This window comes from Saccopteryx leptura, unplaced genomic scaffold (genome assembly GCF_036850995.1).
Source record: "Saccopteryx leptura isolate mSacLep1 unplaced genomic scaffold, mSacLep1_pri_phased_curated manual_scaffold_61, whole genome shotgun sequence".
NCBI lineage: Eukaryota > Metazoa > Chordata > Mammalia > Chiroptera > Emballonuridae > Saccopteryx > Saccopteryx leptura.
The window spans coordinates 345-72433 of NW_027095743.1; the positions used below are offsets into that span (position 1 = coordinate 345).

General features: G+C 44.3%; 1 pseudogene; it reads left to right on the plus strand.

The window, feature by feature from the left end:
* The first annotated feature begins 15045 nt into the window (after positions 1-15045).
* Positions 15046-57274, plus strand: LOC136387069 (histone-lysine N-methyltransferase PRDM9-like; annotated as a pseudogene).
* Positions 57275-72089: the final 14815 nt, after the last annotated feature.

Here is a 72089-nt window from a genome sequence, read left to right on the forward strand (position 1 = left end):
TTTCTTCATATCCCATAGAACATGTGTTCCTACTCTTCCACATTTTAACATTCACTCTCTAAACTTCCATTATTTTCCTTTGGTGAAATCATAAACAAATTCCTCTTTACCAATAGACTTCTTCATAAAACTTTTAATATACTACAAATCAACGTTTGCTACTACTCTCAAAGAGCTTCTTTTCCCCTATAAACTAAACCAGAGTATAACAAAACCCTGCATTCTGGAACCCTTATCCTCACCCTCACTCAAACTATACTACACCACATATTACAGTCTAAAATGTACCCCAGAAAACCCTATCTTCTACTATTCCATTCTTCTGCTATTCTATTGCTCAAACACATGCTGCCTCACCTTTCTCTCCAGGGTGGATGCTGAAGTACACACAACTCTCTCAGTGGCATGGGATAGTTCTCTATCTCACAACTATCTGCAGCACCCAGAACTGTCTCCAGCACACATCCTGACAAGGTAGACCTATCCTGGCCTTCAGCTGCACTTCCAAACCACGGGACCAAAGAACGAGCACCACATACATCGCAGAGGCCACCTAGAACCCCCCCACACCTGCCTGCTGAGGACAAAGACTGTGGAACACATGAGGACACTAAATCACCTGTGAACCACAAGACGTTTCAAAGCACCCTTGCTTTCTCATGACTCATGACAAGCTATGTAACACGGCTTCAATAATGTAACTGATCATCAATCACCCTAGTCTTTTCCTTTCCTACCTCCACTATCTATGGGTTCCTCTTTCCATTGTTACACAATAGCCAACTGACCTAAATGGTGCTCTGCTTGATGGCAAAATACTTCCTGTTCCTAGAACACCTTCCACCCAGACCCTTCCTCTCCAATACTAACGAATCTCATCCTGTTTTCTTTTTTAATCAACTTAAAAACAATTTTACATAAAATCCCTTCCCAAACACGTCTATAAACATATTCTGTCAGACTTTATGAAAACAACACCCAAACCTTTCATAGTGCTATTGCCTTAGTTTCACTTCACCTATTAAAATACAAAATATAGGGAAACTATACAAAAAGCAATAAATGAAAGAAACCCCAACTCCATTGAATCATTCCTTATACCATATAGCTACCAAAATAAACTGCTGCACTAACTCCTCCTCAATAAACATAAACAGCCTACTTCTTGGGTCTCATTAATGGATGCTCATTCAAACACACATTATATATGACAAAGGGTTTGCTTCCCATGAAAGAAAAAATTATAAAAACTGATTTCAGAACAACCACAGGAGCCTGTCTGGCCAGGCGGTAGCGCAGTATATGGAATGTCAGACTGGGATGTGGAGGACCCAAGTTCGAAACCCCGAGGTCACCAGCTTCAGTGCAAGCTCATCTGGTTTGAGCAAGGCTCACTAGCTTGACCCCAAGGTCACTGGCTACAGCAAGGGGTCACTCAGTCAGTTCTAGGCCCCTAATCAAGGCTCATATGACAAAGTAGTCTATGAGAAACTAAGGTGCCACAACGAAATACTGATGCTTCTTTTCTCTCTCCCTTCCACTCTGTCTGTCCCTCTCTGTCCCTCTCTCTGTCTCTGTCACAAAAAAAAATAAAAGAAAAAGAACAACCATAGGAGAAAATAAATGGCACGCCTACTTTCTGCCATTCACTGAAATCACTTCCTTCTGAATGTTCATATCCATCCTCAACTCATAGAAAACCCTGCAGCTGCCTATGACATAAAGGAGCAAGACATTAAAAGAATTGAAAACAACCAAAAAAATTTTAGATGACATTAGATTCTAAGGCAAAAATGGTCCTACAAATTAAGAACACTAAGTCACTCTAATAAATTCAGTATACTGTGAATGTCTACATTCACATGCAATTCATAACAAAGTTCAATCATATACCACCAGCCTAAAAATCAAAATAAAAATATTCATAGCTATAAAAGCAGATTCAACACACCTCTATGAAATGGCAAAGAAGCATTGCTTTTAACACCGATACAAGCAACCAAAAACTCTGTAACGAGGTAAAAATAAATAAATAACCTAAATGGCCCATCCTATGCTATATACATAACTGCACCATTATACCCTAATCAGGGGTCCCCAATCTTTTTACACAGGGGGCCAGTTCACTGTCCCTCAGACCGTTGGGGGGCCACCACATATAGTGCTCCTCTCACTGACCACCAAAGAAAGAGGTGCCCCTTTCCGGAAGTGTGGCGGGAGCTGTATAAATGGTTTCAGGGGGCCACATGCGCCCCACGGGCTGTAGTTTGGGGATGCCTGCCCTAAATATTTAATCTACCATACTTTACAAGAATGCTTGCAAGTTTTTAAAAACTAACCCAATGTGATAATAGGTAAACTCTCTACATATTTCAATACACTAACATTACGTGAACTTTTTTATAATTCCGGTAACCCTCCACACAGACCCCTGAAAAAACAGTGATGACTATATCATTGAATAAACATGTTTTCAAATAAACTTTAAAAAAATACTCCTAAATAACTCACTGTCACCCTTAGAAAATAATACAAGCAGCAGGTCATGGTGCTGATCCTAGATCTCAAATAACATACCTCTCTTCAACTCACCTCATGAAAGCTGAAACTTGAACAATAACAACAAACACAAAGTATTCATCTTGCAATTCCTGCAGTGCAGTATCTCACTACATCACTTTATACATTAGGAAACACCTTTTACCTTACCGATACACATAAATAGCTTACTTCTTGCAACGAAACCTCCAGGACTAGGAAGCTAACTCCTATCTATTCTTTTACCATAAATCTTTCTATTAACATCGTATAAAATATTTCCTTCATAAACTAACTGGTATTACAACAGCTATGTGAGAAAATAAGTAACACCCCCCCCATTCTACTATCTGCAAACATCACTATCTGTAGATATTAACAGACATGCATGACTAATAGACAATACAGGAGCCACCTACAACATAACACAGCAAGAAATAAAAAGAAATGGAAACACCAGTACATATTTGGATACCATGCTCTACATTGAAATGCAAAAGGTGGTCCTACAAATTAGGGACAGAAATTCATTTCAATACATTCCAATGACCATCAATATCTAAATTCAATGCAATAAGTAACAAACTAAAATAATAAAAGTCGAATAATAAATCACAGACCTAACAAGGAAAAGAGAAATATCCATAATTATAAAAAGCATCTTAACGCACCTCTCTCATTGAGGGATATGGCAAACCTCTCACAGCCAAGGCAGTCCCCCCACCAAAAAAATCAAAAGATATTTAAAAAAACCTATGATTAACAAATAAAATTCAAGATACATAACTATTCCACAATCCCAACTCATATATCTAACATGCTTTTCAAGAATGCTTAAAACTCTTTAAAAACTGCCCCTACTGAATGATAAACCACCTTCCTAGACATTTCAGTGCACTTCAATTACATAGGCTCTCTTTATGGCTCACCACGACATCCATCTAGAAACATGTAAGTAAAAGTAATAACAGTATCGCCATCTTCACATTTTTTCAAAGACACATCTCTTAAGAAAATACAAACCACACACACACACACACACACACACACCAAAAAATAACCCTAACATAAATTACTGGTAAAGTTGAAAAATACTTTCAATAGAGATAAGAAAACTGCTGCATTCCTATCATTCTGCTCTCCAGAAATTTGCTACCTACGTCAGATTTCTGAAATAAACATGAATATGCTCCCAGGGCATATTCGACCATGATGGTGCCATTTAGTATTGTAAGGAGTGTTGAGGGCTAGGTATTATTTATAAGTACTGACAAGAAAGAACAGAAGCACATAGGCACCTACACTACACAGCCCTTCAATCGGAACCAACATGGACTCAGCCCATGGTGCTCAAAACACTGACCCTAATCTCCATAGAACAACAAAAAGTCTAAACTAGAATACAAACAGCAAGTCATTTTAAATCCTAATGCTGAAATACAATTTCTCTCTTTAAATATCACCATAGATACTCAAAACCAAAGCTTAAAAAGAAAAACAAAAATAAACCTCCCATCTTTCCATGATTGCAATGGACTGCTCAGGGTTCATGAGACAACCATAAACACTCAGGAGTCAAGGAACATCTCACGTAGTATGAGACTGAATCACCCGGGAAGAGATCCAGACTAAGCATCTCGCCATCAGCGCTTCTTTTCATATGACAGAAATTACTTTCATACCTGTGTATGACCACTTCCAATCCTTCATCTTCCTTCATTAGATTCCAGAATTCACCCTCTAAAGTTTTCCTCCTCAAAAATGAAGACTTTGACCATACTGTATATTCCCCAACACCCTCCGTGGAGCACGGGTAATAACTAACCATACTTAGGATGACTACCACAGCGTGCATCCCTGACCTACTCTCATGTCAAACGCTAAAACAGATCTTACTATTTTACTGACTCATCAGTGTACTTTTAACTTACAAAACTATTTTTGCAAACTCCTGGCATGATCTCACTTCTACCTCATCCCTTTCAAGCTTTGACAACTTTCATAGGACTTACTCCTATATCAATATACTGATCATAACTACATACTAGCTTTTGTACCTGGATGACTCATGACAGTCACCTACCATTTACTACAAACAAAAAATTTTACTACACTGGAAGAGAAATAACAGTTATACATAAATACTCCACTTATATCAATACAAAAACTTGAGTGAATAATATATTTCTTCAGACCCGAGTAACAGTAAAACAGGTCATTGCCTTGGATTCTGCTTCACAAGAACAGAGATGATCTATACTATTAAAATTATAACATGCTACCCAAAGACACACAGTATTTTCATACTATTTAATAATAATTAAATAATATTCATATTAATATTGAGGAAAATAAAAATTAGCCTGACCTGCGGTGGTGCAGTGGATGAAGCATAGACCTGGGATGCTGACATCGCCTTGGAAACTGCAGGCTTCTCTGGTCAACACACATTGGGGCGATCACTGTAGATGAATGTTTCCCGCTCCTGTCTCTAAAATCAACAACTAAATTTTTTTTAGAAAAAGAATTACATTGTTTTCTGAACACTGTCTATATTGAAATAGAAAAGTGCTCCCAGTGGAAGTGCTCACTTACACTGGGAGTGGGATGTGCGCTCCACAAACCGTCCAGCGATTCCTCTCTGCTTTTCCTGCCCAGTTACATCTCATCCCCCAATCCCTCCCTCGTGTCCCCTCCACCCCTCCTGACATCCCTGGGTCACGATCCTCTCACCTCTACACCTCTGACCCAGAGACAATGACCCCTGCCTGGCAGCACCTGACCTCACATCCACCGACATTGTCCCTCTTCCCCTGCAAAGTATCCACCCCGGGTCTGGACCCCATTTCCCTCCGGTCCAACCCGGTACCTTTCTCTTGACCCCGCTTCTCATTTCTGGCTGGTCAGCCTCTGGGGGATGCGCCCTGCTGCTCACACCTGACTTGAGATTTTTCTGACTCATTCATATGAAAACAGTCTCAGGAACCAGGGACACTCCGTGCACGTTTGTTTACCTTAGCAAAATAAATTCATTTAAACTTCATAATTTTAACATCACAATGGAAAAGTCACCTTCCTTACAAAATCAAAACTCACCACAAGGGAGACATTCTGAAATGCAAAAACCATAAGGGAACAAGCAGATTCCAAGAGAAACAGTGGGAAAATTTCAATGCAGTGGGCAGAATAAAGATGGATGGTCATTCTATGGAAAATAGTACAGTAATTAATACATAGTAACCAGACAATTCCTTCTCCTACTCACCACTATAAACCTACTTTGAAACCACCTAGCTGTGTGATGGGAACGTCATGCAAATGGACATAATACAACACTTAGTAGCTTTGCCAGCAAATCCCATGACTACAAGGAACAGCGCTTCCTACCGCAGAGTGGCATGACCCTGGGAGTTCCTGCATTCCATACACTGCAGAGAAACTCGGAAACATAAGCTCCCAATGACAAACAGCAGAACTGCAAGAAAAAACAGAAAAATTTATCATCAAAATAGATGAATCACACCTCTCTCCTTCAGAAACGAGAGGACCCCCGCACACACACCTCCTTCAAAATGATCAGTAAAGAGAGAAACCACTTATCATGAATGGAAAAGTGGATTCCTCTTTCAAAGGGGACCCATTCTGCCAAACCTTCTCTGTGCACCTGCGCTAAGGTGTCATTCCCCAAGAAGGTGTCATTCCCCAAGATGTCCACACGAGGGCGCCAGGACATCCCGCGGACGACAGCTGAAAAGGCGACTGTGTTCTCCACACCTGCGGTGACACATAGAAACTATGTATCTTCCTCTCCTTATGGTTCCTTTAGAAATCCACAACAAAAATTAGCTTCCCAGTCCGTATCCTTGCAAGGTGTAAAAGAAATCCCAAAACTAATAACAAGGGCACTTACAATATTATTATACTGAAACATATAACACCATGCCCCAAAAACATACAGGAAATTCTAAGTCTTGCCTGCACCCATGAGCAAAGAAGAAAACCTGACGCTTCATCACTTTTTCACTTTTCTTCACCACCTACGTGAGTAACCCCATGGAAACTCACCTCACGCAGCCTGAACAATGGCATCACTTGGAGCCCGACCCTAGGTTCCCCCGCCCCTTCTCACTGCGGGTCAGGACTGCACTGAGCTGAAGTACGCCCGCCCGCACCTCGCCTCTCGCCGCCTCTCAGGTCCTCCCCGCACACCTCTGGCCTCCAGACCCTACACGGCCCTCATTCGTTCATTATCTTTCAGGGATGCATCCAGTTGCAAAGCGCCAGAACCCAACCGGAATTGCAGACCTAAAGTTTAATTAACAAAACTCATAAAGATATACCTGGACAGCTCACTCAGTGGATAGACCGTCGATCCACGTATGGACAACCCAGGTTCCATTCTGGGTCAGGGCACACGGAGACATCTGCTTCTCCTCACTCCTTCTCCCTCTCCCCCTTCAACAGTGCAGCGTGCCCCCAGTGCTGTCACCTCAGGATCTGAACACAGCTCTGTACTGGAGCAATGCCCCAGATGGGGTTCCTGCGTGGCTCCCGATGGGGCACACATGGAAGTTTGCATCACTATCTCCCCTCCTCTCACCTAAAAAATAGATCATTATTATGGAGGTTATAAAATTAAAAACAACTCTTTAAAGAAATTGCTCACATAATACAAAAATGAGCCACAAACACAGACATGATCTTTGCTCGCCACATATCTGATCAAACATTTCTGCTCCATACACCCACAGAAACACAATAAAAATGACTTTTCTGATAAAAATTCACATGACTCTCTAAAACAAATAACCACACTGAAAAGTGGCTTTCTAGCTAAACACAAACATGGCCTGGTAACACAGTGTAGACAAAAAGGGATTCTGTGGAGACGGTCTATTGTTTTTTGAGGCACCTTACCTGGTCATCGATTGCTTTCTCCTATCTGCCATGAAGGGAGAGCAGGAACCTGCTGCTCAAGCCAGCAACCTTGACATTGAGGCCAATGATCCTTGGGATCAATCCAACAACCGCGGAGTCATATCAATGATCCCACGTTCAAACCATAAGTTTTAAGGAACCCATGTGCAAGCTGCACAAGCCAGTACTCAGACCAGAGATCTCAGGGTCTTGACCCAGGGTCCTCTACATCTCAATCTGACAGTCTATCCAATTGGTCACCACTTGGACAGGAAATAACAGTCTTCATGTTCAGGATTGGGTGATCTGGGTAAAGAACTCAGTAGACACATCCTGCAACCATGTCACTGGATCATGAAGGGGATAGGAAAGCCTTCTCCCTGAGAAAAAATCAGTGACATATAACAACCACATCCTTCCACTGTGAGTGGACACAGTATAGGAAGGCAGAGTACTGGATGATGCCACAGGACCTCAGTTCTGCACTTCTGAGGGATTACAGACAGAACATGGAGATCTGCCATGGGAGCCATTGTGGATTCACCCTTACAGGCTAACCTGCCCTGAGACACGAGCACTGGGACCAGGGAGCACATACATTGGTATTTGCAGGCAGACGTACAGAGAGCACACCGCATGTATTGGGACCCCTCCTGAAATCCTGGAATGTGCGGTCAGTGCGTGTCCTACTCCTCTGACTGTTCCAAGGCACCTCTGCATGGAATACAGAGATTCCCTGTCATAACACTGCTATGTCCTCTCACACTGTGCTTGACTCCCTCGAAAAATCAGTATAACTGCTGGCTATACACGTATAATTCACATTGGCTACGAGGAGAAAACTGGTCCTCCTCAAAAGCATCTTCATCCCAACCTCTCTGTGCAGAGAAGGCACCCTTCATTGAATTTCAGGGAGGTGAAATGATCAGTGAGAGCAGGTCAAGTGCAAGTCCCAACATGTCCTCTGGGTGGCAGCACTCGAGTAAGAAAACGGAAATATGGATTCGAGTGCAGAAGAACTTGCCCTCTGAGGACATATGGGATCCTTCCTCACCGCCCCAGTATTCAGCATATACAAGCATGGGCTCCCCAAGAGTACGGAGGTGTATCTCTCACTTTTTATGGAGTGTGGACACTGTCCCCCAATAAAAACAGTACTCCCTTTCCTGCTACCCAGGCCCGACATAGTGAGAACAGCAGAGTAACAGGCAAGAGAGCACAGATGCTTCAGACAATATCTCGTGCTACTGACCAGGAGTGTCATGGGGAATGCATATATGCATTGAGAGGTTTAGACATAAGGAGTGGGAAATAATGCCCATACCCCACAACTGCAGGAGTGAAAGGAGATGTGCTCCCCTGAGAAAAGTACTGCCTGCACTCCTATGACCCATGAACCCCATCCTCAAACCTCAGTAACACCTCCTAACCTGAGAAAGACTTAAGGTGCCATGGACAGTCATGCTGAATTTGCATCAAGACAAGTATTTTGAAAAATGTGCTTTCAGCCAACAAATTCACTGCACAGCTTACCAAAACATTCTATTTCAGCACACTGCAATTCACACTACGGTTACAGTCCAGCAAAGTACCAATAAAACACATAACAGTCAAACTCCTTGGTACTTAAAAACAGCAAAATGAGAGGAAGTCCCATGATAACAGCAGGTTGTCATTTTTGGCAAGTGGACTAATCAACAGAAATGTACTGGAAACATAATCACTGAAAAGCAGTTTATGTCCCTGTTGATGGAGGAAACCTTAAGGGCCTCTCCCTGATGTCAAAACCCAGTGCCAAGAAACCAACAGTAGTGCCATCCCCAATTTGATCACTGCATGGCTCCCTCTTTCTATTCCCCTGCGGTGGCCTCTACTGAAAAGTGTTTTCAAAGCTACACGCACCATAATGGCAAAGTTCCTAGTGTCACAGTGATCACACCATTACCATAAACTGTGGCATGTCACAGCAGCTCTGGGTCATATGAAATGATGAACAAGCTGTGACACACAACCAACACCAGGGCCAGTAGGAGCAAGCCACACACACGCACTCAGGCACACGTCATCACATCCAACCCCAAACAGGTGCACAGACAAAATACAGAACACAAAACCTAAAGTAAAGAGAGAAGATGGCAGAGATATATATCAAGCCCTTCTTACCAGGCCGCATCCATCAAAACAGACTTCAACGCTACCCAAGGACTGCACCCTGAAACACGGGACCCAAAGGCAATTCCAAAGCAATGCAGGACACCCAACATCCGTAATGAGAATGCACAAAGTACCCTACACCACATTCCCCATCAGGAAAAACCCACCACTGTCAGCAATGCACCACAGGCAGAACACAGAGCCCATCCAGCTGCCCTGTCCAGGACAAAACCAGGTCTTCCTGATTCACACACACCCAGGGTTCTGTAAACAGCACATAAAATAAACAAATAAATAAAGACATAGGGGAGGCACTGAGACTATGTCCAGTTGGAAACATACAACAACAGTTATTCGTACCATGTCCAAGACACTTCGTGAACATGGAAGTCATTGAACCTTGACATTCCCTCCCTCTCAGCCTGCACCTAGACACAGAAAAGACCAACAAACTAAATGCAGAGATCACTTTCCCTAAGTAAGTACAACCCCTTCACGAACTCCCACCTACAGCACCTTAGGAACAAAGAAGGTGACAGCCCTCCATCTCCCACAACAATCTCTTCTGAGCAGTCAGGGAATAAAGGAGGGCCAATCACTTTCTTCACCACCTTCTCATCTGTAAATCCTGTATTAATGATCCCATAAGATTGGCCAGGTATACATCACACATTCATCAGCTTAAACAAACATATTGGAAACCTTTTTACATAAAACTACCACCGGACAACATGTCACTATACCTAATGGGAAACGTGAGGGACTGACCTAATGATCTCATAAAGTCATAGAGAGAAATTTGTCAGCATGCAGGGAAAAGTGTCGGGAGCTGATCAACAACTGCTGGCTGACAAGGTCACAGCAGAAGAAGACCCACAACTGCTGGCTGACAAGGTCACAGCAGAAGAAGACCCACTACGGCTGGCTGACAAGGTCACAGCAGAAGAAGATCAAAAACTGCTGATTGACAAAGTCACAGCAGAGAAGACCAATGGCTGCAGGGTGAAAAAGTCACTGCAGTGAAGACCAATGGCTGTGGGGTGACAAAGTCACTGCAAAGGAAAGGCAAAACGATACTTCCCCCTTTGACTTTTTGAATTAATCTGGCCTTATATCCCCCCTTTTCTGGGTGTGTGCTATTAATTATAGCACAGGGATAATAGTACCGTGCTTTCCCTGTAGATTCATAGTGATTTCTTTGGAAATGAGACAGAGGGTGTGAGTTCCACAGAAAAGCCTGTAAGCCCCTTGAACTGGGCTCATAGACATAAGAGGCTGGCTATGATATCTCTCGTAAAGGGTTAAGTTTGTAGGAGAATTCCTTCTTAATCATGTTAGAAAGAATAGATTGTGACTTGTGAATGGGTAGGAGGCAGTGGCTGTGCACAGAGCACCTTTCAGCCTTCACTTAATTCAACATTTTTCCTCCCTAGCCTTTTCATGTGATAGAGTAGAGAAACATTCCTTTCTTCTTGCTTATTTGATCTGCAGATAGTGGTACATTCTGAGAAGAATAGAGTTAGAACTTAACTAGTGTTTAAATATAATAAATAAGTAATATTTGACTAGACAATAGTATCTTAGGTAAGGTATAGTAGAATGGCCCATTGTGTGGCCTAGGATGAGAGTGCAGTCGGCAAGAAAAGAATGTTTTACTAAGAGAATTGTTTTTTGACTAAAGGCAATTGCTAGGCTTTCTCAGTGAGATGTTCTCATGAGATTTATATACTTTCCAAGATTTTTTGATAATGAGAGGAATGTAGGGGAATCCATAGAAGTAATAACAGTTAATGTCTTCTGAAATTATGTTGCTACTAGGCTATCTTGCAAGTACACTCTGTATATCTTTGGGTGAAAACTACTCTTAATGTTATGTCAATTTCCTTATGGGCAAGCCTTTTAGAATCTTGTGAGAAAAAGTAGGACACTGCATAAACTCAAGGCCATTTACCTGAGCAAGCGGTGGTCCATTGTTAGTCCTTAATGATTTTGGCTGCTAATCTCTCTCTGCCCCTTGATTCACAACAGCAGTAAAGTTAGTTAACTATTAGTACTAATACTTTAAAAGCTTTTACCGATGTTGTTATCACTATTCAAGTTATTTTGTACTTTGAATAATTTGCTACCTGGTTTGTAATTTATAGATATAAATTAACTGTTATCCGGAAACATGTAAACATAGTGAAACAGAAGCAATGATTAACACCATGTAATTGTAACTCAGTGTGTGTGTATAAAAAGGGAGCTATACTAGCATTTGGCAGAGATGCCTGGCAGTAAATGCTAACAAGAGAATAAAGAGAAAGAAAAGAATCCGGCTCTCTCACTCCATTTTCACCGACGCCGTCTCCTCCTGTGGGACTCCTGGATCCCTCCCGGGGCTGGACCCCGGCAGAAAACAGGACTGACAAGTGAAGCTTGCATAGGCAAACACCAAAAGCTTAACACATGGGAGGCGAGACTAACAAGCCATCAAACTGCTGTTGAGAATGCCAACAGTAAGAGTGAGTGGACTTTGGCAGAGCCATCTCCCTGTAGCAGACCATTGGATAGTCATCGGTTACAGTACCAGGAGTACCACTCACGTCTATCATCTTGGGCCCTGTCTTAAAACTCAGATATCAAGCACAGTGGAGCACAGGGAATACAGAACTGTCACTGTTGCCACAGTGGGATTCAGTAAAGGAACACCTCTTAAAGGAGATAAACCACAATATTCACTATCACAGTGATTTCATCACTCATAAAGAAAAAGAAAACTTGAAATAACTTATCCTGCTTAGAAATACTGACATTCACATACATGCACAATCCACCAGGCAGGAAATAGGTCAGGACTTCCTCTTATCAATAAAAAAATGTCCCTGAACCCTCAGTGATCTGTGAGCCACTGTGATGACACAGAAGAGCATAAGGAATAACGGAGAAAAAGGGAATGATACAACTCTAAGACAGTCATGGAGATGGCGTTGCATTTTCCATAAAAGGGTTGCATACCCCAACAACGGAAGGAACTGACACCTGCAACAAACAGTTTCAGAGAAATTGAGAAAACAGTGATGCCTGCAAACACTGGAGTGTCTTAAAGGGTCCTTGCAAAAGGACATCAAAAATTAAAAAGATTTCCCTTCAGTAGTGCTATTCCCAGAATGGCCACACAATGGCAGTCAAAAAAGTTGTTTTTGCCTCAATAAGGAACCTCATGTCTGGCATCATTCCAAGAAAACAAACTCCATGGCAGTGTTGATTATAATGACAGAAAAAATACCACCCAGAGATAGGGAAGGATGCTGCCACCCACTTTTGAGGCATCTCAGTGGAGGAAGAAAGCTTAGCGGCACCAAGACAGCATAATCGATGTGTAGAACCCAGGAACATACCCTCATCCCTTGATACTGCTTGCAAATAAAGCTGAAGTATAACTTGAAGTACCTCTCACTCAAAGACGATACCCAGACAACAACCAGATCAGGAACACAGAAGAACAAAGAAGAAATGGCAGAGTGGGACATCAAACCTTCCTGCCTCACAGCAAACAGTAGCACCTAAATCTGAAGCCTACACAGACAACCAGGACAGGAAGCCACACCCCAAAAATTTCCAGGACACTATACACACTGTAAGGTACTTTTCCCCGCCGAGAATGAAGGAATGGGCCAGAGCCACAAAGTGTGGAATAGCAAAATGCTTTATTGAGTACAGAGCACGCATCCCGCCAGGCAAGGTTCCCTGGCCCCGAGGAAAGAAAGATGGAGGCTAGGGAAGTTGCACGGATTAAACCACAGGGGAGATATTTAAAGGGTCCCTCTAGGGAAGTGGAGCTAACATGACGTGGTGAAATTTCACTGGATGGCAGACGATCTCTTCTTTCCAAATGGTTCCTGGGAAGCTTCCTTTGGCGGGCTTGATTGTGGGTGGTCCCAGCCAAAGCTCGCGGGCCTGAGTTCCCCATATGACCATCCCTCCATCCACCAACCTTACACACACATATTCTAAGAACATAAATAACTGCAAAGCAAAGACTCTACAAAAAGAACCCACCTCTGCAGCCAAGACAACATTCTCAAGAAGTTGGAAATCAAAGCATTTAAGACCACCAGATGGGTAATGTGGGAATTGAAACACAATGTAATAGTACATGCACTCTTATTTTAATGCTGAATAACAAACAAAATAACAAAGGCAGAAACTGATAACCCTACCCTACCTTTGGAATCACTTTGTAAAGCCAAGGTGAAGACACACCCTAAAGGTGTGACATGCAAAGCCTCCCAATCCCAACTGATCACAACCCTGCACAGGAATGTCTTGGGGAAGTAAATAAAACTTGTCTTACCTGTGCTAGAAGATGATCTCACAAGTACAGAACAGCAAGGAGGCAGCACTGTCACAGCTGTCCATATCACAAAGGTAAGTTTTCTGATCTCTGCAATGAGACAGCAAGCAATGCTTTTGATCAGTACCTTGTCAGGTCTGACAGCAGAACCCAGGCTCACAGTTGGATTGGGACTTCTCACTTGGAAACCATTCTCAGTCCACGCCGGACTACGAACACTGTGCAAGGGACCTACGAAGATCGAAATACCAGAAACGGTATTTCTCAGTTTCACACAATGCGATCTGAAAAATGTAAGTGGAATGTAATGATGTGCTCTAAGGAAGGTTCCCAGGAAGACTGTCTGCCACATGCCCACAGTGCAGTAGCCAGTCTACCAAGGGACCTGATGAATGACAATAACATGTAGTAATTAAAGATGTCCACAGGAGGGCGAAAGCGATTCAAATCCAGAGCACAGTAGCCGTGAAGCTAAATCTAGCTGTGAATCAAGTGTCCAGAACCATTCAGGAAGATGGGTTTCACTCTTTCTCTCCACTGTAGTGAATCAAGGAATCGGGAAACCAGATGAAAAACAGAAGACATTATGAACAGGGCTCCCCAAATGCACCGCTAAGGAAGCCCTGCTGCCAAGCATCACAACACTTAAAGAAAGGCTAACATAACATCACCGGAAAGGACCCATCACTCAAACTCTGGAAGAAGGCGCCCTAATAAGTGGACAGAATGAGATTAAGCAAATTTACAATGTCTTGATCCCTATTCAATACCCACAGAACTCCATGAAATCTGCGGATAGTAACAGAGAGCACAGTGAACATTGGACTGTGAAAGACCAAACCCCTCACGTGACAGCGACATCTTACCTCTTGGGATCCGGTCTGTCACAACCTTTCCCCTCCTGTGTCCCTACTTTCTGCATTCTTAACTCATGCCAGAAGACTCTTCCTCTGACCTCCGCTCTGGGGCATCCCACCCACAGACACTAGACAGCTGTCATCAACGATACCAAAAACTTTAAGACGAGACTGAAACCAATACAAATACACCAAAGGCAATGGATCCCTCTCAGGAAGCAGGCTTCCATGTGATTCCCACACATGTCCACCGGAGGGCAGTGTGGAGCCACACTTCGAAGTGATTCTCAAGGACATCTACTCACCCAGAAAATAAAAGGGCCAGCACGCACCTCAAAGGATAACAATCCTAATCGTCATCTTAGTTCCCAGTACACAGAATATGAGCATTGGGAATATAGTAACGTGGGAATTCTCCACAAGGAGCAATAACAGAACGCACATCGAAATAACACCACAGACTGTGAGCCGAGTCCACACAGAGACAACACGAAAGGAATGAAGATGAAAGTCTCACCCCCACACGTCCGGGAGACCGTACCTTCCTCAGTAAAAACACTTGCAAGAGCAGCTAACATTCCCAGAAGACAACCCCTTCCAGAGACCCAGGAACACTCCTTCTGTTCCAAACATGGGGGCAGGAGGGAAACATGCAAGTAGAGTTCCATGGGGGAGCATTAGTTTCATAACACCCCAAGTCTTATCTGTCTGGATGCACTGTCCCGGGAATCACATCATTTTACTGGCACGAGTAGGGCCCATCCACGTACATCAGTCTTACTTTTCTGGACAATCCCATGACAAAGACACTCACCATAGAAAGGGAACGAGACTCCGCAGTTTTCCATTGACCACAGCAGAAGACTCTGCAGCTCCATCCACCTGATCCTTTTGCAGCCAGACAGGCATCCAACCTCTTCAGATGCCCCAGCCTAGAATTCCTTTCTTTCCAGGTGTGACTCTTCCTGTGCAAATGGGGCAGGACAGACAGAAGAAACTCCTCACTTTGAGGCTCAGTGACTGGATCAATATCTAGCCCTGCTCTTTACTAACTCCATCCTTTGTCTATTCCAAAGGCATCCATGGGGGTATGTGCTGTGACACTGACCAAGTTCTTATTTGGAGAGAACTCTAGAGCAGGAAAAAGATAGGAATGCCCTGCCTTGGCCTCCCTGGCCTCAGTCCCGCCCACTCACCCTCACCCCTCCCCTCCAGGGGAAAACCTCTCATCTGCCTCTAAGCCTAATACCTCTACAGTAACACCTAACACCGTAACCCTATCCCAGGAGCCACAAACCCTAGACCAGGGGTCAGGAACCTATGACTCGCGAGCCAGATGTGGCTCTTTTTTTTAAAAAAAATTATTTATTCATTTTAGAGAGGAGAGGGAGAGACAGAAAGAGAGAGCAGGGGGGAGAGACAGAGAGAGAGAAGGGGGAGGAGCTGGAAGTATCAACTCCCATATGTGCCTTGACCAGGCAAGCCCAGGGTTTTGAACTGGCAACCTCAGCATTTCCAGGTCGAGGCTTTATCCACTGTGCCACCGCAGGTCAGGCAGATGTGGCTCTTTTGATGGCTGCATCTGGCTTGCAGTCAAATGTTTAATAAAAATGATAATATGGTTAAATATATAAAACATTCTCATGTATTACAATCCATTCATTTCCTACCACTCATGTTCATGGTTGCGGGTGGCTAGAGCCAATCACAGCTGTCCTCTGGGACAATACCAAATTTTTATTGGATCATGTGTAAAGTACATGGGTTGTTATATGGCTCTCACAAAATTACATTTCAAAATATGTGGCATTCATGGTTCTCTCAGCCAAAAAGTTTCCCGACCCCTGCCCTAGACCTACCCTTTGACTACAACCCTGGAATGCTTTCCTCAACCCTATGCATCCCTGATACATCCCCAATACATGCAGTATCGGACCTCAGAGACCTGGTGCTGGGAGGCAGATGCCACAACCAGGGCACGAACTGCCATCTGAGGCAGGACCCTGGATGTATTCCAACAGAGTTCACAGCAGCCCAAGGGCCTTGCATCAAACTGTGGCCAGAGCCAGACTTGAGATGCCCAATGCTGACACCAGGCCCCGACCCCAAGCCCTCATGCCCAAGGTCTCACACAGGGTGGGGGGCTCCGATCACGGATGATATCTTCACTGAAACTTCTTTACCTAGGCAGAAAAAAGATAGTTAACAGTAAATGATTCACATTACAATGACAATAAGGTCTGAGATGTCTTATTTCTTCACACTCCAGAGGTGACTCTTGAAATACATGATAGTAGATGCCAAACATAAGAGACAGGCTCCCATAAAAGCCATTCCTTTTGCTGACAGAAATATCTTCCCTCAGACAGAACTACACAGCATGAGCTGTCCTGGGCTAAAACATCACATTTATAGCAACCTGGATCCACCTTACTTCCCCAAACTTCTCAGCCTCAGTTACTACCCACAGTTATTTTTAATTTATTTAAGCAGAACTATTTTTTTCTTTTCAGTCAACAATAGAAATATAAATGTCCCTCAAAACCAGTAAGCTATAGGAACCGGAGAAAAAGCAACATATACACCATGCCCTGAACTCTCAGCAATAAAAAAATGTCACTGCACCATATTCCTACAGGAAAACACACAAAGCCAGGCTATTTTAAAAACCTCTCCATTCCTTCAACGGTCTGTGAATCCAGACTTCACCAACATCTATAACAGCTAGAGGAGCTCATTTTCATCATGTTAACCAGAAAAATTACTAAAAATCTCTTCAAAACATTCAAACCAGTAGACAAAACCCATTAAAGCTAAGCAGAAGCACATTCCACTGGAAAGCCATACAGTTCAGACCACCCTGGGAAGTAACAAAGGTATGAAATTTAAAGAATGAAAAAAAAAATCAACCACAGATATTTCATAATAGCTCCAAAGATGAAAAGAAATCCTACCATGACACACCGAATGCTCACCCCATGGGAAAACCATAGTGATCACGCATGACAATATCCACCCATGTGAACTCCTTATAGACTATACTAGAAACCCATAACTGGAAATATTAGTAGACACCTAAAACATGTATCCATAAAACCAATCAATACACACACAACGAAAGAAAAAGTTAATATATGCAATACCAAACCTCCCATAAGCTCATGAAGGGACATAGTAGAACTCCAGTCAGGAAGCATCCACGGGAAGAACACAGAGCACTTTCACCAGCCAGTTGGATTTCCCAGTAAGTACTGAAACCTCGCACACCTGATAGCATCAAGTATAATTACGTACTCATAATGACATCAGTACATATTATTCCTCATCTCGTGGCCAACGCCAAGAAACCTCAGGAACAACCCACCTAACAGACAGAATAACACACAAGCAAGGTAACAATTCTTTGTTAAAAAATGTCTGCTGCCGCCTGATCTGGTAGTGGTGCAGTGAATAGTGTCAGACTGGGATGTGGAGGACTAGGTTAGAGACACCAAGGTCGCCAGATTGAGCACAGGCCCATCTGGTTTGAGCAAGGTTCACCAGCTTGACCCCAAGGTCACTGGCTCCAGCAAGGTATCACTCGGTCTGCTATAGGCCCCCAGTCAAGGTACATATGATAAAGCAATCAATGAACAACTAAGGAGCCACAACAAGGAATTGATGTTTCTCATCTCTCTCCTTTCCTGTCTGTCTGTCCTTATCTGTCCCTCTCTCTGACTGTCTCTGTTTTTAAAAAAATGTCTGCTGCCTTTTTTACCTACTAGAGCAACAGCCACCTCTCCAACCTCATGTTCTTGCTGATCCAGTTATAAACAAAACGGAACACAACACAGCAATCCACAGGAATCAAAGCAACACTGAGGAATCTATGACAAGGCAGTGCACAAAAGAAACTCTGAAATGCCATAGGAAAGACACATATACAGACAGAAATGCTCCGCAAAGCTCGAAGCCATCCTCTCTCCTCACTGACAAAAGCTTGCTTTGAAAGTTCCAGAATTCCTTCCAAAGGAGAAGCAGACAAACCCTATCAAATGCTGCCTTCCCAATGTGTCCACAAGAGGGCGGCAGAGACGTCAATGCTGTTCAGCCTGAAAAATCCTGCTCAGAGGCTCACTTGCTTTATGGAACTTTTGTAAAAATGTGAACATCAGTGTCCGGCAAACCTTCCTCATGGGGAAATCTGTTCAGCCCCCTTGCTCGCTAACACTCTAATGGGAAGGAAAGCGGACAGATATCTGCATAACAGCCACAGCACCTCTCTCCACACTGCACACTAAAAACCTAACTGACCTCACCGTTTTCTGCATCCAGACACTCCTTTTCTAAGGAACGTTTATACATAACCAGCACTCCTCGGTAAAAATCTCCATCTCACTGAGCACTCATAGAATACTCACTGCCATGAACAGTGAATTCACTCAAACAAAACTAACACATTCTACAGCCAGCTGTCTAAGACAAACAATGTTCTGAAGATGGCCAAAGTCACCAATTATTGGCACAGGGAAAAAGCAAGTGCTGACAGAACGACTAGATTTAACATGTCAGTATGACAATAAAATGACACTTCTTTATGGATCCCTTCCTTCTACTCTTTGAAATGATGATGAGAAATCTTAAATCTGCGACAAACACTAGGACTTCCTCCTGGGACAGGAGAGCTTTGCCAAGCACCTCTCAGTACAGCCCACACACACCCATGACACCTACATTTCTAATAATAACTGCACAGAACCACAGTGACACCACAGGACAACATAACCACATCACGTCCTATGGTAGGAATTATGGAAACATCAAAGTCTATGTTTCTCTATGAATCATGACTTTCCCCCAAGAAATAGTCAACACTCCACCCTGAACTTTTGGGGTTATCATAAGGCTAACATTAAGGGAGGAGACAGGAATAATGGATGATTATCACTGAATACAATGCAAACAATGATCTCTGAATTACAGCACCACCTGAGTGAAGAACAGCTGGAAAGGAGTCCATTAGAATACAAAGGAGTCATCATCACACACTCATGATGGGAAACAATACCTCCCCCTACAGCACACACCTCACATGCTGAGACCTGGAAAACAAGGTCTGGACTACCCTGAAAACAATGAGGACTCCTTTTCTGGGTTGATGTTCACACTAGAATAACTGGATGATATCAGATAAGCACAGTCTCTTCAGACAGTATGTGACACAATGACAAACCAGAGACATCACAAAAATCACAGCCTCTTCTCAAACCTCACATAGGGCTCTGTAACACCTTTCCCAGCATATACCTTTCCATAACACCATTTCCATTGCACACCTTATTGACTAAAGCATTCCTCCTCCAAACTTCAAATCCTACCCAGAGGACCCACTCCTTAAGATCACCTCCATGAGCTACATCCTCTGGGACGAATTTTAGCAGACTTGTGAAACACCACACAACCAATTCCTACCTCTCTCTCTGAATTCCAAGAAAGTCACAACAAAATTTTAACAGGCATGAAAGGACTCACAACACCAACTTCCTTTCTCAACACACCTCATTTCCTCCTGTTTCCTGTGAACACTTGATCGTTCTTCAATGTCACACAGTCAATAGAATGCCCATATATTCACCCAACTGTACTCAACCACTACACATTCTTCTGTCCATTTCAACAGCAGGAAATGGGGCCTACACTCAACATCAAAGAAGCATGACAACCTACTTCACAATGGCCAGGCTTACATTAGATGATAAAAACAGGAACAGCTGGTGAAGCCTCCTCAGGAATAATGACATGTAAAGATGGACAGTCCTAGACCAAGGAAAACATACCCTCACTCTAGAATTACAGAGACCCTCACCATGAGCACTGTGATCTCTACAATATCAATGGACCCCATGTGTACTTGAAAAATCCCTCAACTCTTCACCTATACAGTCCATGTCCTTCTTTCCCCTAATTGACTCACCAAATAAAAATATAAGAAATGACATGAAGGAATTTTTCATTCCTTGGCCTAACAGCCTGTATGGCTAACCCTACATATCTTAGAGGGCCTACAACTTCTCCTTCCCTCCCAAGCTCACCACTGGAATAGAAAACTGCGAAAAAAGAGAGAGCAAGAGAAACAAACTAGGAGACACCTGTTCTACCCTGAAATGTCTTCTTCAAGGTTCCACCACATGCCCCCTTACAGGAATCACGGTGTTGGAAGCACACACGCTGGCTCAGGGTCCACGTAGTTTGAATAGCTCCACTGTCAGCCTAGTCGCTCTCAGTCAACCACTCTGCATTCAATTCAAAAGCCTATGCAAACCACCAAACAACTGAATACTTTGATAAATTCCTATTTTTACTCATGAAGTCATCCACCTACATTCCACCCAGAGCAACAAGCTTAAAATACCAGTACAAAGGTGAAAGCACTGAACTCTTCAAGTGTCCTCGAGGCACACACACCTCTCTGGATCCTCCCTGCATTCAGCATTGCCTCAGGATGGTTCACAGGGGCAAAGGCCCACACACTCCTGTCCAACAGAATCCAGTCTCCACAAATTAGGAAAACCCCATAGTCAGACACTCAATGGGGCTGATTCTGACTGGAGAGAACAGGATTCATCCAAACATGGAGCCTGTTTTGAAGACGTATTTATTCACTACACAAAATGGGCTCTGACTGTATCTTCAAGACTCAAAATGAATATTCAAATCACAGAAAGTCCTGCATCACCACACTCCACGTGCATTGTAGCACCAAACCCTATGATCAAAAACATGGTGGGGGTGGGTGACAGACACCAGGTGCAGACACAGTGACAGAAACCAGTGAAGTTTCAGAAAACGGGCACAAAGCACTGTACTGTTGTGTTCTCACTTACACCTTGCCTTACAACAGTCCCCTAAAAATCACACACACGGCAACAGAGATATCAAATGTTGGGCAGATAAAATGAATTATGCTCACTTTGTTAAAGATTACGCTGCCCACGAGGAGGCCATCACCCAGGTGATATTAATGTGTGTTGAGAATCCTTGTAGCCTGGGACTTGGTTTTGGGATTAAGCCTTTCCCACCCTTTCTGATGTGGGGCGGTACAATCCAATCATGCCTCAGAGAAGTGACTTTGTATTAGGGACCTCCCTACTTTGTATATTGGATTAGAGGTTGTGAAGCTACAATATAAAATGGGGGCAGAACAGTTTGTGCTCTTGGTTCCTGAGATTATCATTAGAAGAGAGAACAGAGGAGAGCAGAGAAAGGCCACGTGGAGGAGGCCAGGAGAAGCAGCCAAGATGGTGGAGTGCTGAGTGAGATGCCAGTTTGTGTAGAGTTTGTATCTGGGATAAGGAAGGAGATGGGGAAGAGAGGTGAATAAGTCTGGTGAGCTAGAAACCTTTGATTCTAGGAAACTCGGATAAGTCAGTGGCTTTGTGAGCACTGAGTGTGAGTGGGTTTTGGAGCCCAGTGTGTATGTTTTTACTTGCCCACCGGGTGCAAGCTAGAATTAAACACTATGGCCCATCAGTTTTTGGCTCCGCTGTTTCTTTACCGACTGTCCGAATCCAATGTGAACCTGCATGGGCCAGGCGGCTGCTTTGATAGTAGTGGCTCCTGGCCTTACATCAAACTTAAATACATTACTTCTCTGTGCTACCTAAACACAAAGCTTGAGAAAGCATAAACTTGCCTAACGCCAACCATGGTCACTTGAACAGAGACCATCCTAAAAGAGATAAAGTATCAGAGGCAGGTGCCAGCAAAGCTCCACTGTGCACACAAAAACGGTGTCGACAGCAAATAGTCTTTAGTTCATGAGATGCCGTCCTTCAATATCTGTCAATAGAAGTAGGCAGCCAGGCCCCAGACATACAATTTTCTAAATGAATTAGCTATCCTCCCCATAACCGAGCCCTGTCGTCACTGTGGGAATGCAATAGAAAGCACCTAAGAAAATCCTCCTGAGAGTCCCAAGATCATGAACCATTCACTCCAGCAATCCTCACTGCTCTGGACTCCACTTCAACACCTGCTCTCTCCCAGCCCCTGACAATCTCCACCTTGCTTCCTCCTCCATTCCCAGGACATGAAATAACCTGCCTGGAAGACAATCTCTCACTCTCAAGTTCTGGATCACAATGGCCTACCCTTACCTTGGCTCCCAGGATCCATCCTAGACCTTAGTTGCAGCCTTCTTAAGTTCTCCTTTCTATGTGACATTTACAAGGAGACAAACTGCAATGACCAGTGACCCAGGAATCACGTTGTCATCACACCATCAGACATGGAGGCACCACTGCACAGCAAATATGTCCTCAAATCCCCTAAGACTCACTATGGGGATATAGCCACAGGGCATCAAACTAAGGATCCTCTCTTGACATGCACACTGGGGAAACTTTGGGAAAACTTTTGAAAATAGGTAAATAGGAAAAAACCCAGAGTGGACACTGAAATACACAATTCCCTATCCCCACAGACAGCATCAGAGATGCCATTTCATTATCCTGCGAAACAAGCAGCTGAGAACAGCCTCCCCAGGGCTACCTCATTTCAATATTCTATGAGACTCCAGCCTAAGAGCCACCCCCTGACCTCTTAAGAATCCTCCTCACAGCTGCTCCCCTCCAGGAAACACTCACAGACTGAGCGGCGCCTCTCCTTTCCTCCCTCCCCACCTCCCCTTCCTCACCCTCTCCCTTCCCACAGGACCTGCGCCCAGGGCGGCAGCGGGCACAGGCACCGCGCTCCAGACTCCCCCCTGACCCCATCTGAGCCCCCTCCCCTGTGACTCCCCCACTCGGCCACGGCGGCCCCCACAGACTCCCCCAGGACCTCCCCCGACCTAAACCCTTCCTCGCTTCTGTCTCCCCACAGGGACGCCCTGGACACAGCCCGGACTCACTGCAAAGTTTCTGGGACCGGTCTATGACGCCAGCGGGAACCGTGGGCCCCAGTCGGACTGGCAGAAATGCATCCCCGTAGGCTGACAACTGAAGACTCCACGAAAGGGCACCATTCCCCCCAAACGAAAGTGAACGACCTCCCTGAAGACTCCATAGCTCCATAAGGAAAGGTAACAGCCCCCATTTACATGTAAGGTTTTTTCAGAGCCAAATACACTCTCATCCTCGTTCCCACAGAGCTATTTACCTCAACTTAGAACTGGTTCTAAGAAAACCAACAGGCACCTCCTGCGACAGGACAAATCTGTCTTCATGCGCACAGTGTGCGCCCTCACAGACAGGGAGCCGGCAGAAAGCATCCACCTGGTGGGCTCCAACCGAACACAGACCACAGCTGACAGAAAACCTCGGAACACAGAATGGAAAAATCACAGAAAGTAAATGGCATGAGGTTTCTCTCCCCTCACAGCCTTCTCATCCTAATCCAGGGCACGTTTTTTATTACAAAAGTAACCTATCTTTGCCATTGAAGGATACCATTTCTACATTCAAAGTTCACTGAGGGGAGAAATATTATTTCTTCCATCACAATGACAATGAGACATGAAATAAATTTTCTTTCACAGAAAATGCACGAGCAGGCTTTTCTCTGAACACATCTTTCTAACATACCGAACAGCCAATACCCATTGCAGAAAGTCTGCCTTAAGAAACCCTCAGCTCCGTCTCCAATCCCTATTCCCTCTCCTTCACTCTTACTTACCTGAAACAACCTTCACCTCCCTTTACTCCACTCTCTCCTCCTGGCACCCATGACAATGAGTCTCCAAGGCAAAGGAGACCCATTGTGAACAGCATCACCTCCATTTTGACCTCTTCACAACCATGTACCCACAAGAATACACTCAGAGGAAAGCTATGAGACAGCATCAGGTGAGCTGTGACCCAATGACCCCTTCACTGCTCCATGACCCTAACCCTCTCCCTTCCTTGATACACCCCAGCCCCCTGCTCGAATGGCCTCAGCTTCCCCATGGGCTGCTTTGTCCTCTCTCTACCAGAAACCCAACTCGCTAGACACAGCAATAATTGACTTCCCTGCATTGTAGAAAGCTTCCACCATGCTGGGTCACTGCAACCCTACGTCTGGGCCCTCTTAGGACATATTTGCACATCACTTCACTTCTCCCCTGTCAGACCACCCGTCGCGGGGCTCCTCTTCTCCTCAGGGACCCAGTCTGGGGGGCACCCTTCCTTCCAACATGCTAAACCCTCCTCCTTTCTGTGTTCAGTCATAGGAAGGATGAACGCTGACTCTATCTACCTTGGATTCACACTACTAAATCTCTCCCTCACAAACTCAACAGCACTCCAACACTCCGCACACCCACAACACATGGGAAAGAACAGGTAACCTGAATAACATTTCCTGACAACATAGGCAGACAGCTTTTTTTCCCTCCACAATGCAACCAAGTTATTCACTGGCCATGGAGTGTTGGCAGAGACCACCCGACACTACTTGGCGGATCACACCTACCCATATAGACTCCCTAAAGTCGGTGGGCCCTGCTTTCTCACGGACTCCTCCACTGCTCCTGCAATGGACCACGTGAGTTCCCTTTAAATTATGGACCAACCTCCCACCTACAGGGTAACCCAGAGATCGCTGACCCCCTCCTTCAGTGGGTGAGATAAAACCCCCTCTGTTTCTTCTTTGCTTTTCCTGCACTGATGCCTGTCTATCCTATCTAATCATAGCTCGCCTTTGAAATGTAAGGGTAATTTTTTCCTGCAGTCCTCAGAGCAAGCATATCAGCAGAGCAGATGCCAACCACCCACACCGTTGTTACTATCATGGTCATTGTTACCTATCTTATTCCTGCCCACGTAAAAGAAATTTCATTATATACATTTTTACTTTAAATCAGTCCCACAGAATTCCCCAGTTTGCATTCTCGTTCTCGGCCTTCCTAATCTATCACCAATCAATTTCATGTAACCCCCATGTCTTCAACTTTGATTCTGATGTACAAAACACTGGGCAAAATGCCATTTGCCAGATCATTTTTTCAATTGCTGAGACTTTGATTACCAGCAATTGTCAACAGTTTGGCTACAATAAACTCATAAATATTCTACAGGTCTGGACTTTGCTTAAGTTGACAAGGGAGACCTGGGGCGGAAAGACTCCCTCCCCTTACTAAACATCTCCTGGGAGATGCCGCTTCTCCATGGAATCAGAGCTACTCTATAGAGGGAGGGCCCCTCACTCGGAAGGTCACCTAATCCAAGGAGGGAGATCTTCTCCAGGGAGTTATCTGCTCTCCCAACAGGAGCTCCTGTCTAAGGCGAGGCTGGAGATCTTTTCCAGGTAGTGACCCAACCACAAGGAAGTATCCTGCCCTCGCAGTCCACGCCCAGCTCCTTGGAGCCTCGCGCCATCCCCGCCCCACACTTTTGGCGTGCCTCGCTAGCCCTGCCCCGCGCCACCCTGAAAAACGCCATCACCCCTGCACCGCGGGAACCCTGCCTGTCTCTTCATCTCATCGCCATACACCCTGCCCCGCGCAACTTGGCTCCTGGCTGCCCCACTTCTCGCAGTCTCCGCCCCTCACAGCCATGCCCCACACCGTCCCCACCTGTCCCACCCATCACTGTCCCCGCCCCTCACAGCCACGCCCCACACCTTCCAGGCGCAGTGCTCCCCACCCTGTTTGCACCCCCAGCCCCAGGCTGTAAGCCTCGCCCCACGCCTTCTGCACCTCAGGCCGTCTGCAAGCCTTGCTGCCCCACCCACCGCTCCCTCATAGTCCCCGCCCCCATCCATCACTGCACCACACCATCCCCACGCCTGGCCCCACACCAACCCCGCCCCATGCTGTCCCCGCCTCTCGCCATTTCCGCCCCATGCCATGCGTAAAGCAGAAGCATGCAAAGAAATTCAAAGTGAAAAAAGGGGAAAAGACACATTGGTGATGCAGAAGTAGTTTGACAGTTTTTAGGTTACATGCACCCAGATAGCAGCAGATGAAAACACTTTTTGGTGACTTTTACCTAGCTGTTATTTTCAAGATGCACAGGAGGTGGCAGCAAAAACATAGTTGTGGTTCAAGATCGGCCAGAAGAGTGCACACTCACATTGTCCTGGACAATTTGAGCAATCCAAGTACACCTTGCAGCCTTGTGTTGAATATTGTACTTTTTAAAAGTTTTTATATTTTTAGAAAAAACTGCACATAACCTTATGGTCCAGTGTTGGGCAGATAAAATATATTAAGCTCACTTTGTTAAAGGTGGCACTGTCTACGTGGAAGGCCATTGCCCAGGTGATGGTATTGGTTGCCCTTCTTGCTTGGGATGGGCATGATTATATTAATGTGTGTTGGGGTTGGGCTGCGGGCAGGTAGAATCCTTGTAGCCTGGGTCTTGGTGTTGGGACTATGCCTTTCCCAGCCTTTTTGATGTGGGGTGGTGCACTCTCATAAAGAATCTCATTATGCCTCAGATAAGTGAATTTGTATTAGAGACTTCCTTGTTTGTATATTGGATTAAAAGTTTTGGTTTCTACACTATAAAGTGAAGCAGACCGGGAGCTTGCACTCTCTCAGTTCCTGAGCTTAGCATTAGAGAGGAAAGCAGAGAAAGGCCAGTGGAGGAGGCCAGGAGAAGCAGCCAAGATGGTGGAGTGCTGAGGAGAAGCTAGTTTGTGCAGAGAGAAGGAGATGGGGAACAGAGGTGAATAAGGCTAGTGAGCTAGAAACCTTTGATTCTAGGAAACTCAAATAAGTCAGTGGCTTTGGGAGCCCTGAATAGGAAGGAAGTGTTTTCCTACTGTGTGTATTTCTTGCCCGCTGGGTGCAAGCTAAAATTAAAGGTGTTAATCCAAATTCGGAGGGACCCAAATTATGGAAGACAGGAGCAAGGTCCATTGTTTACATATTAAAGTTTTATTGTCTAGCTTGGCCAACCGGTGGGAACTCCAACAGAAATCTGACGGAGAGCGCGCTGGCCCTTTGTTCTACTTAGTTTTTATAGTTTTGTAAGTGGGAAGTACAGAAGCAAAAAATTGCAATTAGGAGCCCCTTACCACTATTGGTTACAGTCATATGTCCTTTAACATGATAGGACCACGTTCAATTTGCAAACCATACATCATTTTGGAGAAAACAAAATTTACAAGTCAACACAATGGTAGAAAGATATCTCTTTACATATTAAAAGGCCTTCCTATATTTTCTAGTGTTCATCTGCCATCTCTCTGTCCAGAGTCAGATGTATTAACCACATGCATTTACATAAGAGAGGTAGTTTCTGTGGGGACAAATGCCCGCAAATGGCTCATAGTTATAAGAAAAGGTTTATTTTGGCTTTTCCCTTCCTGCCCCTGGCTAGCCATTCACTCCTTTCCCCACAGGTGTGGTGAAATGTCAAGGAATCTATGCTATCCTTCCCTTTTCATTTACAATATAATGGCAAGAGCCATCCTGGTTATGCCAATCACACAGTACAGAGACTATTCTCACAATTTCTCTGCACACCTTAACCCAAATTAATAAAATGTTCTCCAAGCCTCCTAAAATATTAATATTAATTCTGTAGCCTTTTGGTACTTTACAACATCTGCAGGTGAAATGGCTCAGTGGCTCCTCAAAGGCAATGGCCCACCAGTTCTTGGTTCCATTGTTTCATTACCATCTGTCCGAATCTAATGCAAACCTACACAGGCCAAGTGGCTGTGTTGGTGGCAGTGGCTACTGGCTTTACAACACCTATGGATAGAGCTATGTGTGGGCCCCACACTGAAAACCAGGACATGGAGACACACACAGAGGGACCCCACACAGATGCCACACAGCTCAACACAAATTCAACCACAGATGCTGCAGACTGAATCCATATCTGTACCTGAAACCCCACAGCCAAACTCCAAACATGGAGCCAGACAACGGACCCAAGTTTCCACACAGACACAGGAGAGGAGCCAGATCCTTACAATATAAATACTACTGGGACTCAATACAGAAAACTCATGACTCTCTGAATCCAAGCACCTAGCTTCTCAGATGTGTCTTCATGCCAGTGTAAATGAGGAAGCACTACATAATTCCACCAAATCCTGCAAAAATTAACCAAAACTGCTAATAGTGAACAAACAGAACAGTAACCCCAGCTGGCAGATGTCCACGTCTCAGCTGCAGCACTTCCCTGAAGTCAGTTTCTCATCCTTTATCTTCACATGTGCAGCTCACCGACAGGATGAGGAATAAAAAGCAGACAAACACATTTTACCACTGGGAGGGAAAAGCAGAGGAGAGATGGGGAAAGGCTGGGGGAGGCTGTGATCTGAGAAGTGCTTCTGGAACCTGGCCTGCTGGGAGTGGCTTCAGGACCAGTGAGTCCTGACCTGAGCTGAGCAGCTGGGGCAGGGCTGCCCGGCAGTGGGCTGGTCAGACTCATGCTGGCTGAAGTGCACCACTCACCCCAGATACTCCACTACCTCTCACAGGCTGGCGAGAAACCAAATCCAGGTCTCTCCTTGCTCTTGACCTCAGGACACCCTCTGTCCAGCACAGACCTGCTGGAGCCAGGAAGAAAGAAGTGGATCCAGGTCTCTCCTCACCTGTTTCCGGAGGCTCCAGCTGCCCATGAGATGCTGGGCTGGAGTCTGGAGAAACAATTCTCCTCCAGGCCTCTCCTGGCCCCTTCCTACAGAAACCTCTCCTGCCCATCATTCTGGCTAAATCAGGGGTGGAAATTCAGCCCCAGATGACCACTTTCACCACACAAGCTACTGCAGCTGGGATGCGGAATCCTGCTCAAGGTCTTTCCTGGCCAGTGAACTGAAGACTCACTGTGCTCTTCATACCCTGGCCTGAGCAAAGAGGGAGAATTCACTGGCCAGTCTCTCCTTCCAGTTTTCCCATGACCTCCTCCAAGAGATACATGCAGAGGAGATAAATATTCATCTCTGGTCTCTCCTCTTCCCTTAGCTAAAACATCTGCTCTGCCCTCACACACTGACCTCAAGCCTCATGAAAAACTAGCCACAAGGTCAATTGCCTCCTTCTTCATTTGTCCCCTCTTCTCCTTTATGGTTGCTGGGAATCAGGATAGAAAATCTGCCTCCAGGTGTCACCTCACTCCTCACCCCAGGACACCAGATGTCAGACATGTGGATCCAGAGAAAAAACCTCTCAGGGTCTTTCTCCTATAGCTTATAAAAATTCTCCTTTCTGGAGCTTGGAACATGCACCTAGGATCTGGACATGGCTCTGCTGCCTGGAAGCCTGTGAGATTGGACCTCACCATGCTCAATAAACTGGGACCACAACAGTGTGTTTCTGAATCTGTTTTGCATCTATAGGTAGGCTCACAAAAAGTGGTCCCATGGAATAGTTCATCTAATTTGGGACATGAGGCATGTACCTCAGAAATAGTCTGGGTACCCTTTTTGGATCCTCACAAGCTGCCTGTAGTTGTTCCCCACTCTCTCTCACCTCATCCCCTCCACTTACCTAGTATCTCCTGAACCACACTGCTCACTTCACGTTTGGATTCTGATATGTGAACAGAAATAGAGCCCATATCTACTAAGAGAGAGCACACCTAAAGTGTACAAAACAGCTGGAAGAACAGCTATTCTGCAACAGACTGGATTTCCTCATCTTCCCCTCTTGTTCCACCCCATGTACTCACCAGGTCCACAATGGGGGGGACTGGAGGACAATAAGTACCTGCTCCTAGCAGGCTACAATGGGAAACTGAGCTTCCTCAGATCCCTAAACTTTTTCCTTGTTTCCTATCTCACCTGGCCATTGGGGAAGTTGATGGGGAGGTTTCACATTCAACCAAACAGAAGACATGATCATTCCAGAGCTTGACTTATTCAACATGTCCACACTATAAACCCCAGAATGTGAGCAAATATTTCCCCCATAATAGTACACTGAGACATGAAGCACAGCACAGAAAGCACTGTGACCCTACGTATTCATCAATGGACAACATTCTAGATTACTCCTCAATTCTCAGAGTTTAACTCACTGCATTAATAGGGTGTGGTTTCTACATTCCCAGGCCAATCATTCAGGTTCCAGAATGATCTTTGAACACGTGTTTCTCACCCAGGTCGAATGGTGGCCCCAGGGACAACTGCAATGTATGCAGACACTTTGGATTGTCATGAGCCTGGACTGAGGGCAGGTCATAACGGCAGGCAGTGAGTGCACAGAATGGAGGCCGATAAGCACCCACAATGCACAGGACAATTCTGAAAAGCAAAATAAAACACAGGAGCTTGCACAACTAGATACACACATGCATTCCAGTATGAAGGTACAAAAATTAAAACTTTGGGGTAATGACATGTCAATAGACAAAATGACAAAACAGAAAAAAATGCCGAGTAATACCTGCACATCCATGTAAAAATTTTGTCTGTGATATCTTTTTAGTTGCATGAAAACAATATGCATTATATAATAAATACTGTGAGAAAAGTAAATACAAAAAAATTAGAGCCTTATATCATAGCCTTGAACAACCTCCATTACTTAAAGATTTTAATAACCAGCAGTTTGGTGGAGAAACCCTGTTCTGGTAGGCCATCAGTCAGTGATGAGTCTGTAGAGGCTACACGGGATAGCTCCCTAAGGAGCACTACAAAATCTGTGCATGAGCCTACATCGAACTGCACTGAATAGGTATGAAACTGGGAGGGTTTTTCTTTTATTTGGTGCAGATTTCACATTTCTATCATCTTTTGTTGCTTTCCTGTGACTGGTCAAAATTCACCATGACTTTACGGACACACTGTATTCATTACTAATATAGGACATGAAGTCACCTAAAACATAAAGGTCAGAGATTGACTAAGATCGGTTGAGGCCCCAGGCGCACAAGAATATATTGGGCCCTTGAGACTAGAAAAAAGTGTCAAGTTGGGGTTTTGCGAGGCCCTTCAATACTCAGGGCCCAGGGTGCACACCCTGTGTGCCCACCATTAAATCCACCTCTGATCAAAGTACAAAAAGATTGAAAATGAAAGAATGGGTAAAGGCACACAGGTGGTACAAAAGTAGGTTTACATTTTTTAGTATGTCAAAGAGTTATTTGTGGGATTACTATTTATAAACAATTGTGTTGTTTCCATATGAACAAATGTAAACCTCCTTTCACAGTTATCTGTATTACATGCAAAATTATATAATAGCATACAGTACACTTGAGGGCAAAATGCACTAATAGAAATGAACAGCACTTCATATTAGTGACTTTAATTAACTAGGGAATTCCAAATTGTTCTGTGCTCAATAAAATAAATTTTTCTATACAGAACAGACCTACAAGGGAAAATGAGCAAATGTATAATCATAACAGATTTAACGCAACACCTCTCCCTTCTAGACTGAGCATGCCTCTTTTAGAACCAATAGGTTCTGCCTAACCAGACAGTGGTAGAGTAGATATAGAGTCACACTGGGAAGCAGAGGACCCAGATTTGAATCCCGAGTTCACCAGTATGACTGTGGGCTCACCAGCTTGAGTGTGCAGAGTCGTTGGATTGAGCATGCATGGTCACTGGCTTAAGCAAGGGGTCACTCTCTCTGCTGGAGTCCCCCCCACCCCTCGTCAAGGCACATATGAGAAAGAAGTAAAAATACTAGAATGGGAAGTAATTGAGTGCAGGGACATGAGTTCCTAGCACAGGGCCTGGTATATGATGGGCACTTTCAAAGGCTATATGAAAGCATGGCAGAAAGGAAAGAAGGAAAACAAAATGAAAAGAATGGTGATAGAAAAATCCAGGGAGGGAAAGAGGAGGAGAGGAAGAAATAAAGAGAAAAACAAATCATAGCTAGAGAGAAAAAATGGGGGAGGAAAAAGAGAGATTCATCACAATTATACACATTCACATTCTTTGAGATTCAAAGTTGATGATAAAAGTTCTCCACATTTACCAAGCATTCAGAAAATATTTTTAGAACATTAAAGAATACATGGAACTTACTGGCTCCATGATGTTGAATTTCTTGGACTCCTGAACTTCCTGGATTTGATAAACATAATCAAGGGAGGACTCAAAAAAATGTGCCTCTCTTTGTCCACCTGCAGGTCAACCTATAGAACAGTAGCAAATCTCACAAATTGGCACTGTCATTCACACAAGTTAGTGTTTATGGAATGAACAGAATGCTGGAGCTAGAGGAGAGTTTCAGCACCATGGAGTGATCTGGTCCCTTTATTTTACAAATAGGAAACACAAATCCAAGAGATAAAAAGCTACTAAAACAAGACTCCTGGTTTCTGGTCCTACAAGTAAGAAGCTTGGCAGTTATTATGCCCATCCTCACAGGAGAATAAAACTAAACAAGGTGAAAATAAACTACTCCTCCTGGATCCAACAACTAATTGAAGTCAGAGGAAAAACCAATGTCTCAAAAATTGTACAGAAATTTGAATATGGGGAATAAGAACGTATCAGAGCAGAAGCCTGCTGCTGCAGCCAATATCAGACTTTATTTTAGAACTCTTCAGTGGGTCCAACATAATGGCTCATGTGGATGCTGGACTTGTAGCCTCCCAAAAACCCATCCAATATATCCCTTTGCTTAGAAAAATTACTCCTGAAAGACAACTGAAAAACAATTAAACAGCTTCTGCACAACAAGCTAGAGAGAGAGAGAGAGACAGAGAGAGAGAGAGAGAGAAAGATAAAAAGAGAGGGAGCAGCATAGAGAAGGCTGAGGAAACATGAGAGCTCAGCAGGAGGTGAAGGAACAGCTCAGGACCTAAGAGACCAGTGAGCACCACTGTTTACACATCCTGGGCATGTGGATACAAGAAAGTAGCTCCATTCAGGCTCTATGGCCACCCGCAGGGCACTGCAGCAAACCGCCAGCCACCCCTCCTGGAGCTAAATACAATAGAATCATGAGGGCAGCTTAGCTTGTATAAAGAGAGCTCCTCTTCCCAGATATTGTTCCAGCAGGTAGGTATGGGGAAGTGGAAACACTTTGCCCACTGAGCTGCATGTGAATGTGGGACCCCCCACCTAGAGAGAGTGCAGAGCTAGCAAAACACTCCAGTACCAGCTGCAGAACTATTTGACCCAGAGAATAGTGCAGCCATAGTGGGTCACTACAGGCATTACTCCTGAAAAATATGGAGCTGGCAAATGGTCTATGGTCTGCACAAAAAACTCCCTGATCAGAGAAAGTGCAGAGAATGGGGGGCGCTGCTGCATGCACTGGTCGGGCAGCTCTACCCCCAAAAAGCACAAAGCAAGCAAAACCTTGCGGCCTAGTGTGGCGTGAGGGGGGCAATGCTGTGCATGTGCACATGGTTGCCAAGCCCCAAGAAGGTGAAGAATGTGGGGTAATGCTGTGTGTGCACCCAGGCTACCCCACCAGGACAAAGGGTGAATCTAATGGGGGGTGAGATACAAGAAAGCAATCAGGTAACCCAGCGCAGACTGTGCTCTGACAACAGATAATTAAAACAGAACACGCAGAGCACACACCATGCAGCCCCTTTTGCACCAGGCAGCCCTCCCCAGATTAAAAGGACAAGGAGGCTCACACACCCCAGGCGGCCCATTCAGAACCCACTCCTTCAGGCCAGGTGACAGGACAGGCACTGCAAGCACCTCCCCCCAACGACAACTTGCAGGCTAAAACTGTTCAACACACAATGTAACAAAGAAAACATGTTCAAATCTGGGCGAGATGACTATTCCATTCAACTCAAAGGAACAAAAACAGTCAAACAAAATGTGGAGACAGAAGAATATACCCCAAATAAAGGAACAAGGAAAAAACTCCGGAGAAATATCCTAGTGAAATGGAAATGGTTAATCGGACAGATAAAGACTTCCAAGCAAACAGTCATAACGATGTTCAATAAACTTAAGAGTAGAATAGAGGAACTCAAGAGAGTGCTTAAACAACAAGAAAATGTAATAATCTTATCCGCCTTGAGCGCGGATTCACCGTTTTGAGCGCGGGATCATAGACATGACCCCATAGTCGCTGGCTGAGCCCAAAGGTCGCTTGCTTAAAGCCCAAATTGCTGGCTTGAGCAAAGGAGTCACTGACTTGGCTGGAGTCCTCAGTCTGGCCTGTCCTTGCATCCCTGGGGCTGATCCCACGTGAGCCCCGTGGGCCAATCAGTCAGCCTCAGCGGCATCTCCCAGGCAGGCATGTCGGGGTTTGGCCTGCAGGGTAGACGCGGACGGGATCCCGCGGGGCGGCGCGGAGGGAGCCGCGGGGAGGGTGTGGGCTGCGCTGCAGGTGAGCACAGGGCGGCAGGCGTGGGAGAGCCCGGACCCAGCGGGGCGGGGGGTGGTTCCTTCCAGCCGCTGCGTGGCCGCGTTTCTCCCCTCCCTCCCCCCACCCCCACAGGCCCCCGGCGCCTTCAGGCGGGTGGCCGTCATCGTTGACTTGGGGAAGGCACGCTGCCCCAACGTGGAGAAAAACCTGGACGCGCTGCTGCGCAAAGGTGAAGGCGCGCGGGAGGGAATCGCGGGCTGCATGAGGGCCGGCTAAGTGTCGGGGCTGCTCCTACAAGCACTTCGCTTTTGGGACCACGATTTTGTTTCTCCCCAGGGCTCCGCCCCCATCGGCCTGCTTTCCTGGTTCACCGCTGGCAGGCCACCAGACCCCCGGCGGATGACACTGAGGACTCGCATGAAGAATGGACTTGGAGGCAGTGAGGTGAGGGGTTGCAGGCATGCGCTGTCCATTTGAAATTGACCCAGGGTCAGGTCCCCAGACTCTAAACAGATAACAAGGGACAGAGCTTGCATTTAGCAAACAAGCGAGATGCATACAGTGCATTGTGAAGTAAGGGGGGATTTGTTACACTGCTTCCATGTGTAAATAATTACACATGTTTATAGATGTATTAATGAGCAGGAACGGTATAAAATTATAAAAGCACATAAGAAATAAACTCATTCAGAACACTTCTCATCACAAGAGAAGGATGAAGGTCTGGCCAGTGAGCAGTGCTCCAGGACAGGGCTCCCTGGGCAGCGCCAGCCACATTGCAGATGGGAAAGGATTAATCATGGTGATTAAGGCAGCTGGGGTTATGAGCCAGGGTAGGGACCATTGTATCAGGCCCTGTGTCAGCCATCGCTTCAGTGCATCTGGTTTTATGAGGGTTTGGTCAGTAAGGTCCTTCCACTTTCATGGTCTAGCATTGAAACACAGATAAAGCACAGATGTGATCTCAAGCTTGACCCAATGGTTTCTGTGGTCCACGGAATCTGATGATTAAGGAAGGGCAAGAACAGCCAAATGTGTAAAGGTGAAAAGATAAGAAGAAAAGCAGGCAAGGTGGTCACTGTACCATTAGACTGGACAAGGTTACTCTGAAACAAGAAGACAGAAAGGAACCCTGGCCATGTTGCTTAATTCGTTAGAGAGTCATCCACATAGACCAATGTTCTGGGTTTGATGTCCAGTCAGGGCCCATATAAGAATCAACCATTTGAGCCTGACCAGGTGGTAGCACAGAGGATAGAGCATCAATCTGGGATGATGAGAACCCAGGTTCCAAACCCCAAGGTTGTGGTTTGAGGATGGGTTCACCAGCTTGAGTGTGGGGTCACTGGCTAGAGCATGGGATCAAAGATGTGACCCCATGGTCACTGGCTTGAAGCCCAACATTGCTGACTTGAGCCCAAGGTTGCAGGTTTGAGCAAGGGGTCACTGACTAAGCTGGAGTCCCCTGGTCAAGGCATGTATGAGAGAGCAATCAATGAACAACTAAGGTACCGCAGCTATAAGTTGATGCTTCTCATCCCTCTCCCTTCCTGTCTGTCTCTCTAGCTAAACGAAAAGAAAAAAGAAAGAATAATTAACCACTAAATGCATAAATGAGTGGAACAACAAATCAATGTTCCTCTCTCACTCTTTTCCCTCCTCTCTCTCTAAAATCAATAAATAATTTAAATAAAATAAAATAATTAAATTATTTATTGATTTTAGAGAGAAGAGTGAGAAAGAGAGAATGGGGAGGCAGACAAGAGCAGGAAGCATCAACTTGTAGTAGTTGCTTCTTATATGTGTCTTGACCAGGCAAGCCTGGGGTTACAAACTGGTGGCCTCAGTGTTCCAGGTCATTGCTTTATCCACTGTGCCACCACAGGTCAGGTAGACAGAAAAGAGAAAGTTTTATGTTAAAGAAATGGATTTTCTGTCCACTTAAGTGACCTTTATTATATTTTTTACATGATCGACTTTTTTTGTTTTTCTTTTTTATTTTAGTGAGAGATAAAGAGGGAGGGACAGACAGGAATAGATTGGCTAAAAGGGAGAGAGATGAGAAGTATCAATTCTGCATTGCAGCTCCTTAGTTGTTCATTGACTGCTTTCTAATATGTGTCTTGACTGGGGGGCTACAGCACAGTAAGTAACCCCTTGCTCAAGCCAGCTACCTTGGACATGAGCTGCCAATCATGGGGTCATGCCTATGATACCACGATCAAGCCTATGACCCTGTGGTCAAGCTGGTGAGCATGCACTCTAGCCGGATTAGCCCACACTGAAGCCAGCAGCCTAAGGGTTTCAAACTTGGGTCCTCAGCATCACAGTCCATCCTGGAAAAGCAAGACCCTCAGGACAACACTTTAGATGAAAATTGGATAAGAGAAAATCATTTGTAGATTTCAGTTCCTCTGAGTCCTCTAGAAAGGCTAATAAGTATGACCTAGATATGTGGGGTGAATTTTGGATAGGCCTGAATTTAAGCTCTACTAAACTAAGAGTGAATTTAGCACTGGAGCTTTGGGAAAATCTTACAAATTCTCTGAGCTCTTGAATGCCAATGTGTAAGGTGAGGATACGTGCATATATGCTTTGATAGTATTCAATTCAATTTACTTATTTGTGTATATATTTACTTATTTTTTAGATAAGAGGAGGGGAGATAGTGAGGCTGACTCTCATATGCACCCTTACCAGGATCTACCGGCAACCCTAATTCTCGAGTACTGAGCTGGTTTTTAGCACCTCAGGGTAATGTGCTCTAGCTAACCGAGCCATCCTTAGTACCCAGGGCCAATGCCTGAACCAATTGAGCCACTGACTGCAGGAAAGGAAGAGAGAGAGAAGAGGAAGAGGGAGGGGTGGAAAAAGAGATGGTCATTTTTCATATGTACCCTGACTGGAATCAAACCCGGGATATACACTGGGCCAATGCTCTATACTGGCTAGGGCTTAAATTCAATGTAAAAGAACTGACACACATTGTCCATTAAATACATCTCTGATAATAGCAACCGTATGCTGCTGGTGTTGTATACCTGCCTTTCCTAAATGCCTTACAAATACTGTGCCCTTAATAAATATTTTATGAATAACTATATTATGGGAAATTAAACCTCACAATGGGAAGATCTAGAAACAAAAATTTAATTGGTCATCTGTAGTCAGTGTAGAGGCTTACTATTATAGAGGCTCTCTGAGCAAATAGTTGACAAAAGAAAATACCAGAGTATGTAGAAGGACAGGTGGTAATTTGATGGAAGGAAATTGTGTGTTTTCTGACAAAATAGGGACTAACACTCCTAACTCCACCAAACTCACTCTTCTCCAACTTAGAACTCAGGAGAAAGGAGACTGAAGTAAAGATGTATAGCCTATGAGAAAGACAAGGCCATGTGCACCAAGAGGTCAGCAGGCCCCAGGATGATAACTACTTCTGTAAGTGACCCTCGCAAAGCATGTTACGTCTTCATACAATAATTTCATCTGGTAATTTGCCCTTTAGAGCAGGGGTCCCCAAACTTTTTAAACAGAGGGCCAGTTCACTGTCCCTCAGACCATTGGAGGGCCGGAATATAAAAAAAAAAACTATGAACAAATCCCTATGCACATTGCACATATCTTATTTTAAAGTAAAAAAACAAAACAGGAACAAATACAATATTTAAAATAAAGAACAAGTAAATTTAAGTCAACAAACTGAACAGTATTTCAGTGGGAACTATGCTCCTTTCACTGACCACCAATGAAAGAGGTGCCCCTTCTGAAGTGCAGTGGGGGCCGGATAAATGGCCTCAGGGGGCCACATGTGGCCCGTGCGCCGTAGTTTGGAAACCCCTGCTTTAAAGCATTCTGTTCCCCTAGGGACTTGCACTACAGAATTGGGTTCAATGATGTGAGTTTCTGGGCTCTTTCTGAAGCTCTATATGTCCAGAAACATGCACTACACCTTCCCTAATCCCTGTTGCTCTCACCCCCAGATTGTGAGAAGTGTCAGAACTTCTTCATTGACAGTTGTGATGTTCATGGGCCCACTACATTTGTAAAAGACAGTGCAGTGGATAAGGGGCATCCAAACCATGCAGCCCTCACTCTGCCCCCTGAGTTGAGAATTGGACGATCAGGCATCCCTGAAGCTGGTCTTAAAGAGTGGAACGAGGCATCTGCTCTGCCAGTGGGTCTGCACTTTGGCCCTTATAAGGGCCAGATCACAAAAGATGAAGAGGCAGGCAACAACAGATACTCCTGGCAGGTGAGAAGTATTTACCTCTTCCCCTGTCTTGTGGCTTCCCACATCCCTCCCATGGCTTGGTGGGACCTTCCCTTCTACATGCTAGGACACAGATGGAGATAATATGGTTAGCTCTGGGTACTGAGTGGACTCTGCAGACCATAGAGCTCCTGTTGAGGATCACAGGTTAAGTGGGAACAAAGTGGTACGGACACAAAGGAAAGCCTTCTGCCATCCCTGAGTGAACAGGTCAACTCAGATGTGATGAGTAAGAAAAGTATCATGTGTTCACGAGTGGCAATGCATGCAAGCTGAAAGAGTTTTGTTGATAGTAGGGTAAACTAATTTCTCTATTACCTCCTCAACTGAAAAAAACTTTATATTTTCTTCCTGAAATGCAGATCACCAAAGGGAGAAACTGCTATATGCATGTGAATGGGAAAGATAAATCCTGCGCCAACTGGATGAGGTAAGGCCAAGAAGTTTCTGGGAGTCACGAGAACAGTCATCCCTCTCAGGCCCATACATCTTTCCTTCTCATCATGCCTCCCTCAGTGGTCTCACTCAATCATCTGTTCCTCTTTATTCTCCATTTGGTGCTCTTTCAAAGCAAGAGGTATTTAGAGAAAAAAGGGGGATAAAAATATAGCATATGTTCTCAAAATATAAATTTCTATGCTAGACAAAATTTAGGCACTAGAAAAAAACTTTGAGGGTCTGAATTACACTTTAATTGATCTAATGAACATTATTTAAGCCCTTCCTATATTCCAGTTTAGATGAAGTTATTCATTATCTAAGCAGATCATATAACACATCTTCTTATGGAGGAGTAATTGCAGACACAGTGAAACAATTGAAATTACAAATATTTAATTCTAATTTTTTTTGAGAAGTTCACAGTGCCAGCATACTTAAACTAAGGATAGCCTAAACCAGTGGTCAGCAAACTGCAGCTCATAAGCCACATGCAGCTCTTTGGTCCCTTGAATCTGGCTCTTCCACAAAATACCATGTGCAGGCACTACCTCGATAAGGAATGTACCTACCTATATAGTTTAAGTTTAAAAAAAATTGGCTCTCAAGAGAAATTTCAATCATTGTAGTGTTAATATTTGGCTCTGTTGAATAATGAGATTGCCAACCACTGGCCTAAACCTGTGAGGGCAGCAAATATCCCAGCCTCCCTTCTAACTAGAACTGAGTTCTGAAGCCTGCAGAGCAATGATCATGGGACACTTGCCTGAGAGGATCTTTTATGAGGGGTTACAAATGTGAATAAGCTATTATTGTTCTTTAAGATTTTGCTAAGAAAAAGAGACCTCCAAGTCTTGGCAGGTTGGCTCAGTGGTAGAGCATCAGCCTGGCCTGTGGAAGTCCAGAGTTTGATTCCCAGCCAGGGTACACAGAAGCGCCCATCTGCTCCACTCTTCCCCCTCTCCTCTATCTCTGTCTCTTTCTTCCCCTCCCCAGCCAAAGCTCCATTGGAGCAAATTTGGCCCAGGCTCTGAGGATGGCTCCATGGCCTCCACCTCAGGCACTAGAATGGTTTTGGTTACAGCAGAGCAGTGCCCCAGATGGGCAGATCATCGCCCCCTGGTGGGCATGCTGGGTGGATCCTGGTAAGTCGCATGTGGGAGTCTGTCTATCTCCCCGCTTCTCACTTCTGGGGGTGGGGGAGACCTCCAGGTTTTTATGGGAACCTGGTTGAAGCTACCAAAATAAAATGTGAGGAGAATGGAGAAAGGCCTCTCAAGAAAATATGGACTTGGTCTGAGTATTGAATGATGTGAACTCATCTAGACACAAAGTCCAACATCAAGTAGCATGTTCTGTGATATAAACAGGAACTGAGTTAGTTTAGAGAAGCTAGAGGTCACTGTGTTTATGGCCAATCAGGGTTAAGGTTATATCTGCAATTGGCTTTGGAAAATGGTATTTGGCAGGATGAGCACCATAAGCAGGACATGGACATTGGAAGTCATATGACATTCTGATATACTCAGACATCGGAAAGAAGGTTCTCCAGGAGCACTGTGGGAGTGGGCGACATCAGAGCCCGAGTGTCAGGTGCAGAGCTAGACATGAATCTGAGAGGTAGTGAGAACTCATCGCCTGTGGGTTTCTTTTCTTTCATCTGCCTCAATTCCAGGTATGTGAACTATGCCTGGGATGATGAAGAGCAGAATCTGGTGGACTTTCAGTATCATGGGCAGATTTTCTACCGAACCTGCTGGGTCATCAGGCCAGACTGTGAGCTGCTAGTCTGGCACGATGATGAGTATGGCCAGAAGATGGGCATCAAGTGCAGCAGCAAGTTGAAGAGAGAGTTCACAGCAGCTAGAAGTGGGCACAACTGTTCTTTAAAATGGAAAGAAAAGAGAGAACTCACCTTAGAAATTTTCATGGTACACTCTAAAGTCAGTAAGATTTCAAATCAGATGTTTCAGAAATGAAGAATTCATTTCATATGCCTTTGATTCTTAGGAAAAATCTTTTTATTTTTTACTTTGGATTTAATTTTTTTATATGAGAGGAGTGGAGATAGACAGATTTCTTCATGTGCCCCAACCAATATCCACCCAGCAACCCCAGTATGAAGACCATGCTCAGACTAGCTGAGCTATCCTCAGTGCCGCAGGTCAACACTTGAACCAACTGAGTTATCAGGCTGATGCTCGAACCAATTGAGGCACTGGCTCTGGCAGGGGAAGAGAGAGAGAAGGGAGAGAGGGAGGGTAAGAGAAACATATAGTCACTTCTCATTTGTGCCCTGATCAAGGATTGAATCTGGAACTTACACTTGCCAGGCCAACACTCTGTCCACTGAGAAACTGTCCAGGGCCTGTTTTCTGAGGGCCACTTCTTTTTAGCATACAAGGTAAGAGCAGAGGTTGGATAGATGCCCAGCAGCCTGGAAATGCAATGCTGTGATCCAAGCTGAGACACTGGGGACCTTCCTGAGTGAGGTGGGACAATGGTGCTATTTTTAGCTACAGGGAGACTTATTCTCTTATTTGCTTTGTTAATTTTTGTAAAATACACTTCATTAGGGAATCCTCTCAGAGATTACTTCATCTCCAAGTGAGAGAGGATGGTGGATTACCTAGAGAGAAATAGGAGTCAGGCATGTAAGAAGTAAGGTTGGGGGCCCTGGCTGGTCAGTCGGTTACAGCATCATCCTGTAATACCAAGGTTGAGCCCGGTTCAGGGCACATATGAGAAATGACCAATGACTGAATGTCTAGGTAGAAAAATGAATAAATGCCTTTATCTCTCTCTCTCTCCTTCTTTTTCTTCTTCTACTTCTTCTTCCTCCTCCTCTCTGTCTCTAAAATCAATCAATTTTTAAAAAGTATGGTTGGGGAAATATTTTAAAACAGGACTTCCCATTGTATATGAAATGGGTTGACACTAAATGAAATCAAGTATGAATATTTGGTGTGAGGCTTGAGGAAGGACATATTTTCAGTTTATCATATATGGGAAACTATGAGGGAAGCAATTCCTAATTGGGGTCAGAGGTCTTTCTAAATAACTGTGTTAAAAGCTACATGTATATAAGAAAGGTCAGCATTGTTCCACCCATAAAAGGGATGAAACAGCCCCTGATGCTACTTGACAGTCCCTCATTTGGTAATATGTACAAAGGCCCCTTGATAATGGCTTTCTGGATTTCCAAAGAAGATACAGTACATAAGAATTAAAAGATAAAACAGACTATAAAGAAAGAAAAGCAGAGTATAAAGAAACAATTTGTGGAAGACAGAGATTATACTGTCAAACCCGTAAGAATGACTCATGGGAGACATCTTAGCATTAGACAAATCATATGAATCATGCAGACTTATCAACCTCTACCCTGACTAAAATTTTCTCTTTCAGCAGAACCACAGCCAGAGATACACCCATGTCCTTCCTGCTCTGTGGTCTTCTCGAGTCAGAAATTCCTCACTCAACATGTGGGATGCAATCACCCCCCTCAGATTCTCCCAGGAACATCTACAAGAAAACAGCTCCAATCAGAGGATTCCTGCCCAGAGGATCCAAGTCAGCAGCAGCAGCATACTGATACACACAACGGGGATGACAAAGCTGAAGGTCAAGAGGTCAAAGATAAGTCCAGCCTTTTGCTTAAAAGGACCAGGAAGAGGAGGATTTCAAGGGCCTTTTTCAAACCTTGTAAAGGACACATGGGAAGCTCTAGTGAGCAAGAGAGAATGATAAAGGAAGTGCCCAGCACAGGCCAGGAAGTAAATTTAGTGGACACAGGCAAAGTATCTATGGGAGTAGGAATGTCAAGAATTGTAGCTGTCAAGTATGGAGAGTGTGGGCAAGGCTTTGAAGATAAGTCACATATTCTCAGACAACAGAGGGCACACTCAGAGGAGAAGCCCTATGTTTGCAGTGAGTGTGAGCTAGGCTTTACATGGAAGTCAAACCTCCTCAAACACCATAGGACACACTCAGGGGAGAAGCCCTATATTAGTAGGGAGTGTGAACAAGGCTTTGCACAGAAGGCAGATCTCCACATACAGCAGAGTACACAATCAGGAGAGAAACACTATGTTTGCAGGGAGTGTGAACAAGGCTTTGCACAGAAGTCACATCTCCTCATACAACAGAGGACACACTCAGGGCAGAAGCACTATATTAGTAGGGAGTGTGAACAAGTCTTTGCACAGAAGGCAGATCTCCACATACAGCAGAGTACACAATCAGGGGAGAAACACTATGTTTGCAGGGAGTGTGAACAAGGCTTTGCACAGAAGTCCCATCTCCTCAGACCCCAGGGGACACACTCATGGGAAAAGCCCTATATTTGCAGGGAGTGTGAGCCAGGTTTTGCACAGAAGGCATTTCTCCTCATACACCAGAGAACACACTCAGGGGAGAAGCCCTATGTTTGCAGTGCATGTGAGTGAGGCTTTGCATGGAAGTCCCATCTCCTCATACACCAGAGGACACACTCAGGGGAGAAGCCCTATGTTTGCAGGGACTGTGAGCGAGGCTTTAAATGGAAGTCCAACCTCCTCAAACACCAGAGGACACACTCAGAGGAGAAGCCCTATGTTTGCAGGGAGTGTGAACAAGGCTTTGCACAGAAGTCACATCTCCTCATACACCAGAGGACACATTCAGGGGAGAAACCCTATGTTTACAGGGAGTGTGAATGGGGCTTTGCATGGAAGTCACATCTCCTCATACACCAGAGGACACACTCAGGGCAGAAGCCCTATGTTTGCAGGGAGTGTGAACTAGGCTTTGCACGGAAGTCACATCTCCGCATGCACCAGAGGACACATTCAGGGGAGAAACCCTATGTTTGCAGGGAGTGTGAACGAGGCTTTGCACAGAAGTCACATCTCCTCATACACCAGAGGATATACTCAGGGCAGAAGCCCTATGTTTGCAGCGAGTGTGAACGAGGCTTTGCACAGAAGTCACATCTCCTCATACACCAGAGGACACACTCAGGAGAGAAACCCTATGTTTGCCGGGTGTGTGAGCGAGGTTTTGAACAGAATTCAAGTCTTCTCAGACACCAGAGAAAACACTCAGGGGAGAAGCCTTATGTTTGCAAAGAGTGTAGTGAGTTATTAGCATAAAATTGCATCTCCATAGCCATAGCTGTTACATGGGTCATATCCCACCACTGAAGAGACTTCAGAAGGAGTCTATTAACCATTTCCCTCCCAAGAGTGTAATTAATACAGAAGTAACTGGTTAAACAAATTCTTCACTTTCATAACAGATGAGCTAGACAAACAGTTCCTTAAGTGCTATGGGAATGTCAACACCAATCTCTTCCATGGTATCTTGGCCTCCTGTTCTAATAAATCTTATCTTCATAAAACTTTAAAGCTCACATACCTCATTACCCATTTCTCTGGAACCAGAGATCCAGGAGAGCCACAGAGAACTCACACTGTCATACATAGAAACTCAGCAACTGGAAATGTGGAAGTCTGAATTCAATCTACTTAGCTTACTGCCCAGGGAAAGATTTGAGACAGACTCACCAGGAAAGGAATTTCCTTGACTCCCAGGAAGTGGAGCCTTTTCTCCTAGTAGGCTCACAATCCTCCTCCCTGGGCTTCTCTTGGCTCCTGTCATGATTTCCTCTGACCTCTGTGTCTCAGTGGTGCATACCAGGGAAGAACATGTGCATGTGCATGTCTATGTACCTGGCTCAGTCTAGGCACCTGGTCTCCCTCACTCTTCACTGGCCTCTACAAGGTGAGCATCTCGTGGTGCATAACACCTGGACTACAGATCATTCAGTAGTTGCTTTGAATATCAGCTCTGCCCTCACCAGCTGTGCGACCTAAGGCAAGATTCTCAACTTCCATTTTTCTGTATTTTAATCTATAAAATGAGAATGGTGCCTGACCAGGCAGTGGTGCAGTGCATAGAACCCTAAACTGGAATGCAGAGGACCCAGGTTCAAAACCCCAAGGTTGCCAGCTTGAGCACAGGCTCACCAGCTTGATTGAGTGTGGGGTTGGAGGCTTCAGTGTGGAATCATAGACATGGCCCCAGGATCACTGGATTGAGCCTAAGGTTGGTGGATTAAACAAGAGGTCATTCACTGTGCTGTAGCCTCCTGGTCAAGGCACATATGATAGCAATGAACAACTAAGGTTCCCTAACAAAGAATTTATGCTTCTCATCTTTATCCCTTCATGTCTTTCCCTATCTGTCCCTCTCTCTGTCTCACTTGCAAAAAAAAAAAAAAAAGGAAAAAATTGCTTCTCTCTCTGCATTATCTAAAATGAATTAAATTAAAAAACACTAGACTTGCCTGATCAAGGCACATATGAAAGTTGATGCTTTCTACTCTCACCTTCTCCCTCCCTGTCTCTCTACACTCTTTAAAATAATTTTTTTAATATTTTTCTGAGGTTGGAAATGGGGAGACAGTCAATCAGACTCCCACACGCACCCGACCAGGATCCACCCAGCATGCCAACCAGGGGGCGATGCTCCACCCATATGGGGCACCACTCTGTTGCAACTAGAGCCTTTCTAGCACCTGAGGCATAGACCTTGGAGCCATCTTCAGTGCCCGGGCCAACTTTGCTACAATGGAGCCTTGGCTACAGGAGGGGAAGAGGGAAACAGAGAGGAAGGAGAGGGAAAAGGGTGGGAAAGCAGATGGGCGCTTCTCCTGTATGTCCTGGCTCAGAATCAAACCCAGGACTCCTGCACATCAGGCTGATGCTCTACCACTTAGCCAACCGGCCATGGCCTAAAATAATTTGTTTTAAGGAGAGTCCTTTCATTTATTTATTTTTTTTATTTATTATTATTAGAGAGAGAAAAGGGAGAGAGAGAGAAAAGATATAGAGAGAACAGAGGGAGGAGCAGGAAGCATCAACTCTCATATATGCCTTGACCAGGCAAGCCTGGGCTTTTGAACCAGCAAACTCAGCATTCCAGGTCAATGCTTTACCCAGTGCACCACCACAGGTCAGGCTGGCCTAAAATAAATTTTAAAAAATAAATAAAATATAAATTGCTACACTCAATCTGTAGGAATAGAGATCTTCATCCCAAATATTTAGAGTCATTTTGGCTCAAATGAGATTCTAAAATCTCCCAGTTTTCAGGTTTCTTATGTTGATGAGACCAAGCACCTACCCTTGTAAAAATACGCTCTGCCTGATGTATCATTAGGAAATGACACAATAAGACTACAATAATTCAACACTCACACATATTAGAACTGCTAACTCCAAATATGACAGCACCAATGTTCGCATGCATTCACTGTTAAATTCTTGGAGGTCCCCTGACTGAGGATCAAGCCTACAACCTTGGTGTATCAGAATGATGCTTTAACTAACTGAGCTACCTGGTGAGGGCATAACCCTGGGTTTCATCCAACTCTCATTTAGGGATAAAAAATAATCTTTCAGAACCAATATAGTAACACAAAAAAAGAAAATGCAGAGATAGAAAATATAACTAAGGAGGGAAGGGCACGCCCACTCTTCCCTGAGAAGAAAGAAACAAGAAGAATGCAAGAGAAGGGAGCCTACAGGGGTAACTGAGTCAGGCAGTTATAGATTAACTATTTCCTATAGTTCTCTGAAAGGGTGAACTGGGGCCACTTGCTACGCAAAGCAAAGAAGATAGAACTTATCTGAAAACCACTTCCCCTTTTCATTTCTCAAAAGCTTTTAAGAAACAGTGTTTACATATCTTAATTGAAAAAATTCCAACACATCCTCTGAATCTACCTAAAATCACCTCCCATCCTGGAGTCATGGGAGTGACATATACATCTTGACAAAGGGATCATGAGCCCCTTGCTTTAAAACCTCTATTCTGTAAAAGGTATATAAGATGTAAAAAATCTAACTTCGAGAGACAAGATGGCGCTGGAGTAGGCGGACGTACCAGCATCTACCTCCCAGAACCAAAGTGGATTACAAACTAATTTTATGAACTATCAGCTGGAAAAACCAACTTTGGACTAAACTAAAAGGACTCTTCAACCAAGGAATGCTGAACAAGCCACACAGAGACTGGTAGGAAAAGCGGAAACGCGGAGAGGGTTGCCCAGCTCCTCGGAGCGAACGGCAGCAGGGAGAGACTCACGTGGTGGGAAGTGAGTTTAGCAGAGAGGAAAGGGTCCTGAGCCCCAGGAACAAAGCCCCAGCCTGCAGCCCCAGACCCAGGAAGAGGCGTAAAGACAGTATTTAGCCAGAAACAAGTCAGGATACTGTTTGTGAGGGAGTCTGATTTCTCAGACCCAGGATCCTTCTTAAAGGGACCACGCAGAACATCTCTCTCACAAACACTCACCCGGGGCTCCTGGAGACGGAGGGAGAGGGGAGAGAACCACAGTAACAGGAAGAGAGTATAATCTAGGAGGCACAGGGAGAAACATTTTGGGAGATAGCCACCCTAACCCCTGGGACGAGTCACTCCCCAAAGCTGAAGTGAATATTTCCCCCAGAAATAGCAATACCAGCAAAGGGAAGCAGGAGAGCAGCCAAACAAGCTCCCCCGCAGCATTCAGAGCAGAGTCCCATAGAAGGAGGGAGCTTTAGGGTCTACAGTAGTGAGTCTTAGGGTCCGAGCTGCAACACCCCCACCCACACGGCTGAGGGTGAGCCGGAGGGCGGGCGGCAGCGGGAGACAAAAGCGCGGTTCTGCTGGCAGGGTTGGAAGCCGGCTGGCCACCACTGGGCTCAGGTGTGAGCTCAATCTTGCCCGGCTAGGGAGAAGGGGGCGTGCAAAAGCGGCCAAGCTCAGCTGCCGGCAGCCTGTAATCCAGCCTCGGGAGAAGGGCGGGAAACCTGGAAAGGGTAGAAACCAGCCCCAGAGCAAGGGAAGAGGAGCACATCCCTGCCCCGCCCGTGCAACCCAGGCTTGCGGTCTGACTTGGTAGCCGGTTCCTCCCGCGAGGGTGGAGCCAAAAGCCCAGAAGAGGCGGAGTTCCGCTACGGAGCTGAGCTTGGGCACGCAGCCCTGCCTGGTGGTAGAGCCAAGGCTAGCAGCTGTTCCTTGAGTGGGATCATCCGGCAAAGGCAGGGCGAAAGCTCGGAAACAGGCCAAGACCCGCAGCTGAGCAAAGGTGCTCGCCAGTGCCCTCAGGACCGAGCATAACGTCACACACGGGGGTGGGGCAAAGGCCAAGGCCACCAACCCTTGTGCACCCGAGCACGTGATCACAGCCACTCCCGTGAAGAGAAAATGCGGAGGCAGAGAAATACAACACAAATAAACCAAGAGAAATCCCCAGAAAAGGACCTAAGTGAATCAGATATAACCAAATTACCAGATGCAGAGTTTAAAATAACGATTGTTAGGATGCTCAAAGATATTAGAACCACCATAGATGGCCATTACAAAAACCTAAATAAAGAGATAACAAATATAAAAAAGGACATTGAAATAATAAAAAAGAATCAGACAGAAATGACAAATACAATATCTGAAATAAAGAATACAATGGAAGGAATTAAAAGCAGGATGGATGAAGCAGAGAATCGAATCAGTGAGTTAGAGGACACAATAAATAAAGGCACGGAAGCAGAGCAGAAAAAAGAAAAGAGACTCAAAAAGTCTGAGGAAACTCTAAGAGAGCTCTGTGACAACATGAAGAGAAATAACATCCGCATCATAGGGGTTCCTGAAGAAGAAGAGAAAGAACAAGGGATAGAGACATTGTTCAAACAAATTATAGTGGAACACTTCCCCCAGTTAAGGCAGGAAAATGTCTCACATGTTCAGGAAGCACAGAGAACTCCATTAAGGAGAAACCAAAAAAAACCAACCCCAAGACACATCATAATTAAATTACCAAAGCTAAATGATAAAGAGAAAATATTAAAAGCTGCGAGAGAAAAAAAGACTATCACTTACAAAGGAGCCCCCATAAGGATGACTTCTGACTTCTCAACAGAAACACTTGAGGCCAGAAGGGAATGGCAAGAAATATTCAAAGTAATGCAGAACAAGAACCTACAACCAAGACTACTTTATCCAGCAAGGCTATCATTTAAAATTGAAGGAGAAATAAAAAGCTTTACAGACAAAAAAAAACTCAAGGATTTCACTGCAACCAAACCAAGGCTGCAAGAAATGCTAAGGGACCTGTTGTAAACAGGTCAAAGTAAAAAAAGAATATAGCAAAAGAGAAAAACAGTTTTTTAAAGAAAAAAAATGGCAATAAACAATTACATATCAGTAATAACCTTAAATGTTAATGGATTAAACGAGCCGATCAAGAGACATAGGTTAGCTGCATGGATAAGAAAACAGGACCCATACATATGCTGTCTACAAGAGACACACCTTAAATCAAAAGATGCACACAGACTGAAGATAAAAGGATGGAAAAAAAATATTTCACGCAAATGGAAATGAAAAAAAAGCTGGGGTAGCAATACTTATATCAGACAAAATGGACTTTAGAACAAAGACCATAGTTAGAGATAAAGAAGGTCACTACATAATGATAAAGGGAGCAATCCAAAAGGAAGATATAACCATTATAAATATCTACGCACCTAATATAGGAGCACCTAAATATATAAAGCAGACTTTGATAGACTTAAAGGGCAAGATCAACAGCAATACTATAATAGTAGGAGATTTCAATACCCCATTAACATCATTAGATAGATCCTCAAGAAAGAAAATTAACAAAGAAACAGCAGACTTAAAGGACATATTAGATCAACTCGATCTAATAGATATCTTCAGAACCTTTCATCCTAAAGCAGCAGAATATACATTCTTTTCAAGCGCTCATGGTACATTCTCTAGAATAGACCACATGTTAGGGCACGAAAGCGGTCTCAACAAATTTAAGAAGATTGTAATCATATCGAGCACATTCTCTGATCACAATGGCATTAAACTAGAAATCAACCACAATAGAAAAATTGAAAAACATTCAAACACTTGGAAACTAAATAGCACGTTATTAAACAATGAATGGGTTAACATTGAGATCAAAGAAGAAATTAAAAAATTCCAAGAAACAAACGATAATGAGCATACATCAACTCAAAATTTATGGGACACAGCAAAAGCAGTCCTGAGAGGGAAGTTTATAGCATTACAGGCATACCTCAAGAAGCTAGAAAAAGCTCAAATAAAAAACTTAACCCTGCATCTAAAAGAACTAGAAAAAGAACAGCAAGTAAAGCCCAGAGCTAGTAGAAGGAAGGAAATAATAAAGATCAGAGCAGAAATAAATGACATAGAGGCTAAAGAAACAATACAGAGGATCAATGAAACCAGGAGCTGGTTCTTTGAAAAGGTAAACAAGATCGATGAACCTTTAACAAGACTCACCAAGAAAAAAAGAGAGAGGACTCAAATAAATAAAATTAGAAACGAGAGTGGAGAAATAACAACTGACACAACAGAAATACAAAATATTGTAAGAAAATACTATGAAGAACTGGACGCCAAAAAACTAGACAACCTAGATGAAATGGAAAAATTCCTTGAATCATATAATCTTCCAAAAATCAATCTGGAAGAATCAGAAAACCTAAACAGACCAATTACAACAAATGAGATTGAAACAGCTATCAAAAAACTCCCAAAAAAGAAAAGTCCTGGGCCTGATGGCTTCACAAGTGAATTCTACCAAATATTCAAAAAAGAACTAACTCCTATCTTCTCAAGCTATTTCAAAAAATTCAAGAGGAAGGAAGACTCCCAAACTCCTTTTATGAGGCGAGCATAATTCTGAATCCAAAACCAGGCAAAGACAACACAAAAAAAGAAAATTATAGGCCAATATCCCTGATGAACTTAGATGCAAAAATCCTCAACAAAATATTAGCAAACCGGATCCAGCAATATATGGAAAAAATCATACACAATGATCAAGTAGGATTTATTCTTGGGAGGCAAGGCTGGTACAATATTCACAAATCAATCAATGTGATTCATCACATAAACAAAAGAAAGGAGAAAAACCACATGATAATTTCAATAGATGCAGAAGAGGCATTTGATTAAGTCCAGCACCCATTCATGATCAAAACTCTCAGCAAAGTGGGAATACAGGGAACATACCTCAACATGATAAAGGCCATCTATGACAAACCCACAGCCAACATCATACTCAATGGGCAAAAATTAAAAGCAATCGCCTTAAGATCAGGAACAAGGCAGGGGTGCCCCCTTTCACCACTCTTATTCAACATCATTCTGGAAGTCCTCGCCACAGCAATCAGACAAGGTAAAGATATAAAAGGCATCCAAATTGGAAAAGAAGAAGTAAAACTATCATTATTTGCAGATGATATGATATTGTATATAGAAAACCGTAAAGTCTCAGTCAAAAAACTACTAGACCTGATCAAAGAATTTGGCAAGGTGGCAGGATATAAAATCAACACTCAGAAATCAGAGGCATTTTTATACACTAATAATGAACTGTCAGAAAGAGAAATCAGGGAATCAATCCCCTTTACCATTGCAACCAAAAAAATAAAGTACCTAGGAATAAATCTAACTAAGGAGATTAAAGACTTGTACTCGGAAAATTATAAAACATTGATAAAAGAAATCAGAAAAGATACGAATAAGTTGAGGCATATACCGTGCTCATGGTTAGGAAGAATAAACATCATTAAAATGTCTATATTACCCAAAGCAATTTATAAATTCAATGCAATACCAATGAAAATACCAATGACTATCTTCAAAGACATTGAACACATATTCCAAAAATTTATATGGAACCAAAAAAGAACACGAATAGCCTCAGCAATCCTGAAAAGGAAGAAAAAAGCGGGAGGTATCACACTTCCAGATATCAAGTCATATTATAAGGCCATTGTACTCAAAACAGCATGGTACTGGCATAAGAACAGGCACATAGATCAATGGAACAGAACAGAGAACTCAGAAATAAACCCACAGCTCTATGGACAACTGATATTTGACAAAGGAGGTAACACAATACAATGGAGTAAAGACAGCCTCTTCAACAAATGGTGTTGGGAAAACTGGACAGCTACCTTCAAAAAAATGAAACTAGACCACCAACTTACACCACTCACAAAAATAAACTCAAAATGGATAAAAGACTTGAATGTAAGCCGTGAAACCATAAGCATCTTAGAAGAAAACATAGGCAGTAAGCTCTCTGACATCTCTCGCAGCAATATATTTGCTGATTTGTCTCCACAGGCAAGTGAAATAAAAGACAGGATAAACAAATGGGACTTTATCAAACTAAAAAGCTTCTGCACAGCTAAAGACAATAAGAACAGAATAAAAAGACAAACTACACAATGGGAGAACATATTTGACATAGCGTCGGACAAGGGGTTAATAACCAAAATTTATAAAGAACTTGTAAAACTTAATACCAGGAAGACAAACAATCCAATCCAAAAATGGGCAAAAGAAATGAATAGACACTTCTCCAAAGAGGACACACAGATGGCCAATAGGCATATGAAAAAATGTTCAACATCACTAATGATTAGAGAAATGCAAATTAAAACCACAATGAGATATCACCTCACAGCAGTCAGAATGGCACTCATCAATAAAACAACACAGAATAAGTGCTGGCGAGGATGTGGAGAAAAGGGAACCCGTGCTCAAGCCGGATGAGATTATTACATTTTCTTGTTCAAGCGCTCTCTTGGTTTTTTTATTCTACTCTGAAGTTTATTGAACATCGTTATGACTGTTTGCTTTAATTTTTTTATCTGTTCGATTACCCATCTCCATTTCATTAGGATATTTCTCTAGTTTTTTCCTTGTTCCTTTATTTGGGATATATTCTTCTGTCTCCACATTTTGTTTGTCTGTTTTTGTTCCTTTGAGTTGAATGGAATAGTCATCTTTCCCAATCTTGAAAAAGTTGTCTTTGTTACACTGTGTGTTGAATAGTTTCAGCCTGCAAGTTGTTGTTGTGGGGAGATGCATGTAGTGCCTGTCTGTCACCTGGCCTGAAGGAGTGGGTTCTGAATGGGCCACCTGGGGTGTGTGAGCATCCTTGCCTTTTAACCTAGGCAGGGCTGCCTGGTGTAAAAGGGGCTGCGTGGTGTGTGCTTTGTGTGTCCTGTTTTAATTATCTGTTGTCACAGCATGGTCTGCGCTGGGTTACCTGATTGCTTTCTTCTATCTCACCCTTCATTAGATCCACCCTTTGTCCTGGTGGGGTAGCCTGGGTGCACACACAGCCTGAATTTGTTCATTCTTCACCTTCTCAGGGCTTGGCAGCCCTGTGCACATGCACAGCATTGCCCCCCTCACTCCACACTGGGCCGCAAGGTTTTGCTAGCTTTGTGCTTTCTTGGATAGAGCAGCCAGACCAGTGCATGCAACAGCGCCCCCCATTCTCTGCACTTGCTCTGATCAGGGAGTCCTGTGTGCAGACCATAGACCATTTGACAGCTCCATATTTTCCAGGAGAGGTAATGCCAGTAGTGACCCACTATCGCTGCACTATTCTCTGGGTTGAATAGTCCTGCAGCTGGTACTGGAGTGTTTTGCTATCTCTGCACTATCTCTATGTGGGGGGCACCCTCTCTATGTGGGGGGCACCACATTCACGTGCAGCTCAGTGGGTGAAGTTTTGCCACTGCCCCATACCTACCTGCTGGGTTGATATCCGGGAAGAGGAGCTCTCTTTACACAAGCTACACTGCCCTCATGATTTTGTTGTATTTAGCTCCAGGAGGGGTGGCTGGGGATGTGATGCAGCGCCCAGCAGGTGATCATAGAGCCTGGATGGAGCTCCTGTCTTCTATCCACATGCCCAGGAGTTGTAAACTGTGGTGCTCACTGGTCTCTTTAGTCCTGAGCTGTTCCTTCACCTCCTGCAGAGCTCTCCTGGTTCCTCAGCCTTCCCTATGCGGGTTGTCTCTCTCTCTCTCTCTCTCTAGATTGTTGTGTTAAAGCTGTTTAGTGGTTTCTCAGTTGTCTTTCAGGAGGAATTTTTCTAAGCAAAGGGGTACATTGAATGGGTACATGTACATGGGTACAGCATCCACATGTACTATATGTTGGATCCACTGGAGAGTTGTGAAATAAAGTCTGATATTGGCTGCAGCAACAGGCTTCTGCTCCGATACATTCTTATTTTCCATATTCAAATTTCTATACAATTTTTGAAACATTGGTTTTTCCTCTGACTTTAATTAGTTGTTGGATCCAGGAGTAGTTTATTTTCACCTTGTTTAGTCTTTTTCTCCTGTGAGGATTGGCATAATAACTGTCGAGCTTCTTACTTATAGGACCAGAAACTGGAAGTCTTGGATAGTCACTTTTTATCTCTTGGCTTCATGTTCCTTATCTGTAAAATAAAGGGATCAAATCACTCTGTGGTGCCTAAAGTCTCCTCTAGCTCCAGCATTCTGTTCATTCCATGAGCACCAAGTTGCGTGAATGATGGTGCCAATTTGTGACATTTGCTACCATTCTACAGGTAGACATGCAGGTGGACTAAGAGAGGCCCATTTTTTTCAAGTCATTCCTTGATTACATTTATCAAATCCAGGATGTTCAAGAGTCCAAGAAATTCAACATTGTGGAGCCATTAAGTTTCATGTATTCTTTAATGCTCTAAAAATATTTTCTGAATGCTTGGTAAATGCAGAGAACTTTTATTATCAACTTTGGATTTCAAAGAATGTGAATGTGTATAATTGTTATGAATCTCTTTTTTTCCTTCCCATTTTTTCTCTCTAGTTATGATTCTTTTTTCTCTTTTTTTCTTTCTCTCTTCCTCTTTCCCTCCCTGAATTTCTTTGTTCCCCTTCTTTTCATCTTGTTTTTCTTCTTCCTTCCTGCCATGCTTTCATAAAGCCTTTGAAAGTGCCCACCATATATCAGGCACTATGCTAGGAACTCGTGTCCCTGCAGTCAGTGACTTCCCACTCTACTATTTTTACTTCTTTCTCATATGTGCTTAAATGGGGGAAAAGGAGACTCCAGCAGAGAGAGTGACCCCTTGCTCAAGCCAGTGACCATGGGGGTCATATGTATAATCCATCCCATGCTCAATCCAATGACTTGCACACTCAAGCTGGTGAGCCCACCCTCATGCTGGTGACCTCTGGATTCGAACCTGGGTCCTCTGATTCCCAGTGCAACTCTATATCCACTGCACCACTGTCTGGTTAGGTGGAAACTATTGGTTCTGAAAGAGGCATGCTCAGTCTAGAAGGGGAGAGGTGTTGGGTTAAATCTGTTATGATTATCCATTTGCTCATTTTCCCTTGTAGCTCTCTTCTGTATAATTAGAATTTATGTTATTGAGCACAGGCCAATTTGGAGCTCCCTAGTTAATTAAAGTCACTGATATGAAGTGCTATTCATTTCTATTAGTGCATTTTGCCCTCAAGTGTACTGTATGCTATTATATAATTTTGCATGTAATACAGATATGTGTGAAAGGAGGTTTACATTTGTTCATATGGAAACAACACAATAGTTCATGAATAGTAATCCCACAAATAACTATTTGACATACTAAAAAATGTAAACCTACTTTTGTACCACCTGTGTGCCTTTACCCAGTCTTTCATTTTCAATCTCTTTGTACCTTTATCAGAGGTAGATTTAACGTTGGGCACACCAGGTGTGCACCCTGGGCCCTGACTTATGAAAGGGCTTGCAAAACCCTAACTTGACATTTTTTTCTAGTCACAAGGGGCCCAATATTTTCTTGTGCACCCGGGGCCTCAAGCGACCTTAGTCCATCTCTGACCTTTATGTTTTAGGTGACTTCGTGTCCTATATTAGTAATGAATAGTTATTAAAATCTATAAGGAATGGAGTTTGGTCAAAGCTCCAATATGTTTTTAAATTTACTTTTCTCACAGTATTTGTTATATAATGCATATTGTTTTCCTGCAACTAAAAAGATATCTCAGACAAAATTTTCATATGTATGTGCAGGTATTACTGGGCATTATTTTTCAATTTGTCTGTTGACATGGCATTATCCCAAAGTTTTATTTATTTATTTATTTTTTACACAGAGAGAGAGAGTCAGAGAGAAGGATAGATAGGGACAGACAGACAGAAACAGAGAGAGATGAGAAGCATCAATCATCAGTTTTTTTTGTTGTGGCTCCTTAGTTGTTCATTGATTGCTTTCCCATATGTGCCTAGACCATGGGCCTTCAGCAGATCGAGTGACCCCTTGCTCGAGCCAGAGACCTTGGGTCCAAGCCAGTGAGCTTTGCTCAAACCAGATGAGCCTGTGCTTAAGCTGGCGACCTCAGGGTCTTGAACATGGGTCCTCTGCATCCCAGTTTGATGCTCTATCCACTGAGCCACTGCCTGGCCAGGCATTACCCCAAAGTTTTAATTATTGTATCTTCATACTGGAATGCATGTCTGTGTCTAGTTGTGCAAGCTTCTGTGTTTTATTTTGCTTTTCAGAATTGTCCTGTGCATTGCGGGTGCTTATCATCCTCATTTCTGTGCACACTGCCTGCCGTTATGACCTGCTCTCAGTCCAGGCTCATGACAATCTAAAGTATCTACATACATTGCAGTTGTCCCTTGGGCCACCATCTGAACTGGGTGAGAAACATGTGTTCAAAGATCATTCTGGAACCTGAATGATTGTCCTAGGAATGTAGAAACCACACCCCATTAGTGCAGTGTGTTATCCTCTGAGGATTGAGGAGTAATCTAGAATGTTATCCATTGATGAATATGTAGGGTCACAGTGCTTTCTGTGTTGTTCTTCATGTCTTTGTGTAATGTTATGAGAAAAATGTTCACATTCTGAGGTTTATAGTCAGGACACATTGAATGAGTCAGCTCTGGAATGACCATCTCTTCTGTTTGGTTGAATGTGAAACCTCCCCATCCTCTTCCCCAATGGCCAGGTGAGATAGGGAGCAAGGAAAAGGTGTAGGGCTCTGAGGAAGCTCAGTTTCCCCACATAGCCTGCTATGAGCAGGTAGTTATTTGTCAGAGGAAAGCCAGAGCACCGAATGACTTTCCATTCCCATCCTGAGGAAGTGAAGGTTGAGACAAGGCATACATGACTAAAGGCAGTTGTGTGCATCCAGGGAAGGCCTCAAGGATGCAATGCTTGGCCCTGCTGGAGCATTCTGCAGGTCAGAAATCAGACAGAAGAAGGTTGTGTTGTTATGTCTCAGACAGGGCAAGAGCAATCTAATCAGTTTTGCAAAACTAAAAATTAAAATTGGACACTGTATTCTGCTTGTTAGTTTCTCATGCATGATGTCATGTTTCTGATTAATAAATTCAATAGCTGATGGGGGCAACCCTGACCCAAGCACTGAGCCCCAATCTGCAAGCAGGGCCCTGCGCCACCCAGCTGGCAGCTTGCAGTGCGACTGTGGGGCGACGAGGCTTCTCTGTCTGGCAGAACGTGACACTCCTGGAAAAGACAGACATCAATCAGCTAACAAAGTACTTCTCCTATGAGCACTTCCACGTCATCTGCTGCAAGTTCTGGGAGCTGGACACAGACCACAACCTGCTTGCTCATCGACTCACAGTGCCGAGTGGACTGAGTGACATGGTGACAGGTGGTCTCTTGGATGAGCCCCATGAGACGTGCTGGTCTAGTTCCTCTCAAATGGGAGGACATGTGAAGATTTTTTGAGACAGGGAACATGTTGGTGTAAGTTTTATAAAGACTGAGTATGTGTGGTTTAAAAGGAAGGGGGTGAAATGAAGGGGGTTTGGAGAACATTCAGGAGGAAACTTCTTGGGCTGAGGGGCAGCTTCTTCCTGCTGTCATCCCTACCTATTTGATATTTCCCTTGTGAAGTTCTCATTGGGGTATTGGGGAATAGAAGTGTAGGAGCATTTGATTATAGGTAATACTAGAGATTTCTCTCATCCTGGCCTGTAGGAACTTGATAAAAAAGGGGGCAAGTATTTGGAGATTAGACATGCAGAGATAAGGAGGGTTGTATAGTGGGGGTGAAAGTTTTCCCATGTGTCAGGAGCCAATCCACAACTGCTGGCTGACAAGGTCACAGCAGGAGAAGACCCACAACTGCTGACTGACAAGGTCACAGCAGAAGAAGATAAAAAACTGCTGATTGACAAAGTCATAGCAGAGAAGACCAATGGCTCTGGGGTGACAAAGTCACCGCAAAGGAAAGGCACAATGATACTTCCCCCTTTGACTTTTTGAATTAATCTGGCCTTATATCCCCCCCTTTTCTGGGTGTGTGCTATTATTTGTGGCACAGGGATAATAATACCGTGCTTTCCCTGTAGATTCGTAGTGATTTCTTTGGATATGAGACAGAGGGTGTGAGTTCCACAGAAAAGCCTGTAAGCCCCTTGAACTGGGCTCATAGACATAAGAGGCTGGCTATGATATCCCTCGTAAAGGGTTAAGTTTGTAGGAGAATTCCTTCTTAATCATGTTAAAAAGAATAAATTGTGACTTAGGAGGCAGTGGCTGTGCACAGAGCACCCTTTGGCCTTCACTTAACATTTTTTCCTCCCTAGACTTTTCATGTGATAAGTAGAGAAACATTCCTTTCTTCTAGCTTATTTGATCTGCAAATAGTGGTATCTTCTGAGAAGAATAGAGTCAGAACTTAACTAGTGTTTAAATAAAATGTAGGAAGTAATAACAGTTAATGTCTTGTGTTGCTGCTGGGCTATCTTGCAAGTGCACTCTGCATATCTTTGGGTGAAAGCTATTCTTAATGTTATGTTAATTTCTTTAGAGGAAAGCCTTTCAGAATCTTGTGAGAAAAAGTAGGACACTGCATAAACTCAAGGCCATTTACCTGAGCAAGCGGTGGTCCATTGTTAGTCGTCTGCTAAATATCTCTCTGCCCCTTAACTCACAACAGACTAATACTTTAAAAGCTTTTACTGATGTTGTTATTCAAGTTATTTTGAATGATTTGCTACCTGATTTGTGACTCATAGATATAAATTAACTGATATCTGGAAACATGCGAACATAGTGAAACAAAAGCAATAATTAACACCATGTGATTGTAACTCGGTGTGCGTGTATAAAAAGGGAGCTATACTAGCATGTGGCAGAGATGCCTGGCAGAAAATGCTAACTGGAAAATAAAGAGAAAGAAAAGAATTCGGCTCTCTCACTCCATTTTCGCCGACGCCGTCTCCTCCTGTGGGACGCCTGGATCCCCCCCAGGGCTGGACCCTGGCACCCATGGTAAAATTAGAGATTTTTTTCCTGGCAGCCCTGGAGAGAGCAGTTAGTTTGCATTAAAAGAAATGATTCATGTCCATTTGTAGGCTCTTCTTCAGCCAAAAAGACCCAGCAGTCTTGTCCCCTTACTATGTAAAGGGTAAAAAGACTGAGAAGCATTAAGAGGTGAATCCTATTCATTCTCCTAGTTCTTCAGAGATCCGAGAAAGCTTTAGTGTTAGGGGACCTGTAGGTGTTGAAAGATAGGATTTAGGAGGTTTGCTGATATAGGGTTTCATATGTTTCTGTATTATGAGGGCAGGTTTCAGGTTTGATGTGTAAGGTTAGGTAGATTTTTCCAACTTTCTGATAGGCGAAGTTCTGCATGCAGTTTTGTAAGAAACTAGTGAACAAACATGAGAGACAGGGTCCAAAAGTTAGAAAAATAAATAGGAGAGTGAGTGGACTAATGAAAGGCAATAGTCAAGACACCCAGTTTGTTTGAAATCACTGATTCCATGTTTATGAATTTACTGGGCTTCAGAGAGAGAGAGAGAGAGAGAGAGAGAGAGTAGAAATAAGACAGAGAAGTGGCCAGTACCCCTGCCCCTATACCTACTTCTGTAGAGATTCCTAATAAGAAGAGGGATTACTTGTACAGCTCGTTTGGTCCTTAGATTGATGGGTAGAGTACTAGAAATTGAAAGAGGCTCATGGGGTGGAATTAGGTTGATATTTGGGGTGAGATAGATTAGGGTACAGGTTTCTGTCCAATTAGTAGGGAGACACATTATAGATGTTGGTCCCATATGAGTAGAAAGCCCCTGATTGGGTGAGGCAGGCTGAGAGATGAATAGAGAATGGAAGAAAAAAGGGATGGTTTTGTTTCTCTGTTTATAAGTTTCAGGTGGTCAGAGTGGAGGAAAGAGTTGTCCCACTAAGTGGGGAGAGTAGAGGATTGTTAGCTAGGGTGACTGATTAAACATTTTTCAAAAACCAGTTTTATGACTGTTCAAATTATTTTTTCTTGGTAGAAATCTACAACCTGCACATACTTCTAAAACTTACATAAACCTTCAACTATCATAAACTTTCTTATCCAGAAATAACTGTCCTTTATAACAACTTGTTTTCCCCTTTTTTTTCAAAAAGTATTTCCATACCTTATACCTTCTATTATCAAAACAATACAATTCCTTTCTAGACAGAACTCTTGATTTAAAAACCTTTAACCTTTAGTGACAAGTAAGTTGACTTTCTTTTTATCCTTGTTTCCCTTTTCCTAAAGCCTGATTAAAAGAGTACTTAGTTTTTTCATATATGTGCCATACGTAGACCAACCAGCTAAAGGTTTGTGGTTGGAGTAAGGCATGCCATTTTTTTTATTTTAGCAGCAGTGGGAGTTGTCAGGATCACGGCATGTGGACCTGTCCATTTGAAACTCAGTCCTTGGGTGATGTGATGCTGGAAGTGCTTCTTGAAAAGTCTTTGATCAGTTTGCTGAGTAACCTATAAATCCTGCAAGTACTTAGGGAAAGGGTGGTTACATTTCTACACTTTAAAGTTAGAGTTTAAGTCCTAGTGACCACTGCTTCTAGCTGGAATTAACAGCAGGTCCCAGCCTATAATAAGCATGGGGCATTATGATAAGAGGAATAAAGGAGATACTATACATTAAATAAAGTAACAAAATCAGACTGTCAATAACCACAGTAGAGATCTTTGAGAAATAATTAAAACTTCAATATTCTAGTGAGGCATAGTAGATGGCCCTTGTGTTTAAAAGAAATGAGATTAGCTTATCTGCTCTTTAAAAGAAATACCTCAGGCTCGTGAACAATGTCCTTGGGTCTTCAGTGGCAATTCCCAGCATGCTGGGCAAGGTCAAGTCACAGGTAACTGGAGCAGAGCTAGAATAAACTGAACCCTCCCCCATGAAGCAAGGGGCAGCTTACCATCTTGTGCTTATCTTTGCACAGCAGAGGTGTGTCCCTTGATGGGCCCGGGAAGCCTGGCAGGCTTCAGTTCAATGACCTTTCTTTCCACTCTGGAGTGGGGCCCTGATGGAATCCTATGAAGCCCTTTAGGGCACTGGAGCCTTTAAGAGTGTATGCCAAAAGGTGGTATTTCCTGACCTATTTTGGGCCTTATTTGCCTTTTCTGTTACTTCCTTGGTCATTATAGACTTTAAAAGCCATGCTCAGAAGATCTCACTGAGAACTTTGCCTAAGAGAAGAATTTGCTTTTGTAAGCAGTTCATTTGAGAATAAATAATATATAATGGAATGTCGGGAATCTAGAAACAGGAGGTGGGGGGCAAGGTGGAGCACAGTGTGGGCAGAGGGTTTAAGGCTGAATCCCAATCACAGTGATGCATCTTCAATCAAACATTATTGTAGAAACAAGTGCACCTGGAGTCTTACTAGAAACCTTTTTGGTTTTTGTCATTGGGGCCCAACACAGAATGTACTCTGCATTCTCAGCCAACCTTGACCTGAACTGGCACTAGGAACAAAGGTAGAGACAGTCATGTACTCAATTCATGCCCCAGGTTTTGCAAATAACTGCTGTTTTCTAGAATGGTCTGTGGGCTGCTATCATCTAAAGACTACAGCACATTATAGGCCTAGGAAGAAAGAATAGACATTCTGTATGGAAGCAACCTTTAAGAATTTTAACTTGAAGTTTGGATCCCTTTGGTTAGTGACTGAGGAAAGTGAAATACTTTTATATGATAAGAAGCACAAAAAACAAGAAAGGGACAATGTTGAGCAGAATGTTTAAATGACTGAAAGAAACCAGTGTTTTCCAAACATGGTGCATATGTGAGTCCTTGTCAGCGTGAGACCCTGGATGCTACTTGGACCCATGGGTGAGCCATCCCTCCACATGTGCAGAGTGGCCAGACCTTTCCCCTTGTTTCCAGGCCTCCTCAAACTCACTCCAGGCTGAAAACCTCTGATTAGGAAATCGTCACGATCATTCCCTCATTCATTCAAGATCTACACAGCTCTTCACTTCTGTGTATGATGTGGTGACATGGCCACCTCAGATGCTATCTTCTGATTGGCCTTTTGCAAATGAGGGGAAGGCCAGTCTGCGTCAGCAATGAGTGACTTTGTAAAACCAAGGGGATCCTGTAATGCTGCACCCACAGACAGACACACAGATACCCACAGACAGACAGACACACAGACACACACAGACACACACACAAACACAGAGACAGACACACACAATCACACAGACACACACAGACAGACACACACACACAAACACACACACAACAGACACACACACAACAGAGGCACACACACATACATACAGACACACACACAGACACACACACAGACAAACAGAGACAGACACACACAATCACACAGACAGACACACACACAGACACACACACAGACAGACACACAGACAGACGCACATGATAAGATTGTGTCCGTTCCCCTTTGGGTGTCTTCCTAAATTCTAGGACCTTTTGTCTAAGGAACTAAATGTCCACCACACAGAGAAGTTAATTAGCACCCGCAAAGGGAACTGCTATTTCATACCCAGCATGGATTTATATTTTGTGTTTGTCACAGCCCAAAACACATGAAGAAAAGCTCTGAAAAAATGAGTTCTGCCAAGCAGTGTCTGGGGGTGCTGCAGAGACTACCCTTTGGGCTGTTGTTTGTAGTATTTACTTTTTTTACTGAATTATCTAGTAAAAATGCAATAGTTTCTAATGGCTCACACTCAGAGTGTTTCCCATCCTCACATATGAGAAAGGGTTTATTACCCATTTGTAGTAATTAAGACACTGATGTTATATAGACCCATAAAAATCCTTCATTAAGCCAGTAAAGAGCTTTTCATGAAAATCATTGTAGCTAAATACTTATTTAAAAATAAAAACTAAATTAAAATGAAGATCTCCCCTGGCCAAAAAATAATAATAATAATAAACTTTGAGAGAGTTTTGAAAGTGGTGGTGGGCATCCTCCACAGCTTCTAGCTACATAATGGTACTTTCTCACAGGGCAGACAATCGTGACTGGCAATCAATCATTGCTCGCTATAAAGAAATGAAGTAATTAACCATAAGGAAATAATTCAGCAAAATGCTCTCTGTTTAGTAACACAAGTATTTGCATTGAAGCATTAATGTTCTCAAACAGCTTTGTAATTGTTTCAGATTCGCAGAGGGTGCTAACACAAGAGCAGGGCAGGTTCCCTGATTGACAGGTCAGATGTCACAGAACAGGTCTCCTTGGTCCAGGAGGAATGAAGAATACAAGCCCCTTTGTGAAGCAGGTCTGTGAGTGCAAACGTGACAGCCTTCGGGACAAGGGGGTGGAAACCAGCAAATCCCTTCACGAAGAGAAAACCCTCAGGTGCTCTCATCTCATCAAGGGCGGGGTAGGCTGGAGCCCAACAATGCAAACTCGGTGACCGAGTGTGTGAGGACTTCTCAGTGGGTGGCGTGGGGATGAGCTTGTAGCAGAAAGGCCTTTCTTTGCCTTTGAGGTTTAGGGAGAGAGCCAAGGAGAAAGCAGTGCTTGTCCATCAGCAAACTCCTCTGCACACAGTGGAGCCTCTGTGTTTCCATCACAACCCTGGAGGGGAAACCGAGGTCTGTCCCATTTTTCCGTCAGAGACAAGAGCAGTGTTTCTCACCCAGGACTGAGGCTCAGGGCTCCACAGGGTCTCTGTAAACACTGTCTGTCAGTCCCTCACCTTGGAGTCTGTGAAATCTTTAAAAGTATTGGAAGGGCTGAGCGTCGCCCTGGGGACCCCATGCTGTTGTGTTCATGTAGCAACAGGGAGGCAGCGAGTGAGTGGGGCTCAGGGCAGCCATACCCTGAACTTTCCAGTAAATCGCTGATTTCAATTTTATTAGTTTAACGGTTTTGTTTTTACGTGGTCTCTAACTGTGTGTCAATTTGTAACGTTAGGCGTAAGCAGATGTACACTTCACACTTAGACAAGGACTCTTTCTTGTCCTTGGCACTCACATGTCATCTTGGGCCTCCTAAGCGGGGCTGCTCTGGACATTGTGGGGGGCTGAGCGGCATCTCTGGGCTCTGCCCACTAGATCCCAACAGTACTGCCCCCTCCAATTTGTCACAGAAATGTCTTCAGACAGTCCCAAATATCCCCTGAAGGACAAAATAGTCCCCAGTGGACAACTGCTGTCCTGGAGAATGGGTCCGGGTCCAGGCAGAAAAGATATGACACATTCGATTAGATAACATAAGGAGAGTTTTGTGTACAGACTATTTATAAAGAAGTGGGGGGGGAGTGCAGGGCCCCAACAACACTTTAGCACAATTCGTAGGGCCTGAAGCAGCAAAATCACCAAAAAGCAATACAGACACACACAAGGCACTGCTCTGAATGGACCCGACAGACCCTGTGAGCAGCGTGAGGCTGGGGGGGGGGAGCAAACGTCCGCTGGGATTCACCACACAGGTGACTGCGAGTGTCCATTTGAGGATCTCATAGTTTACAATTAAATTGAGTGAGTCAGCAACTTTTCAAACATACAACCCATGATTAATGAGGGTTGACTGCACAATTCTCTCTTTTGCTACATGACAGCTCAGATCATTGGTGGGAAGACACATGAACTGGTAACACAGGTTAGAGCACTCCCAGAACTAATAATGGTAATAATGTTGCCAAACTGCCCTGAGCCCATCACACACAGTAACTGTTCCTGCATCCCAGCAGCCCTGGGACGTTGGTCTCTAATCCACTCTGAAACCTGATGTAAGTGTCTGCTAGGTCGCCCCAGCCTTAGCATTAGCTCATCATTCTAGGAAACAAGTCTATGCTCCACAGTGCTGAGCAATGTCCTATCAGCAGGACCACACTCCAGGCAGTGACCACAGAGTTTCTGCTTTCTAGCTCCATTTCCATCAACAGTCAAAGGGAGCCAATTAGCATAATGAGTGTCATAAATGAACTCACTGATATGCTTCATGGCTTGTTAAATGTTACTGTAAACATTCAGGAAGGACTCTAGGTGGGTGATATCAGCACCTACTGGAAAAACCATTGTTGGGATCCTCCTCTCATCACTACTGTAAAGAACATGGTGAGGTCTGTGACCTGCACCCTGGGAATGGCACCCACATCTAGGTTCCTGAATGACTCTGTGCTGGTCACCGCTGTAGGAGCATTTGGTGGATGCCACCACTAGCCGTCACCAGTCACCTTGCATGGAAGCTGGTGGCCTGGCAGCTAAGGTCATGGTGCTGAGCGTGTGGCACTTTCAAAAATGTCAGAAGGTGTGTTTTCTGCTCTGTTATGTCTGGTAAACAAAGGGCTGTATGTGTGTGAAATTGTGTCTGAAGGTATTTGTCATACAACATATGCTGCTCAGGAGAGTAAGGAACTGTACCTGCATCGTCCTCGGTGTGTCCTGTCTGACAAGGACGCTTGTCCCTGAGCCAAGGACCAATTAAGAGCAGAGAAGAGGTGGACCAGGACATGTGCCTGCAGAGTGGTCAGTCCTCTCCACCATGCATACAGCCTCTCCTCACAGAGCAGTGAGCACCTGATCCCCTGGCATCACCATGTAGTGCAAAGAGCCCCAAACGGTGCATGTTCGCAGGAAAAGGGGAAAAGGAGTCTTGCATAAGAGAGACAAAGACAGTGAACAAAGGTGAAGTTACCCAGAATGTTAAAAGCACAGAACCCCCAGCTTCCTGTATGTTCCCCGTTATAACACAAGTGTTCATGGAAGCAATCGCCACACGCACCTGAACACGCACATGGGTCAGAGGACACAATCGTGAGAGTATTAAAATAGGAAGAAATGGCCTCTGTGTAATCGAGGAGTTACAGTATTTTTGTCACTGTCCCCTCAGGGAGGAGACACGGGAGCCCACACACCTTTATAAAACCTGCCCTCTGACCACACTAACATGACATTCACTGCGTGCATACCTCACCTAGACATGCCTTTTAAAATATTAATATGTTTTCATAACTGTAATATTCAGAGGAAACAAAGGCCAGAAATTGAAAATAAAATATGTATTTAATATTTTAACATGGGACTACAACAATACTAACAAACACAGTGAGGCACCCATGTGTAGAATCATGATAAATGCTCTGTTAAAGGAGACAGGGGTGGATGTGGTGTTGAAGTCTGAAGACCAAAGACTTCCAGCAGTCATGGAGTCTCCTAAAATTGCTTCACATTTCTTACTAGTTGCATTATTGGAAAATTCAGTACACAGTCAAGGTGTTAAGAATGTTTTATTATATAAAAAGGAGTTAGGGTCTATATATTTAAATAGGCTTTCTCCCATATAAATACTGGAGAGCATGGAAGATTATCTGGGGTTTGGAGCAGTTTGTCACTGAGAATAAGTCTCCCACACACAACAGAGTCTCTGTGCCTGGCTGCCAGTCACTGTCAGACCCCACCCACACCCCAAACACCTCCTGGGGCCTCAGAGCTGGGGACTGCAAGATGGGCCAATCCTGGGAGTGTGAGGGCACGGAGGGATGTCACTGTGGTGCAGTGAATGCAGGACATGCCCCTGGAGACGTCTGGTGTATGAGCTACAAGGAAGAGGGGATAGTTGTTACAGAGGGTGGTGGGGTAAGTGAAAGCTTCTTCTGAAATGAAGTTGAACATCCACAGAAATGGAAGAGTCAGCAACAGAGAGACCCTGAAGAGAAGGGGCTTCCTCTGGGCGGGGACCAGGCTGGGGTTCAGAAGCAGCAAGACAGAGAGCTTCCTGCATAGTGTGTCTGTGTGGTGGTGGCTGTCATTGTTCCTGTCCCTGTGTGGGGGTCCTCACCCCAGTGGGGGCACCACCTGGACCCCCACACACCTGTTCCCACCCAAGAGGTGTGGGGTGGCCCAGCAGGTGCCTGGCGAGAGGCAGGAACCTCGCTTCTCCTAAGAAAACGAAGGGGGGGTAGGTAAATCCTCTTTCTGGAGCTGAAGTCGTGACCTTCACCATGAGCCACTGTAACAAGCCCAGACATTCAGGTGTCTTGGAAAGAACTTTTCTGTGCAGGCCCTGCTGACTCAATGCAAGTGACAGTCATTTCCCCACTTGTGAACATGAATGATCTGTGAGAAGCAGTTATGCCTTTAAAGTGTTTGTGAATTTCCTGCAGACTCGCTCACAGTAGCCCCAACGTTGAAACAACTTGACCGTCCCTTGTACAGACTGAACCATGCATCCTGGTTCACATGTTGAAGCGCTGCCCCAGCGGTCTCTGCATCTGGACACGAGCAGAGGTAGTGAAGGGTGGCCTGAGTTCTCTAGGCTGGTGTCCTGCCAGCTGAAGGAGAGTCACCGCAGCTCTCCCCGCACACAAGCCCCGAGGGATGGCTTTGTGACAATGCAGTGAGGAGCACTGTGTGCCACCGGGAACTGACCACACAGCAAATCTGCCACCCCTTGTTCTTGGATCCCCAGCCTCCAGATTTGTAAGCAATTAATGTTTGTTATTTAAGCCCCCCCCAACTGACCCCATCCACAGCACCTGAAGCCACCTAACATACCTATCAACAACTTGGTTACATAAATTACAGCATGTTAGTGAACTGTAGTGCTGTGGAGACTGAGGAGAAATGAGGGAGACCCAGCTGCAACACTACGAAGGATGTCCCAGCATCACTGCATGATTAAAAAACCCAGTTGTCAGGACATGGGCACGTGACCCTTGAGAACAAAGTGCTGTGTTGGGTCACGTGGGCTTTTCCAGTTGGAGCAATCACTGCAATGATGGAGGCGTGGGTAATCAGAAGGGAGAGAGACGGGGGAGTTTCTTCTTCCTCTTTTTTTTTTTAAAGTTGGACATGTATGTAATTCTTATGTTTCAGCAGGTTTATTTTTAGATTTATAAAATGTATCTACATTAAAAACAAAAAAATTCATGTTTATTTAGACTTTCCAAATCTTCCAAGGCAATGAACACCCCTGAGTTTGCCTGTAAGTTAGGACTTGATTGATGGATGTTTATTTGATTTCAGTGAGAGAGAAAGGGAGAGTTAGAGGCAGGAGCATTGAGTTGTTCCTGTGTGTGCCCTGACTGGGAATCAAAATGGCAGCCTCTGTGCCTTGGGACGATGCTCTAACCAGCAGAGCCATCTGGCCAGCGCTATGTCAGGACTTTTATAGCGTTAGGAACCTGGGTTTCATCAGTGTAAGAAACCTATGTGATAAAAACCTGTTCTTTTCCCTTCCCAATGCTTTATTGTAAAAATGTTTCATACCTCCATAAAAGGTGAATTTTCAGTGAACTTCTGTGTCCTGCTACACAGACTCCACATGTAATATCTTGCTATACTTGCTTCACCACATGGCTATCTACCACTCTACTCATCCGTCCATTTTTAAAATGTATTTTAATGTAAACAGAAGACATGAGTGTACTTCCCATAAATATTTTCACATGCATAGCATGCAAGCTGCTTTTGATCAGATAAAGCATGAAAACTTCCACACAACCAAGAGAACACACACTTCATGGCAGGCTGGGAAAGAGAGGTGCTCGGGAGAACGGGTTTGGGACTTCAAAAGGACTAATTAGGTTTGGTTTTTCACCTTGGTCCAGACTTCTCTAAGAACAGGGAAGCACCCACACCTCAGAACCTAACATCAATGTTTGTCATTAATCAAAACTGCAGTTAAAAAAAATCCAAGTGAGAACAGGACTGGGACATGTGTGTTGTGAGCACTTCCCAAGAGGGGCTAGTGTCAGACTGGGCGGGTCTGTTCTGGGTGCTAAGCTGGGAGCTTCTGGGGAGAAAACTCATTCTTTCAAGTCTTTGAGAGAGCTTGTGGCTGTTTTCCTACAAATGTTTGCATGCAGTTTTTTCTAGTGTTGTTTCACCTACAGAAACACAAGCAGCCCACAAAGGCTTCCATGATGCCCACAGTGTATCGGCTCCCCTCATGACCTGAGGTTTATATATTCATTTTTTAGGTAGTCCCAGGTTTCTAACTTTTCAATTAGCAAGTGACCAAATAGGGCTGGAAAGGTATGCAAGCCACACCTCCTTTGCCAGACAGACCCCCAGCCAGCCCGGTTCGTGGAGCAGCAGAGCCTTCTTCTTTCTAAACCTGAGCCAGCATCAGCTCCCACTTTGAGGATGGTGCCCATGAGCACGGCCCGCACCACATTTGAAGAACACAGCTGCCCTGACACACGACCTAGCTTGGGCTCTTAGCTGTGAACGCCCGTTCCACTGCTCCCACCAGAACCACAGCTGCAGGTGCCCTGTACTCACGTGGGGGCATGGTGTGTACACAAACCTCCACACAGCTTTTGTGCCCATGGGAGGAGGTGCTTTCTAAGATCATGGGAGTATCTAAAATGCCAAAGTTTAAGACTGCCCAGAAAATTCTGGAATACAAGATTTAGTGTGGCACATAAAAAAATAAAATGACACTAATAAAAAATCTGCCACACTCACATAAATTAAGGCAAATCCCTAAAATGTCAACCTCTGAATATCATAGATTCTTCAATAGATTTTCCATTTACATCCCCAAATGCAATATATTGCAAAGTATTAGCATGAAGCACAGAGCTGATCAGAGACAGTAATTCTCTCCCAAAACATCTCAGCCATTTCTTATCATATTTGTCTTTCCATATCTTTATTAAGTCCACCAAAAGAGCTTATTGAAGACCTACCTTCATTCTGACCTCAGGGGCTTCCAGCCAGGAAAAACAAAACAAACTACAACTGATATTCACATACATACAGGGGGGGATTAATAGTTTTAATTTTCACATGGAGGCCCCCAATTTTCAACTGACAGCCTCAGCAGGTTTTAATGGACACAAACAATTTACTTTTACTGTTTTAATTGCTTGTAGTCAATCACTTTTTACTGCCCTCTACATCTGGCTAAACAAATTAATTGAGCTGCATTCATAAGTGGTGACTGGGTGAGATGGCTAGTTTTGTCTATTTTACTATTTGTGTCTCAATTATAGGCAGCGTTGGGAAGAAGCCGGCCAAAAGGCAGTGAAGCTCATTAAAGCAGAAAATGGAAAAGTTAGGAGGGAAATGGTAGACCAGTAGCCCTGGGGAGTGGGGGGTCAGGGCCATTGAAGGCCCCTGGGAGTGGCTCTCCTACCTGACTGCAGGAAGGGGAGGAGAGGGGCAGGTTTCAGGTTGCCGGGACAACAAAGAAGGCAGGTGAGGGCTGTTTGTGTGTTAATGGGAGGGGCCACAGCGCAGGCAGATAGATGGCTGTGCCGCTGTGCCTGCATTTCCCCCTACCACCAGCCAGGGAGGAGCACAGCAGGGGTCCTGCAGGGACTGAGACAGAACTGGACTTCCTGGTTCCCCGTGGCTCTGAGCCGTAACTGGCTCTCAGCTGAGGCAGCCCCAGGGAGCGCCAGTCAGGAGACATCAGCACATTGGATTTAGTGAGAGATGGACCCGTGTTTTCCAAAGCGGAGCTTCCTGCAGGTTTTGAGGGTGGCTGGTCCCTCGAAGTGCTTCCACTGCATTTAAAACTTACCTGGTGGGGGGTCCGCTCCTCTGAGACCGACTGGAGTCCCGACTTGGAAGATCTGTTGAGCCAAACCACAATATAGAGACTCTTCTTGACCTATTTACACATCACAGCCGCCGGGGAAACAGCTGGGGAGATACCGTGAGCGCGGTGGGCGCGTCCCTGTCACCTGTCCTCCTCTCCTTCCCGAGGACGTGAGCGTGGTGTGTGCGTCCCTGTCGCCTGTCCTCCTCTCCTTCCCGAGGACGGCTGTGTGCGGTCGCAGAGCACCAGGAGGGTACTTCTCTCTAGTCCTCGCTAGCTGGGAGATGGAGGAGTTCAAGTTACATGAATGCTCCGTGCCTCAGTTTACTCACCTGTAAAGTGAAAGTCATCATAGCGCTTGCTTCTGAAGTTGTTATTAAGACCTCAGTTTATATAAATATTTGCTGCATGAATGGATAAATGAATGTTGGTTATGGTTATTACCACTCATATCAATATCACCTTCATTACTATGAAACTTTAAAAAGATAATAGAAGACACACCCAGTGCCTCTCTGTGTCGGGCCCCACGACGCGGCAAACGTTCCATAGCCATGGGCCCGTCTGGCAGGCACAGCCCTTTTCAGGGGGATCACATGTGCAGGAGGCCATGGTGTCCGTCTCTCTCATCTTCCTTCCTTGTGACTGCCCGCAGAGCTGTGACATCCACATCTGAGGTCCTGGGCAGTCAGATCAAGTTCTATAGCCTTCTGTGTTCTGGGTCCAGTGATCTAAGAG